We start from the raw sequence: 61,948 nt of genomic DNA on the forward strand, positions 1-61,948 counted from the left end.
TCCTCAGACTCCCCTGTTCTTCTCCTTGGGGACTTCAATTGCCACATTGATGACACTTCTCTCCCATTGGCTTCCCGCTTTCTCTCTCTAACCTCTTCTTTTGGCCTTCAACAGTGGACTGCAGCCAGCACCCACAAGGATGGCCACTACTTAGACCTGGTTTTCACTAAGAACTTCTCTCTCTCCGATTTCTCCATTTCCCCTTTTCCTCTCTCTGACCATCATCTCATCTCATTCTCTCTATCTCGCTTCTCCCCTTCTCCACCTCCATCTACCCTTTCTTTCTGCAGAAACCTGCGCTCTATTAACCTACCAGCCTTTGAGTCCATTTTACGCTCCTCCCTCTCCTCTCTCAGGTCTGCTACAGACCCTGACAACCTGGCCAGGAACTACAACTCTGCCTTATCCTCCTCTCTTGATCTACATGCCCCACTTTCTCTCTGCCGTCCTCGCCCTTCTAACCCCAGACCCTGGCTAAATTCACACACGCGCATGCTGCATTCCTCCACTCGTTCCTCTGAACGCCTCTGGAGGAAATCTCATACTCTCGCAGACTTCCTTCACTACAAATTTATGCTATCCTGTTTCAACTCTGCCCTCTCGCAAGCTAAACAAGCCTACTTTTCTTCTCTAATCAACATGCACAAGTCTAACCCACGCCGACTGTTCTCTGTCTTTGACTCTCTACTCAAACCACCCTCAGCTGCCTCCTCTTCCTCCGTCTCAACTCAGGACTCGATATCACATGGTGACATGTTGCCATGACAATGTGTCATCACGTGACGCAGTGACATCATGATGAGGGCTGACAGGTAAGTGAAATGCCGGGGGCCCCTTATGCTGTAGTTACACCACTGCTCTAGAATAAGAATTAAAACCCTTGTTCTAACTTACCTGTTGTTCTAGCTGTACCCTCTCTGGAAATTCCTACCACACACCTGTAACCCCTCTCTGCTCATCTGCTAGGGAGGTTACATAGATGTAGGTACAATTGGTTGCTCAGTATGTATTACCTTTATCAGGGAAATAGATCTGTGCAGGCTGGGTGTACATGCAGGTGGTAATGATGGGCGCCAGGAACTTGTAGTTACAAACAGGACAGGCTTTATTTATAATTCATTAGTTACAAATTCTTCTTCAGGTGGATTACTGCACCCCTGAAGAGGCACATCCCTTGAACAGGTTGCATTAACATATATTTATGATAGCTCTCAAACCTTATAACAGTGTCTTTTAGGATCCCTGCTTGGGGTACCCTGTATATTTCTTGTGGAGGTAACTGATCACTTGCACTCTGTATTACTCTGCCCCATCTCCAATGCTTTCTGGCTGGGGTAACAGAGATCACGGTCCCCTTGTACTGGACCACCTCATTCTTTTAGGGATGCTCACCACAGGGATAGGCCTTCAGGCGTGTATCTGCTGATCTGTCAGGATGATCCCAGGGCCACGTTGGGCAACCCCTAGGGTAGCGGTGCGCAAACTGGGGGGGTGGGAGAATTTTTAGGGGGGCGCAGCGGTTACAGGGGTCCTGCACTCTTCCCCACGGCATTTAAATTAAATGCTGGGGGAGGCGTGAGGCCTCTGTAACTCACTTACCTGCTGCCAGCCAGGTCTTCAGCGATGCCTCGCCATGGCAACGCAACATCATTTGATGCGATGGGGTCACGTGACGTGACATGACCATGACGTCATTTGATGCCGAACCATTGGGAGGGGGGGGGGGGGGGCGCGAATGCTGCAGCTCCCGGGAAGGGGCCGCAGCTCAAGAAGCTTGCGCGCCCATACCCTAGGGGACACAGGCATCCCCATCTGGGAGTCTGTACTTGTAGGCTTCCCTTCTCTAGGGAGCCTAACTTCAAAATATACTTCCCTATATATAAAACAAAGAAGGGGCTGCTTACCCTAAGCTATTTATTTACATTGCTATATACAGGTGGGAACCTTCCACTGTCTCTCGTCCAGGCGGTCTGAGGATGGAGCTATGACCCACTTCTTATACTGCTTGATGACATCACCAGTTCCCATGCTATTGTGGGAGGGGCTCTAATCCCTTACTCTATGGAACAAATCCAATACTTTCTAGAAGGGGGCGTGGCTAGAGTTTTCTGCCCAGTAACTAAAAACTCCCCGCACCCTCCAAACATTTTGGCACAAGCTGTGTGGCTGGACCAAGCTCCATGCTAACATCCACGCACCCAAACCTGAATGAGATCAGCTGTGCGGCTGGACCACACTCCATCCCACACTCGTCCCCCAATGTCCACTTTACCTTTTGTTTCAACATTGCCCCTTATTCCTTCTATGTAAGCTCTCATGGGCAGGGACCTCATTTCCTTGTGTATCTGTTTGCACTTGTTTGTCCTTACTTGGTATGTCATTCTGTGTATGTAATATACTGTAACTCTGTACCCTCACTGTACCGTGCTGCGGAATGTCGTCGCTTTACAAATAAACAATAATAACCAGCAAATTAAACATCCCCTGATGAAATCCGCAGAGTCGGAAGAAACGCGTAGGGATATCTGGCAGTGAACTTACGGTGACAGGGCAGCTCCCAGCACCAGCGTGAGGAGGCAAGGACTTGCCTGAAGATTCTTTTCCGGTTTCAAGTGTGAGAAGAAAGGCTAATGGCGGCCGCATGTGGAGATTGAATGCTCACAAACACAAAGGATTACTCCCTTGGAGACAGCAGCTGACAGCAACATCCATTTTGGAGCCAATTCTGACACTCACACACAAAGAAGAGACCGAGGAGTCCTCAGTTGGTGCATGGGCAGGTCCCATAACATGCTTTATTTTATCAGACAAATTGTAAGTGTGCATTTGTCTTGTCCATGAGATATTAAAAACTTTGTTTATCCGATTTTATACAAGGATCGGGCGCTTCTTTTCTCTTTTTCTCTAATAGGTACTGTGGGAGTTCGGTGAGCCCAAGAAGAAGCAGCCTGGAACTTTTGCAAATCAACTCATCATGGACACATGTGGACTTAAGTATTTTTAATATTCACTGCATTTATGGGCTCATATTCGTGTATTGGGAATTTTTTTTTTCATTGCTTATCTTATGAACCCATTTTTATATTTTTTGCATTTTTTAGTTAAGTCCCAGTGACACTCGGTGTCATTTCTACTCACAATCATTGGCAATATATCTTTTTTATTGCTTTTTTTCATTTGTTATTCTATTTTTATATGTTATGCACACTTTTTTTTTTGCTTTTATGTTTTTATTAAATAGTCATTTTTAGTTTTTCCTGCCAGAATACTTTTAGTTATTTTCACAATACTGTTTATTGGGCATATCTGCCTGGTGCAATTACTTGCCACATCTGTCAGGGCTGCAGCAATTTAGGTGTAGTGTGTGAAGGGCGCTGTCTATATTTTCTGTCAATATATATATATATATATATATATATATATATATATATATATATATATATATATATACTAAAATCTCAAGATACAGCGGAGTATTTTAAAGCATATCTTAGAATGGCAAAATCATCCAATATTGAATTTGACATTTTTTATTAAATCCTGCAAGTTTAAACCTTTGTAATTAATGTAATAGTTATAGTGCTGATACAGTGATCTATAAGGGAGGCAGTTTTGTCCCAAAACTTTGCATCTCCAAACTTTCTCATGTTTGAAGGAGACACCACATGTTCACCATAACAGATTCTGTTTATCATAAGATTATATGTTTCAAATCTTTATTAATGTAGAAATATGTTTTAATTAAAAAGCAATATAGTATATAAATCAATAGAGGAAAAGAGATTTTACACATCCTTGAAACAAGTGGGAGTTAATTCATTATTATTACACAAATAATAAAGCAAAGCCTTTCATGTTTTGTTGATAATTATATGGTAAGCAAGGTCAAATAGCCAAATTTCTTATAGAGATTAAAGGCTATAAGCATCTTAATATCATTCTTTATATTGCTGAATATCACTATAAAATTACATGGCTAAGTTCAGTATATTACAATATATTGCGATTACAGTATACGGTTAAGTGGATTTATAACTCCAGTCAAAAGCTGATGAAGGAATGAGCAACCCTGCAGGATGGCACGAATTCGTAAATATACTCAAGGTATTTTTAATCAATTTCACACAATTTGTTCTTGAGTTAGGTTTGACAATGTAGTCCTGCCAAGACTTGTGGTATGACATGCAGAAATTCCCCAAATTATCCTCTGACATCTTCTATGAAACCCTGGATGAATTTGTAATCACCAATGAATTCCCTACAGACAGGTGCATTCCTGTTTGCAAATTAATGGGTTATCTCTAAATCCTGATGTGGCTGGTGGTCTGGGAATCACTATATGTTTGTGTTAGAAAAGGTAGCATTAAAAGATGTCTTGGCAAGGCCTGAAGCTCTTGGGTTTATTTTCTCACCATTGTTTATTCCCTCTGATCTATTTTGGGGTATGAAGCAAGCATGTAGTCAGCCACCCATGTGGGAAGGTAAGACAGAGGAATGTAGAACATTTTGGCATACAAGCCAGCAGAGTAGCGTGTCTGGGGGTGCACTGCAGTCAGGGCATGCTCCATGCAGTCAGTGACAACTGTAAGTTTGGAACTGCCACGAGAAGCTATGACATCGATGAACTTGCAATCTGCACATAGAAAACACAATTATTCATTATAACAATTAGAGCATGGAACTTTTATCAGAGTGATACATAGGGACAAAATGGAAAACAACCAGAGGGTCTGTCACTGTAGGTCATCTCATTGTAGAGTGACAGAGGCAGAAGGACCTATGACCAACAAGGTCAATTAATTCCATGGCAATATGATGTAGCAAATTGGAGAAAAGAAGAGTAAGATTGTGGACAATAGATAACGTGGCCTATATACGACAGACCACTGAGTCTATCTTGCCCATTAAATAGTAGGAAAGAAAAACAGTAGATACCCGCTTCCAGCGCCTCCTTACCTTTATTACAGGCCATCCGGGCTCCCCGGCGGCGTCCCTCGCCACTGGTGGCTGCCCCCGCACATCCCGGTCGCGCACGTCACCCCTACGGGCGCGCGGACCCAGGCCGCCATTAGTTGGCGCCGGGCGTCAGACACCGCCCTCTCTGACGCGCACCTTGCGTGTCTCTGCCCCTGCCCCGTCAGCTCCGCTCCCAGATCCCTCTTCTCCACCTGACCCTTCCCCTGTCCGTCCCTCTGCTCCTCCCTTTGCTCAGACTACTCCCAAATCCTCCAGTACGTCTCTCCCACTCTCTGCCGCCTCTGACACGGCGCATGTACCTTGCACGCCCCTGCCCCATCAGCTATGCCTCCCAGGTCCTCTTTCCCTTTCTGTTTCTTCCCTTGTCCGTCCCTCCGCTCCTCCCCTTTCTCAGATCACTCCCAAAGCCTCTGGTAATTCTCTCCTATCTGGGTCTTACTCGGGCCGCTCCGCTATCCTTCCCCTCACTCTGATTGGTCCCAAACTCTCACACTCCGCTCTCCTATCAGGTCCTTCTTTGGGCCGCTCCTCTGTCACTCCCCTTCCCCTGATTGGTCCCAGCCCCCTATTTAGTTCCCCTTCACCATTTCCTCTTTGCTCTGCATAGCTTCTGTACCTTGGTGCTGTCTGCTGTTGCCTGGCCTCTCTTGTCTTACAGTGTCTGTTCCTGTCCTTGGAAATTCTGCTGACCTCCCTGGATTTGACCTTTTGCTTTGGACTCTACTACGCTGCTCTCTGGAACCCTTTGGACTTCGCTTTGGACATTCTATGCTGCAGATTTCTACAACCCCTGGACACGGCTCACAGACAATCGACTACGTTGCTCTCTCCATTCCACGACCCAGGCTTACGGACACTCAACTACGCTGCTCTCTCCAATCCACGACCATTGGCTTTCGAACTTTACCCTTTTTCGCCGAGCTGTCAAGTACGGTATCATTTCTATTTTTGTTTACCCGGACCATCTACGCTACTTCCACACTCCGGCCGTGCCCCTGTTTACTGTTAGGTGTGTGGTATTACTCCTTTCCACCTCAGTCCCGGGGTCTCGTCTGGCTTGTGGGCAGGCCGAGCGTTACATTATGCAGAGCCAAACAGACCCAGACCCCCCTGAGGTGGAAGATACCTTAACCACCATTTCCAAACACTTAAATTTTTTGGATAACCAAGTCTCTTCCCTTAACCAGCAAGTTAATACCCTCTCTCTTCAGATTCCCCAGGGCAATGTTCCCACTTCCTCTTCCATAGTATCCCGTGAAGGAACAGGGTCCTCGGAGTTGCGGATTCCTACGCCCAGTAAATACGCAGGGGATCCGCTTCCATGCTGCGGTTTCTTTAACCAGTGTGAGATTCAATACGAACTGTCACCTTCTCGATTCCCCACGGATCGTACTAAGGTAGCTTATGTGTATTCCCTTCTCACCGGGGATGCCCTGGCCTGGTCTTCACCAATCTGGGAGTTGAAACCTGGACTCACTTACAACTTTTCTAATTTCAAAAGAGAATTTCGTTTAGTCTTTGACACCCCAGGATGCAGTGATATGGCGGTGTCCTTCTTGTTCCATATTTCGCAGGGTCGGAGATCAGTGGCACGTTACGCTCTGGAGTTCCGGACTATCGCAGCAGAGACTGATTGGAACGATGGGGCTCTCTCTGCCGCCTTCTGGCAGGGGCTTTCGGAAACCTTAAAGCACGAGTTGGCGGCTCGTGAGAGGCCATCCTCACTAGAGGCCTTAATCGCTCTGTGTGTTCGGGTGGATCAAAGACTTCTGGAGAGGCGGGCGGAACGTCAACGTCCTCGTACTCCTATTCCTTTGATTTCTAATTCCAGATCTCCTCTCCCTCTACTGCCCGCATTGGAAGCTCCGGAACCCATGCAACTGGGTACTCATCACCTTTCTTTTATGGAGCGACTACGTCGGAAAAATGAGGGCCTGTGCTTCTATTGTGGTTCTCCTGGGCACATCCTGCCACGTTGTCCTTTGAGGCCGGGAAATGCCAACGCCCAGTGAGGTATGGGGGAATCTCACTGGGTACCATCTCTGCTTCCCCTTCTCCCTCACAGCGTCTTCCTAAACGTCTTCTATTATCGGTCCTCATAAAGCACGCCACATCCAGACCCCTGCTCAGTCCTTCCTTGATTCCGGTTCCAGAGGGAATTTTATAAATCAGGCGTTTGCTACCCTGCACAACATTCCACTCCGGGAGAAGACCTTTCCGGTTGGATTAGAGGCTATTGATGGTCGACCACTGCAGCCAGCTTTTATTACCTTGGAGACACTTCCCCTAGAACTTTCCATGAATGATGGACATTGTGAAATTATTTCCTTTGATGTCATACGTCATACACTCTTCTTCGGTTCACATCATCCTGGGTCTACCATGGCTGCAATTACACATTCCCATTATCAATTGGGCTGCTGAAGTTCCTGTTCTATGGAGATCCTCCCAAGTAGAAGTGTCTGCTCCGCCCGCTGCAGTACTGGCCGTCTTGGAGACCTCGTCCCCACAGGACGTCACCCTTCCGGACGTCTATTCGGAGTTCCTGGATGTCTTCAGTAAGGCCAAATCCGAGGAGCTTCCCCCTCATCGCCCTTTTGACTGCCCGATTGACTTAATTCCGGGTGCCCCATTTCCCAAAGCTAGGTCTTATCCGTTATCGTTACCTGAGACTGAGGCCATTTCCGAGTATATCTCTGAAAATCTTTTAAAGGGCTTCATTCGGAAATCTAGTTCTCCCGCTGGAGCAGGATTCTTTTTTGTAAAGAAAAAGGATGGGACGCTTCGCCCGTGCATCGATTTCCGTGGCCTAATCAAAATTACCATCAAAAATTGCTACCCTTTGCCTCTTATTCCAGAATTCTTCAATATGCTGCAAGGAGCGACCATTTTCTCCAAACTTGACCTACGAGGAGCATACAACCTGATTCGTATCCGCAGTGGAGACGAGTGGAAGACTGCGTTCAACACACGCAGTGGTCATTATGAGTACCTGGTGATGCCGTTCGAGTTGTGCAATGCCCCTGCAGTCTTCCAAGACTTTATGGATGAGGTTTTTCGTGACCTATTGAACTCTTGCGTAATTATCTACTTGGATGATATCCTTATTTTTTCAAAAACCCTCGAAGAACACATTCGTCATACCAAGATGGTGCTCTCTCGCCTACGGGCCAACAAGCTCTATGCCAAGATGGAGAAGTGTGTCTTTCACCAATCCTCCACTACCTTACTGGGGTACATTGTCACGGATCAAGGCTTCACCATGGATCCAGAGAAGCTCAATTCCATACTTGAATGGCCTCAACCTAACTCCTTAAAAGTGATCCAGCACTTCCTCGGCTTCGCAAACTATTACATGAAATTTATTGCTGGCTTTTCTACCTTGGTGGCACCCATTACAGCCCTTACCAAGAAAGGGGCCGATCTGTCCTCATGGCCCTTGGCGGCCACTTGGGCCTTTGAATCTCTTAAAAAAGCCTTTGTCTCGGCTCCTATTTTGCGACATCCCGTCCCCACCCTCCCCTTTACTTTGGAAGTTGACGCTTCCGACGTAGGAGCTGGCGCGGTTCTCTCTCAAAGGACCACCCCCGAAGACAAATTACACCCCTGTGGGTTTTTTTCTAAAACAAATTCTTCTGCAGAAAGAAATTACGAAGTGGGGAATAGGGAATTGTTAGCCATCAAGGTGGAGACATCTCCTGGAAGGAACAAAGGAACCCATTTCGATCCTGACAGACCACAAAAATCTTTCTTACATTGAAGGTGCTCGTCGCCTTGGCCCTCGTCAAGCTCGTTGGGTGCTATTCTTTTCAAGGTTTAACTTCACCATCTCTTATATTCCTGGGACAAAGAATATCAAGGCGAATGCATTGTCCCGCCAGTTTATCACTGAGGAAAAGTCGCAAGATATCCCGGAGAATATTCTTCCCCCCCAATTGTTTATCTCTGCCGCTTCCTTTGACATCTAAGATAAGATTCTGGAATCTCAAACACAGGTCCCTGAAGGGTTGGAAGTCCCAGATGGACGTTTTTACGCAGCTCCACGTTTTCTTCTCAAAATGTTGGAATGGGACCATTCCTCCAGATCTGCTGGCCATCCCGGGTTTAGGAAGACCAATGATTTGATTCATCGAACCTTCTGGTGGCCCAACATGTCAAAGGACATCAGAGCCTTCACCTCTTTGTGCCCAGTCTGTGCAGAAAATAAGTCTGTCCGTCAAAAACCTTCCGGTCTCCTACAACCTCTCCCGGTTCTGGACCGTCCTTGGAGTCACATTTCTATGGACTTCATTGTGGATCTTCCCCCGTCTAATGGTATGACTACCATTCTTGTAATTGTCGACAGATTCTCCAAGCAAGCTCATTTTTTCCCCCTCAAGGGTCTACCCAATTCCAGTACTTTGGCCAACATTTTTGTAAAGGAAATTTTCCGCATTCATGGTGTCCCGTGGTCTATTGTCTCAGATTGGGGTACTCAATTTGTTTCTAAATTCTGGCGTGCATTTTCCCAGAGGTTGGGCAATACCCTTCTTTTTTCCTCAGGCTACCACCCCCAAACGAATGGGCAGACTGAAGGTATGAACCAGTCCCTTGAACAGTATTTGCGTTGTTTTTCTTCAGACTCCCTGGATAATTGGGCCGAGTTACTTCCTTGGGCAGAATTCGCTATCAACTCTCTCAAAAACGAGTCTACTCAAGAATCACCGTTTTTTGTAAACTACGGATTTCACCCTACTCGTCTTCCCTTGCGTCCTTCCAGGTCCGGAGTTCCGGCAGCAGATGAGAGTGTATCTTCCTTACAGGAGTCATGGAAGAGGATTCAAGCAGTTCTTCAAAAATCCATGCTAAGGCAGAAAAACAAGCAGATAGGCTCCGTCAGGAGGGCCATAAGTTCATTCCTGGAGAGAAGGTCTGGCTTTCTTCAAAAAATATCAAATTGAAGGCCCCAACCCCTAAATTGTCTCCCAGGTTCCTGGGCCCTTTCTCTATACTGACCAGCGCCCAAAAAGAGTCCAAAGTCCCTAATAGAGTCCAAACAGATGGAAGGGAAGATAATCCAGATGCTCCAATCACTGTAAAATCTCCAATCCGGGGGTCCGTAACATAGGGACAGAAACAAAGAAAAATAATAGTGTAATACGTAATGTTAAAATGGGACAAACAACATGAAACACTTAACAGAAGACAAACATAAAACAATGAAGCTGAAAGAAAAATAACTATTTAATAAAAAAACAGAGCCTGTTGCAGCGGGTCATGAAAGGGTTAAAACCCAAAACCCTACTTACAGCAGGACTGGAATAACAAGCATGTGTAACCAAGTGGGGCAGACGCCTGCAGCAGTGGGGGTCCTCAGGGGCTCCCTGTATAGTATCTTTCCTTCTAGCTTCAAAGCACACTCCAAGATGGCTGCCGAGTAAGGGAACTCCACACTCCTGCTTGCCAGCACTGCAGCTTCAATGATGCTGCTTCCTGCTTCACTTGACTGACACTTCTCACAACCAGTGTAACTCCAAGGCACCGTGACCTTTGACCCTACGCGTTTCGTGACTGACGTCACTTCCTCGGGGGATGGTTCAGTGAAGGTGAAGTTCCCATTATATACACTTCACTTATCACTGATTGGATAGAAATATCTAATACCAATTAAGCTTAAAACTTCAGCTCTAGACAATACAACACTGACTAAGACTACCAAATACACACATACAGACCTACAAACATATTAAAAATGAAGATGAATTCACATCAAAGACTGCATAGATAGCAGTAACAAAATATTAATGCAATAATAAAAATAATCCTAATATAATAATCTATAAATAATAAAATAATTAATTATATTAAAATAACAAACTCATAGTTATAATCATTCCTACAATTAAACATAAAAATGATAATAACAATCATACAGAAAAAAGGAAACCAGGGGAATATAATGTGATTAAAAAGTCCAACACTATACACTATATTAAGAGACCCTATATTATTTGATAAGAAAGACCCCTAGATCAAAGTCTAGATTTAATCCATTTGGAGAGAGGGTTTTAAACTCATAAATCCAGAAAGCTTCACGTCTGCTAATCTGGTTGAGTTTATCACCCCCCCTCCAATTGGTAGCAGCAATTTCCATTGCTTGACAGCAAAGACCAGTCGGGTCCTTGTTGTGGCAACACCTTACTTTATCTAGTGATCTCTTGAGTCAGTTCAAGCAGGATATGTTGGCTCTTCTAAATAAAGGGCTCACCGAACTAGCCATTACTGCGGACGAATTTGACTTCTTGAGAATTGCTTTTCCACGCACTCCACTTTTTTATTTTATCCCTAAAATTCATAAGCACCTCACCCACCCACCGGGTAGACCAATTATTTCACACTATTATTTTTCTTTGTTTCTGTCCCTATGTTACGGACCCCCGGATTGGAGATTTTACAGTGATTGGAGCATTTGGATTATCTTCCCTTCCATCTGTTTGGACTCTATTAGGGACTTTGGACTCTTTTTGGGCGCTGGTCTGTATATGTTCTTTGTGTTCTCTCTGGTGTTGTTCTGCTAGTGTTCCTGGCTGCCCTGTACACATTGTGTTATTATTGTTAGTATTTTATTTTATTGCACGTAGCGCCTAAGCACTTTTCTTTGTGTTACCTTTCTCTATACTGAGACAAATTAATCCTGTGGCCTATCAACTTCGACTGCCTCCTTCTATGAAGATTTCACCCGTCTTCCATGTTTCTCTCTTGAAACCATTTATCCAAGACAAACGATTCGCTCATCCCTCTCTTTGGCCTCCTCCCCCCATTGTACCTGGACAACAGGAGTTTGAAATCCAGTCTATCATTGACTCTCGCATCTCCAGGGGCAAACTTCAATTTTTGGTCCACTGGAAGGGATACGGACCTCAGGATCGTTCTTGGGTTTCACATGCAGATGTTCATGCTCCATCGCTACTTAAACGTTTTCATCAAAAATTTCCCCTCAAACCTTGGTTGGTTCGTCCGGAGTCCGACCCTCGAGGGGGGGGGGGTACAGTAAGGATCCGCGCTGCGGGTATACCCACTTCCAGAGCCTCCTTACCTTTATTACAGGCCGTCCGGGCTCCCCGGCAACTGCCCCCTCACATCCATTAGTTGGCGCCGGACATCAGACTCCGCCCCCTCTGACGCGGCGCACGCAACTTGCGTGTCTCTGCCCCTGCCCCGTCAGCTCCTCCTCCCAGATCCATCTTCTCCACCTGACCCTTCCCCTGTCCATCCCTCTGCTCCTCCCTTTGCTCAGACTACTCCCAAATCCTCCGGTATGTCTCTCCCACTCTCCGCCTCCTCTGACGCGGCGCATGTACCTTGCACGCCCCTGCCCCATCAGCTACACCTCCCAGGTCCTCTTTCCCTTTCTGTTCCTTCCCTTGTCCGCCTCTCTGCTCCTCCCCTTGCTCAGACCACTCCCAAAGCCTCTGGTAATTCTCTCCTATCTGGGTCTTACTCGGGCCGCTCCGCTGTCCCTCCCCTCACTCTGATTGGTCCCAAACTCTCACTCTCTGCTCTCCTATCAGGTCCTTCTTCGGGCCGCTCCTCTGTCACTCCCCTTCCCCTGATTGGTCCCAGCCCCCTATTTAGTTCCCCTTCACCATTTCCTCTTTGCTCTGCATAGCTTCTGTACCTTGGTGCTGTCTGCTGTTGCCTGGCCTCTCTTGTCTTACAGTGTCTGTTCCTGTCCTTGGAAATTCTGCTGACCTCCCTGGATTTGACCTTTTGCTTTGGACTCTACTACGCTACTCTCTGGAACTCTTTGGACTTCGCTTTGGACTTTCTACGCTGCAGATTTCTACAACCCCTGGACACTGCTCACGGACAATCGACTACGCTGCTCTCTCCACTCCACGACCCAGGCTTACGGACACTCAACTACGCTGCTCTCTCCAATCCACGACCATTGGCTTTCGAACTTTACCCTTCTTCGCTGGAGCTGTCAAGTACGGTATCATTTCTATTTTTGTTTACCCGGACCATCTACGCTACTTCCACACTCCGGCCATGCCCCCTTTACTGCTAGGTGTGTGGTATTACTCCTTTCCACCTCAGTCCCGGGGTCTCGTCTGGCTTGTGGGCAGGCCGAGCGTTACAGTACTCCAGTTTTCCCAACACGGCAAAGTGACACTGTGACAAACACACAATAGACCTCAGGACCATTGAGCCTGTCTCTTCCGCCATATGGGAAATTAGTGATGCAGAGAATGATATGACCTATTTCTGTAAGGATCCAGGGCAGACTCTGTCGTCACCAACCTCCACTCGCCAGATTGTGGCTACAAGCAGGAGAGAACCTATAACCAATCAGGCATCTGATTCGCCGGCCCTCCTATTTAGGCTCGGCCCTTCTACCAGAAAGTTGGCTGAGTATCAACTTTGTGACGGTTGCTGGTCGCAAGCACCCTGCCTAGTCTCATCCTGCCTTGCCTTGTTTACAGTTTTTCTTGTTGCTGTCTGCTATCCTTGACCCTGGCTGCCTCTCGTCCATTCTACTCTCGCCTACCCACGACCCGGCCAGTGACCTCTACAATCCATACCTCTCCAACCCTCGACCTCGGCTTGTCTACTACGATCCTACATTCTCCTATCCTGACCCCGCTACCCTCTAGTACGAACTTGCACACCGGACGCGACCTCGCGTCTCCAGGTTGGTGTTTTCTAATCCCCACTTCGGCCCCGCGGTCCTGTCCGGTTTGTGGTAAGCATCAGTTACAGTATGCTCAGCCCCGGAAACAAGGATCCCACTGAGGTGGATCGAGTTCTGTTCCTACACGCCAGCTTATTTCAAAAACTGGAACTGTACCTGGACCAGAACGAAAAATGCATGGATAAGTTCCAGGCCTTTGAACAGTTTACACCGGCTCAGATACCACCCGCGTCAGCAGCCTTTGCCCCCTCCATTGCTTTAGCACCGGTACCAGTCACCGTGCACACTTAATCGGAACCAAGACTCCTTACGCATAATCACTATGGTTGGGATCCGCTCAGCTGTCTGGGTTTCCTCAACCAGTGCTCCATTCAATTCAAGTTATCATCCTCCCACTTCATATCTCAGGACTCCCATGTGGCATACATTTCTTTGGCTTGGGACTCACCTATCTGGGAGAACAAACCAGATCTTAGTAATGATTTGGCTTTATTCACACAGGAACTCCGGCGGGTATTCAACAACACCAGGGCTCAAAGTGTCCGCCCCTTTTCTCTTCTGCACATCTCACAGGGCTCTCGATCGGTGGTCCGCTATGCGATCGAGTTCCGGACACTCGCCGCCGAGACCGGGTGGAATAACGAGGCGCTCACTGCGTGGCAGGGCTTCTGCAAATGTCTTAAAAACAAACTGTCTGCGCTCGAACGGCCAGGCAAGTTGGAGGATCTCATCGCTCTTTTCATCCGCATGGATCAGTGTTTGAAGGAATGGAGACTTGAGAGCCCAAAGCTGAGGAGGTAGCCGTCCCTTTCCAACTTACTCAGTGGCTTCCATTCTAGAGGATTTTCCGGGACCTGAGGAACCGATGCAACTGGGAGGCAGTAAGCTTTCCTCCAGCGAGAAACTCTGCATGAGAACTACGGGACTCTGTGTCACGGTAGATCAGGCCAAATACACCTTTATATTTAAGGGATCAGTCACAAGGCAAAACAGGCAGTAAAATAAATTGTGGTTTATTTGGATAAGACCTTGGAAACACACAGAAATACAAAAAACAGGGAATATACACACTTACTGGGGTCTGGGGGGATGCGATCTACCCTTTCCTAGTTGCAAGACGCCTGCTTCCGTGAAGACGTACCTTGGTAGGACCCTGGTTATGGGCTCCTGTACCGAAATCCAGCCTGCTGGCTAGGCCTCCCCATGTTTCCCTGTGTGAATAGCTCTTTCACAGAAGTACCTTTGAGAGGCCTGCCAGCAGCTGCTTCTCTTACAATCTCCAACAGAAAAAAGAGAGAGAGAGAGCTGCTTTTTACTGCACGCTCTTATATAGGCTGGATTCCTATCTAAATCATTGAGGAGTCTAATAGCCAATTACAACAGAGATTAAAACTACGCATTCACTGATAGGAGGGATAAATTCAAAACTTGCCAATGGAAAACATGCTTCTGAGTTTTGACATACAGGGCCGTTTTTAACTAGTCCCAGACCCCCTGCTGTTAAGGCTCCAAAATGTCTGGAGGAAACAAAGGCAGATATCCTGTAAACCTCCCCTTGCCCATATGCACAAAGGGAATCCAATTACTTGGGCCTTTTGCTTTGAAATGCTAATTACCAGTGGCTGCCTTTTGTCCTGTATGCAGTCCCACTCATAGCACAAACACAAAATGCATGGTAGTTTTAAAACACAGAAAACCAACATTTAGACACAAGAACTGGCACTCCACCATTTGCACCTATAATGTGGGGGGTTCTAAAACTTTCTCTAAGACACCCGCTCTAATACCTTGCTGGCAGGCAATACAGGTTAAGCTATCCCCCCTTTTCCCTCATGTGCCAGAAGTCTCTGCCCTGCAGCTATTTCTCATAAGAGGCCACCCATACAAGGCAATCCACTTAGAAGCTTGCACAGGCAGCTGCCGGCCCATGAGGCAAAGGGAATACACAGAGAATGCATTAACTAGCCCACTGGGCTTACACAGTTAACCCCACATACACATTTCCTAGCTTATACCCCTATGGGGGCCAGTATAAATGGGGAACAAAATTACAGGTAACACAGAATATTAGACCCAAGAGCTGACAGTCTCAGCCCTTGCCATACGGTTTCAGGGGCAGACAGCCGGGCTCCACCTTTATTAATGAAGTCCAGCTAAGCCTACTGCCACACTCTGCATGTACTGTGGCCTTGCCGGACATCAGGCTCTCCGATGTCCCAACAAATCGGGAAATGCTATTTCCCAGTGAGATCCAGGAGAGTCACACTGGGAACTATTTGCCTTTCTCCTTTAGGCCTACCTACAAGGCTTCTTCTTTCTGTGGAGTTGACTGGTGGACTCCAGATCGGGCAGCAATTTCCTCAATCAGGCCTTTGCTGAGAAGCATAAAATCCCTCTTATTAAGAAACAGGTCCCCGCTAGCGTGGAAGCGATCAACAGTAGGCCATTACAGCCAGCGTTTAGGAGATGGTTTAGTTATGTTTGAGGATGGGCAAAGATCATACGTAGGAGATACGCTTGGACTTCATCCACTCGCCATCCATCGACGTCATCCTGGGCTTAACCTGGCTTCAACAGCATAACCCCCTGGTGGATTGGATGGCATTTCATCTTGCACGATGGAGCACCCTTTGTAAGAAGACCTGCTCGAAGGTGTCTCAGACTCTGTCCAGCATTGTTCTACCCCTCGCGGATACCCCAGCCGTCCTACCGAACGTCTACACCAATTATAAAGATGTCTTTGACAAGGCCCAGTCTGAGGAGCTGCCGCCACATGGTCCCTTCGATTGCCCTATCTAGTTGCTGCCCGGGGCAGTACCTCCCAGAGGTTACTCCTACCCATTATCCTTTCCAGGAACTCATGCCATGACGGCGTATATCCAGGAGAATCTGCAGAGAGGTTTCATAAGGAAGTCATCCTACCCTGTTGGGGCTGGGACGTTCTTCATAAAGAAAAAGGATGGGTTACTGTGCCCGTGCATCACTATCGTGGATTGAATAAAATTACAATCAATAATCACTATCCGCTGCCACTCAACTCCGAGCTCTTTGACCGCTTACAGGGAGCCTGCATCTTCACGAAACTCGACTTACGAGCAGCGTATAACCTAGTACGAATTCGTCAGGGCGACGAGTGGAAGACGGCATTTAACACTCGAGATGGACATTATGAGTATTTGGTCATGCAATTCGGGCTGTGTAATGCTCCAGCTGTCTTTCAGAGCTTTGTCAATGAAATATTTCATGACCTGTTGGACAAATTTGTCATTATCTACCTGGATGATATTCTAATTTTCTCAAAGTCAGCGTACGAACACATCGATCATGTAAAACAGGTCCTGCAACATTTGAATGAGAGTCGTTGTACGTGAAGCTGGAGAAATACCAATTTCACCAGGCTAGTACCTCCTTCCTGGGGTACATAATCTCTGCTATGGGTTTGGCTATGGATCCGACAAAGCTAAAGGCAGTTCTGAAATGGCCACGTGCCATCGGCCTGAAGGCTATCCAGCGATTCTTGGGATTTGCCTACTATTATCGGTGCTTCATCCAGAACTTTTCCTTGGTCCTGGTTCCCATCACTGCTCTGACCAGCAAGGGGGTGGATCCATCGCAATAGCCTGCTGAGGCCATAAAGGCCTTTGACACATTAAAGAAAGCATTCGCATCGGTTCTGATCCTGGTACACCCAAATCCTGCTCTACCCTTCACCCTGGAAGTAGATGTGTCTGTAGTCGGGGCAAGGGCAGCACTGTCCCATCGCAGGGATGAAAAGGTGAAGTTACATCTTTGTTTTTTTTTTCTCTAAGAAGTTCTCACCGGCAGAACATAATTATGACGTGGGCAATAGAGAGTTTTTGGCTATAAATATGGCACTGCAAGAATGGAGGCATCTATTGGAAGGTATGGAGAATCCCATCACGATTCTGACTGACCACAAGAATTTGATGTACATTGAGGGCATTCGGCACCTGGGGTCATGACAAGCCAGATGGGCAATCTTCTTCTCATCATATCTTACATTTCCAGCTCCAAGAATATAAAAGCTGACGCCAGTTCCAGACATACGATATAGCGGAGGATCTCACTGAACCGATCCTTCTGTCTTTCTGGATTATTGCTGCAACCACCTTCGACACCTTAGCGGACACCATTGAGCAGTCTCGGATCCCAGGGGATGTCAACGTTCTTGTTGGCCGGCCTACGTATCTCCGCACTTCTGTCGTGGAGTTCTGGAATGGGGTCACACCTCCAAGAGTGCTGGTCACCCAGGAGTAAGGAGGACTACCAAACTCTTGGGAGCGGATGTTCTGGTGGCCTGAGATCCACGAGGATGTGAGGACCTTCATGGTGGCATGTCCTGTATGCACCTGGACAAAGTCTCCTTGGAGTCGGCCAGCGGGCCTTCTTCACCACTTCCTATTTCGGATCGTCCATGGACACATACTTCAATGGACTTCATCATGGAGCTACCCCCATCCAGTAGCATGGCCACAATACTAGTGGTGGTGGATCGCTTCATGAAACAGTCATTTCGTTCCGCTGAAGGCTCTTCCCAACGCTTCCACCTTATCAGAGGTCTTCATTCGAGAAATCTTCCGTCTTCACAGGACACCAAGTCATCGTGTCTGACAGGGGGTCGCAGTTTGTCTCCAAATTCTGGCGGGCCTTTTGTCTCTGACTCGGCATAAAGCTACATTTCTCCTCAGCATATCATTCTCAGTCCAACGGCCAGATGGAGTGGACGAATCGGGCTCTGGAGCAGTTTATTCGATGCTACGTTTCCGACAATCGGGATGACTGTGCAGATTTGCTGCCTTGGGCAGAGTTTGCCCACAGCTCCCTGCAGAACGAGTCTTCCCAGGAGTCTCCCTTTTCTCCAGGACTCCATCCTTTGACTCTTCCTTCCTCAACGGCCACGTTGCAGTTCCTACTGTCGATGAGAGGAGAGAACACTTCCCGTATCTTTGGGGTAAGATCCGGGACTGTCTCGTGAAAAACACCTCCCTTAAGAAGGACCAAGTGGACCGGCATCATTGTGTCGCCCCAGATAGCAACCTTGGGGACTTGGTATGGCTTTCGGCAAGGAACATACGATTGAAAGCACCTTCCACTGTCACCAAGGTTTATCTGTCCTTTCCCGATTGTTGAGAGGATCAACCCGGCCGCTTACCGGCTGTGTCTGCCACTCACCATCAAAATCCCTTCAGTGTTCCACGTATCTCTGCTTAAATCCTTCATACAGGATCCATCTGGTTCCACCCCCACGGTCCCACCTCAGCCTCTCATTGATTCATATGATTCAATATACAAGGGTAATGGGTGCTCCAACTATCCTGGAATATAATCTTCTATTCATGAATGATAAACGAAGATGTGGCTCAACTATGGAGTGGGTATACTACTAGGTGAATGAACCAATTCAATAGGACATAAACCTCCTGAAGGCAATAGAAAAAAATTATGTTGTACTCACTTCGCTGCACCTCATTGGAGATAGCTGTGTAATAAAGTCCACAACTCCCCAAATTATGTAGTAATGATGATGATCCATAAGATGAAATAAATCTTTCAAGAGTCTTACCCACTCCTAGAGCCCACAGGATTCTTGTGGGCGTGTCCAGCCGCTGATTCAATTCCAAACGAGAGCAAAAAATATGCAAATAAATGCACAAAGCAGCGCACTGCCCAGGGAAACAGGTGTATAAAAATAGAAAAATATTTATTGTCCATCACACATGACAAACAAGGAGATGTGGACCCTCCTACGTGTTTCACACAACACGGTGCTTTATCAAGGAGATGATGTTTCCCTTGGCAGTGCACTGCTTTGTGCATTTATTTGCATATTTTTTGCTCTCCTAGTGGATGGTCAGGAAGAATTCGAAGTACAGTCCATCATTGATTTCAGAAGGTCCAGGAGAGGTCTGCAGTACCTTGTGCACTGGAAGGGTTTTGGCCCTGAGGAGCGCTCCTGGATTCCTTGGAGTTAACTCCATGCTCTTCGCCTCATCCAGGCATTTCACTGAAAAGTCCAGGTGAAACCTTCCTTCGAGCGCCCTGAGGTCGCTCCTTAGGGGGGAGGGGGGGGTTACTGTAAGGATCCAGTGCAAGCTCCGCCATCACCAACCTCCACTCACCTGGTTGGTGTTCCAGGTTCTCTCCGACCTGCAGCAGCAATCAGGCATCTGATTCGCCAGCCCTCCTATTTAAACTCAGCCCTTCCACCAGGAAGTCTCATCCTGCCTTGCCTTACAGTGTTTCTTGTTGCTGTCTGCTACCATAGCCCTGGCAGCCTCTCAACCATTCTACTCTCGCCTACCCACAACCCGGCTAGTGACCCCTGCGATCCGTACCTCTCCGACCCTTTACCTCGGCTTGTCCACTGCGATCCTACATTCTCCTATCTTGACCCGGCTATCCTCTAGTACGAACCTGCACATCGGACGTGACCTCCCATCTCCAGGTCGGTGTTTTCTAATCCCCACCTGGGCCCCGCGGTCCTGTCCGTTTTGTAGTGAGCATCCGTTACAATTTCACATTGATTCAGTCCCCTCATACATGTCGCAAGAGACAGAAAACAAGATTCTATCTAATGCAGAGTCCATTACTCAATGTGACAAACCCCCTCCAGTGCTTGTAAAGACTGTTAATACTCACTGTATTCAAAATACCGCACTCCATAGCATTGTCGAATTTCTTGAGGCAAATTGCTCCATATTCTCTGGATGTTTTCTTGAAGGCGCCCTGAATCCAGAATTAATGTCTTAAAGAAATCTGGAGCGATGATGGAGACTTTCACTCCAAAAGGTTTGAGCTCTTTTCTGCAAAAAGAATCATGGCCATAAGATGAGGTTATATTTCATCCCTCCCATGATGACTAGAAACTAAATGTAAATAAGGTAAGAATAGATTAACCATAGATGCAGCAAGTACACAGGCATGAGACGTAGGGATTATGACAACAAATGCTTTGGATGCGATATCTCACAAAAACATTAACCGATTTACAATAGAAAAAAAGGGTCTGTGTGGCGAGCACACGCATTTTAAGTGAAACTTCTTTCTGTTGTCACTGAAATTGTAATTATACTCTCAAAAGTCATTAATTCAATCAAAAACATCAAAATCAAAATACAATTTCAATAACAAAACACAAAAAAGTTTGATTTAGAACACACATGCTTGCCACACACACCCTGTTTTTGTTTTTTTGATAGGTCGGCAATAGGTTAATAGGCCTGTTGCTGGGTACATGCAACTACACACACGGGTTTCTTGACAAGGCTTATTTATTTAGCCTTAAAAGATATACAGCACACAAAACAAAAATAGCTTTTCATCAGCAAACAAAAGAAAAATGGCTTTTTCTTCAGCAGACCAAACAAAACAGTTCCTCTTTAGCAGACAGTGTAAAAATAAGGCAGCTACCCTTTTCTATGCAGGAGACAGACAGTTCATAATTAATCTACTTTGCTAACAGACCTTGTATCAGTAATCTCTTCAGTAGCTTACTCCTCTCTCCTCAACAGCCAGCCTCACGTGTCTATAGCCTGGGGTTTTAACACACCTTGATTAGGCAGCTCGGATCCAACTAATTGTCCTGAGGTTCCCAGCTGAAGTTAACCTAGTCACTGCTGCACTGCAGACTAGACATAGGTCTGCCAGGCATATAGCTGGTGGATTTTATTTACACTGCCACATGCCTCCCCTGTTAGTGTGTGGCTGGGGCTACGCACGGCTGAAGCCCGACCATCCACCCCTTCTCTAGAAAAGAAGTCAGCATTTGCGTTCTCTTTTCCCGGCCTGTGCTGAATCTCAAATGAGAAGGGTTGGAGGGCCATATACCACCTAGTCAATCTAGCATTGGAATCCTTCATACTATTTAACCACTTCAGTGGAGCATGGTCCGTCACCAAAGTAAAATGGACTCCTGCCAGGTAATGCTTCAAAGCCTCGATTGCCCACTTTACTGCGAGGCACTCCTTCTCAATCACTGAGTAGTTTTTTTCCCTCTGGAACAATTTCCTACTCAGGAAAGGGATAGGGTGTTCAACTCCCTCAAACTGTTGTGACAACACTGCCCCTAGCCCTATCTCTGATGCATCTGTTTGCACTATAAAAGGGCTATTGAAGTCCGGGCTTCTAAGGATGGGACCCTCTGATAAAAAGGTGTCTATGTCCTCAAATGCTCTCTGACAATCCCTTGACCATACCACTTGTGTAGGGGCACACTTTTTTGTGAGGTCCGTTAAAGGGGCTGCCACTTCCGAATAGTTGGGGATGAACCACCGGTAGTACCCTGCTAAACCCAGCAGAGAGCGTACCTGGGTGAAACACTCGTATGCGAGCATTCTGATTGTAATGTCTGTAATGTAGTGACTGTCCTGGGCTGATCTAAGATTCTCCCTGGCAAAATGGCCGACCACATCTAGGCGCTTCCTAAGGTCTAGTACATATTGCAGGGTATTTTTAGAAGGGGACCGCTGTTCCTCCCAGGACTCCTTTAGGAGGTCTAGGATACCCCGGGGTTGGCGGCCATAGAGCAATTCAAATGGAGAGAATCCCGTGGAGGCCTGGGGAACTTCCCGCACTGCAAACAGCAGAAAAGGGAAAAGTTCATCCCAGGCTCTCTTCTCTGAATCTACAAATTTCCTCAGCATCCCTTTTAGAGTTCGGTTAAATCTTTCCACCAATCCGTCAGTCTGTGGATGGTAGACCGATGTCCGAACATACTTGACCTCTAGTAACTTTAAGACATCCTGCATCAGTTTAGCCATGACATTTGTACCTTGGTCTGTCAACAAACCTGAGGAAATCCAACCCGTGAGAACAGTTCCAACAACTTGTTGGCTACTTGCTTCGCCGTTGCTGTTCTCAGGGGGAACGCCTCAGGATATCTTGTTGCATAATCAACTATTACAAGGATAAACCTGTGTCCTTTCGCAGAAGGTTCTAGAGGTCCTACCAAGTCTACCCCAATCCTCTCAAAGGGAACTGACACCAAGGGTAGAGGAACCAAAGGGGCTGGTTTTTGTCCTTTTGGACTATTTAGCTGGCACTCTGGACATGCCGCACATAGCTTAGCAATATCACTATGCATCCCTGGCCAATAGAATCGGGATGAAATACGGTCCAATGTTTTATCCCTGCCCAGGTGACCACCCCAAGGGACAGTATGGGCTAGAGTGAACACAGATTTAACAAATGCCTTGGGAACCAATATCTGTCTGGTGACCTCCCCTGTTTGTGTCTGCCTATTCACCCTATATAGAATATCATTTGATAGCTCAAAATGGGGGAATACTATCACCCCATGTGCATTTAAAATCTGCTCATCAATTTTCACCACCTTGTCATACTGTCTAGCAAGGACTGGGTCTTCCCTTTGCTTCTGGCGAAAGTCAGGGAGGTACAGGTCTGGTAAATCGCCAGGGCCCATATCCCCCTCCCTCTGGCCATCCCCAAGCCATCACTTGTGACCTCTGACTACTAGAATGGTCACCTAGAGACCCAGATTTCTGCAACCAGTCCTGTTTATCAGAGCGTCTTTGCTTCCGAATCTTTTGAACCCGGTGTCTACTGGGAAAAAGGTCTGCCGAGAAGGGGAACAGTTTGCCAGGGTTCTCCTGAGCCCTAGAATGAGGCTCCTCGTGACAGACTGGGGCCATTAGGTCTGAAAAGAAAGGCCAGTTCCGACAGAGCACAACGGGGGCAGGGAGCCAAGGAGCGACTCCTACTTCGAGGTAAGCCTCCTGACCTTTTACTGCTGCGGCCAAGTTTATTCGAGCATTTGCCCGTTCTTGGCCGCAGCAGTAGCCTGGCGCGCGCCCGAGAGTGACGGGCGCGCTCCGAAGCAGCGGAAGAGCGCCCTCCGATCGGGGCGCTCTCCCTACCGCTGCCGGGTCCGCCGGGTCCCCCGGAACCCCCTGCCGCTGTCCCGCGATCGCGGGACACCAGGGCTCCCTCGGGGAGCCCCTGGACGTGCGTGCAGGGGGCGCACGCTCCCGAAGACGCGTGACCGCGCGTCTATGACGCGCGGCACGCCGAGGGGCGGCCACTAGCAAGCCGGGAAATCTCCCGGCTTGCGGTACCGGCCACACTTTAATAAAGTGTGTCGGTAGTGTACCTGTAGCCGGATTTTGGCCGTCGGATAGTGTTAGGACCAATATGTTAGGCCCAGAATGTGCACTCATGTTAAGCTTCCATTTTGTATGTTCATAACTAGTTAAGATTCTGTAGTCAGCCTTTTGCTGAAATATAATTCATAAATGCACTCAGTTTCTCTGCTAAATTGCATTTCCTTTCTTCCTGGTCAGGATATTACTAGATACTTTTGTGATGTCAATTTCCTGGTGTTTTAGTAGAATATAATAGAATGGCTCTCTGCAAGAAGCAAGATAATGTAATAAAGTTGCTAAGACTCAAGGTCTCTTTTGATAACAGACAATGAATAAGCTATGTATTCAGAACATTGCTTGTATTGAAAAGGACACGTCTCAAAAGTCATGCCACTAATATGTCCTGCCCCTAAATCACGCCTCTAATCAAAGCTACGCCCAAGACACACCTAGTATACGCCTATGTCACGCCTATGATACGCCTATGTTACGCCTCTAACCAATTTTTTTTTTCTGTATAAAAATCATTACCCTATGAGTAATAAATTGAGACAAAGGATTTGAAACCTGGCGTGCGTTACGTTTCATTTCGTTCATCTTCCAGGCCTGATAAGGTTCATCAAAGATCGAAGATAACAGTTGCAGGGCGTGAAAGCTTCCTGGGAAGTCTGCTGCAAAACGGGTGCAGATGGTGTAGTATCCAGTCACAAGGCTTCAGTGTACCTGGCAGAGGAAAAGTTCCTCTCGGTTCTGAAGCATAGGTGAGGAAATTAGGTCTTCCTTCAGTTTTGGTGTCTAGAAGTGGGAAATTCACAGAGGTGGTGAGTATAGAGAAAACACTAGGGTTAGGGAGTGATCACAGAACCACACCAATTGAAACAAATAATGAGTGAATAAATGGTAATCCAAAAAAGTGGGTGCAAACTGTGAACTGAAGAGTGAATCAGAAAAAGGGGGGAAGGAAAACACAAAATGGATGTGTCTCCTAAAAGAATTCACTATACTGCACTCCTACTTGATTTAAAATTTAACTTTTAATATATTTACATAAAACATATGTTACCAAAACGTCGTGTATTGTGCATTAAGAATAAATTAAATTGACAATACCTAGCGTCCGTGTCAGTGAATGTGCGTTGGAATGGTCTCAAACAACAAATTGTAGTAGAGATTACAGGACACAGGACGCTAATAGTCAGGGTATAAACCCCTCTGGGGCACCTATGAGATCAGGTACATGCGTAATTATAAATATAACTTACAAACTCAGTGACTGATTGTGTCATGAAAATACAGCAGTCCTGCTTAGACTTTTAAACCACAGAGCACTTAGGGATGTCAGTTAGAAGTGTATTACCATCCAATGTATATGAAAGTGCTACTGATGGTATGGTGATGGAGGATAAATGATTCACAGCATAGTGAAGCAATTGTTCACAGCATTTTGATCAGTGAATCATTCTACAGCACACTCCAAATGATCATATCGTATAAAGAGCAGGAATGCTTGCGCACTGAGTGTTAGTGAAAGTACCCAATTCAGATCTACATAGATAGAGCCAGGAGACTACAGAGCACTACATAAAAGCAGCTCCAAGTAGGAGACTGACAACATTGCGCGTCCAACGCGCGTTTCCCTCCAGCAAAGGAGCTTCCTCAGGGACAAATTTGTGCGCAAGCATTCCTGCTCTTTATATGATATGATTATTTGGAGTGTGCTGTAGAATGATTCACTGATCAAAATGCTGTGAACAATTGCTTCACTATGCTGTGAATCATTTACCCTCCATCACCATACCATCAGTAGCACTTTCATATACATTGGATGGTAATACACTTCTAACTGACATCCCTAAGTGCTCTGTGGTTTAAAAGTCTAAGCAGGACTGCTGTATTTTCACGACACAATCAGTCACTGAGTTTGTAAGTTATATTTATAATTACACATGTACCTGATCTCATAGGTGCCCCAGAGGGGTTTATACCCTGACTATTAGCGTCCTGTGTCCTGTAATCTCTACTACAATTTGTTGTTTGAGACCATTCCAACGCACATTCACTGACACGGACGCTAGGTATTGTCAATTTAATTTATTCTTAATGCACAATACACGACGTTTTGGTAACATATGTTTTATGTAAATATATTAAAAGTTAAATTTTAAATCAAGTAGGTGTGCAGTATAGTGAATTCTTTTAGGAGACATATCCATTTTGTGTTTTCCTTCCTCCCTTTTTCAGGTGGTGAGTATATATGTAAATTTTTATATATGATGCTTCACCCCCTCTGGGAATTTAAAAAGAGCTAAATTATGCTGGTTAGAGTCCAGATAATTTATGAATTGTGACTGAAGATTGGGTTAGAGTCCCTTTAGACAAAATTTTTGGTTAGAGTCAAGTAAATTTTGTGCACGACTGGACTGTTATCTCTGATCTAGCTGAACGACCATTGTATATTGTGTAAGTATAAATATTGTAATTATTTGTCATAATTAAGCTGTTTTTCTTTAAGCCACTAATGGGTGCTTGCATGAGTAAGAATGACTCTGGACGGAAGCCTAGGAATGTACAATTTTTAAATGCGAGTGTAAATCTGGTCTGATTCCTGAGGAAGTTGTTGCTCAGACAGCTAGTCATTACCCGTTTGTCGAATATGCAGAAGGTTGTTATCGGCATGAAAATAAGGCAATGTATTTACAAGGCAGAGGGCAGAATAGACGGAGATCTTATGCTGGTCCCAGAAATCAATCAGGGAGAATAGCTCAGAATAATGGTGTCTGTTTTAATTGTGGTGGTTTTGGTCATTGGCAGAGAGTGTGCCACTATCAGTGAGAAGCAGGGAAGTGCTGCTTTGCCCGTGGGGGCTCAGAGTGAAAGTCTCTGTAAAAAAAAAAAAAAAAAAAAAACCCGCTACTTTATGTAAAGCTTGTTTGTAACCCTGATGAATTTTTTCCTGAATGATTTCTTGTGTGAAAGACACTGTGTGGTCATGCTGATTAACATCTGTACAAAAATATGAATATTAGTTGCTCATGATGAAATCTAAATTTTAAAAGGTTTTAAAAAAGGTGTACACCGAATAAGGGAGAAATACCTCACAACGGAAGGGGAGTATATTCAGCTCGGTCCCTGGTTATAGTTTGAAAGGTTTATTTGTCCTGGCCAGGCGGATACTTTTTAAACCGGACACATTTCTTTTCGTTTGTGGTATTTCTATCTTAATAAAAGGAGGGTCACAGCCTCTCCCTTACAGATTAAAGAATGCGAAGCATTCACATTAAAAGTAACTAGCTGTGCTTAAGCAGTTTATTCATGAGTAAAAAGGTAATGTAGAACTGTCTTCTTTTCCGTAAAGCAGTAAGATAACACATTTCAATTTTATTTCTACAGGATTAAGATGTTTTTGTTTAAAATGCTGGTAAGAGCTCATAAGCACTGTTTGAATTAATATATTGCATTATATATGTATATAACGCCATTAATGTACATAGCGCTTCAAAAGGAGGGTGTCCGTGGTGTGAGCGGAGTGTGATGATATCTGCCTTTAGCAGCATGGAGGTCAGTTATTTTAGCGAGAATTGTCTCCGTTAAATAAGCAGTGTAGAAGCCATACAAGACAGGTAGGGTCAAGCTTGCTGTTTTTTTTAGTCATGGTATAACTGTTGCATGTTTGAAGATATTTTGTTTAGCTTAAAAGAGGGCATAGTTAAAACGGGATAGAAATTGTATTGATGGAAGTTTGCAGGAATATGAGATTTCTTTCAGAAGGCATTCAGGGGAATGAATGAAGGAATGTTGCATGCTCTTGTTGGCATAGACTTGGTGTTTATAAGTAATTTGAAATATTCCCGTTATTTAATTTTTTGAAAGACCATACAAAATGCAGTTTTAGGACAGCGTGGAAAGCTTCATATTTAACATTAAACTAATGTTACAATCCCCTGCGTGAGGATTAATCCAGCAGTTAATATGAATTAGACAGTGAAACCCATTGTCTGCTATCTGTACTGTGAAATTTCTGGCTGTTTTCCCAGAAAGAAAAAAAAAAAAGCGCTTTGAAAATTATTATTTTTTCCTTTTTAAAGTCAGAGTGTCTTTTAAAGTTAATGCTGGCCGTGTGCTCAGCACTTTGCAAAGAGTTCAAAATTATTTGTCTATTTTAAAAGGAAATCTTTTGTTCAGGATTTTAGGATTTTTTTCTTATATTGTAAATGCCACAGTTGTTAAAAGACCTACTGCAGGCTTTTTCTTCTTTTAACACAAGCAGTAAATATTTTTATAGTCACTACACATACAAATCTATTTACCAGTTTAATGTTGCTATATATCAAAGCAACCTGTTTTCATATTTTTTTTTGTATTTTTGTATTTTTGTTCACATATATAGATAATATATGAACAAAAGAGGGGAGATACATACATAGGTTATTGAATTTATTATAGCAATGTTAACTCCAAGAGCTGACAGGCCCCTGGTAAATAATAATAATACCTTTGCAGATGTCACAGCAAAGCAGGTAGCAAGCCGTCCCTATGTTGAGGGATATATCATATCTGCCAAATTTATAATTTTGTAACCATTTATTTGATTTTGGGTATGTCCTGGAAATAGAGTTAAAGGACAGGGGATATATAATTGCATAAGTGAACAGGGTATATATATTATATACAAGGCATTTCACATGAACAATAGCCATGAGTGGGTGTTGGGATGCTTGATTTGTGGGGCGAGTTTTAAGGTTAGTTAGTATTAAATGACAAAAAGGTTGACACCATTTGCATCAGAGAAAATGGCAGATGGCAGTTAGGTATGAATGAGAGTAAGTGTGTATTGGGAGAAGAGAGATTGATTTGTAGTTTGAGACAGTATTTTTGTTCCCATTTTTTTGAAGATTGGGACAACTCTAGCAGTTTTCCAGGTCTTAGGGATATGGCCTGCAGACAGGATAGAATTGATTATGGAAGCAATTGGTTTGGCAAAGGCTGAGGTACCAAGTTTTAGGAACTTGGAATGTAGCAAAGTCAAGTCCATATTGGTTGCTTAGTTTAAAATTTGAGGAGCATTAATAGGGAATATCTCTGTTTAATATTGCGGATGCTAATAATAGTAGTAACCATATTAATAAAAGAATTTATTTCTAGGTATAAATTCTCTCCCTATGAGACACTTATGGGATGAGTTATGACCATCAGTAGTTCAAAGTAACGAATTAAGGACCATGTTATTGGTAATAAAACAATTAATAAGTATTGCATGCAACTAATATATATTTTTGAGTCTTTCTAGGCACAGGTTAAAGCTGAAAGTGCACCTACGCAAGACGGGTTAATGGTCAAGCATTTTCTACGCAAGCACGCTCATCATCCCAGATGAAAAGGCCGTTTAAATACTACTCATCACCAGCATTGCAGTAAAAAAATTTCTTATCATCATGGATACACATCACGCACGTCAAAATAGTGCCAGCCTAGGCACAAACAGCTAATAAAGGCAAAGACATAGCACCTGCAAATAAGTGTTTTGATGGACACAATACTCTCCGACCACTAATCATCAAGGGAAAAAGATTATAGGCAAAAATGTCCAGGCCTCAACATACGAACTTTGACCTTTTTTTTTATTTTTACAGGTTTTTATTATTTTTCAGTTACAATGTATGCTCCATTATGTTTGTGTAAGTGGCGTCCCATAAGGATGACAAAATAGTATAAGGTATTATTTGTTTAACTTTGTTTATTTTGTTTGGATTTCTAGGTTAATAGAATCTCCCTGCAGAATGATATCCCGGTGGGAGAATGCTTTCTCAGTCAAACACACGGTTATGTTAATTGCTCACAGGTAGAGTTAGAAACAGAAGAGATGCACCCAATACACAAGTGCTAAAAAGTAGTCTATGGGAAGAATAAGTTTCAGGGAATTTATTCCCAAATGTAGGAGTTGGGTTACTGTATGACAGGTTTACAGGGATATCCTAAATCATACAGCCACAGACATTTACTCACTTAACCAAGAATAGGTTTAGTTTAAATTAATGGCCCCGCAGAATAAAAATAGCTCTAGACTATATCTTAGCCTCAAAAGGAGGGGCATGTATGCGCCCTAGTTAAAACGCAATGTTGTGTATTTATCCAGGATTTAGGGACCATGGGGACTTGGTGGTTGGATTGATTTGCTTTGAGCGAAGCTAGCGAATGTTTTTGTATGTGTGTGTTTGTCCTACTCATTGCTCTCTATGTATTAAGTATAGCAAAACTCTGATCCAGAAGTGCGTTGCAACCCCCACCGACGCTATGCCTCTCCGCGGTGATGATGTCGCCAGTCCCCCAGAAGAAGAGACCAAAGAAGAAATCAACTGGGCTGATATAATGGCCGGAAAAGAAAGGAATGAAGTTATTCACAACTTGGACATCTTGGTCCATCAGGACTATGAAACGGTTAACTGTTCTGTTCTTTAAATAGACTGTCTCTTAAGGATATGGGGGGACTGAGAAGACTGGATATGAGGAAGGTGGGAGGTCACAAAGGGAAGTGAGTCAACCACAAGGAAAGGATCACGTCAGCCATTGTGACCATAGCAGCCATCTTGGTCCGTTTTGCCATTCTGAGTAAATGCAGTATGAAAGATGTGTGCAAGAAGAATGTTTGTGCAGTCGCTCTTAGCAGAAATTAGCCCCCACCAATTCTCACAAATAGCTGACCCTTAGATTATGTGACATATTGAGATGTAAGCCATTTTCTAATCTATAGAAATATTTAATGATATATATATATATATCTATTGGTTGTGTGGCATGTGGGCCACTAAGATTGTACCCTGCAATCACATTGCCCTTTGTTATCTGGGTTTCATTCTTCCCACTTTCTATGTATCTGACACGTTACACCAAGGGAAGCTGAGAAATTGAAAAGATCTGACCAGGACCATTAGTATTAGTTCAACCCGCATTGCAGCTGGGGTTTTTTTTATACCTAGCTTAGGTGTTCTGGATCTCTATTCTAAATTAAATATTAATGATGCTCTTAATCAGACAAGTGATGCTATTATCCGTCTGACTAATGAACAAGAGCAGATCCGAACAGTATTATTACAGAATAGAATGGCTCTTGATTATCTGCTAGCCTCACAAGGAGGTGTTTGTAAACTTGTAGGACAGAAGTGCTGTGCCTATATTGAGGATGAGTCTGGCGCTATTCATAAAGATATGGATAAGTTACAGGAAATTCAGGCAAGGATGCGTAAAGAATCCTCAGGCCTTAGCTTAAATTGGATGTCAGGACTCACTAGTTGGATCGGAGAATTAGGTATGAAAATTCTATATGGTTTTATTGTAGTGATTAGTATAATCGCAGCAATTTTTGTTATTTTTCACTGTGCTAAGTGTGCAATGCTTTCATTTGTCTCAAGGAAACCTTCAGTTTCATCTCACGCCATGTATGCAACTAATAATTCATATGTGGCCATGAACAGAGTCTATGATACTATTGGTCCCCATAAGGCCATAGTCATAGAGAAGCGTACCTAGTAAGGGTATTTGTTCTATTAGAGAACAAAAAGGAGGGGATTGTTAGGACCAATATGTCAGGCCCAGAATGTGCACTCATGTTAAGCTTCCATTTTGTATGTTCATAACTAGTTAAGATTCTGTAGTCAGCCTTTTGCTGAAATATAATTCATAAATGCACTCAGTTTCTCTGCTAAATTGCATTTCCTTTCTTCCTGGTCAGGATATTACTAGATACTTTTGTGATGTCAATTTCCTGGTGTTTTAGTAGAATATAATAGAATGGTTCTCTGCAAGAAGCAAGATAATGTAATAAAGTTGCTAAGACTCAAGGTCTCTTTTGATAACAGACAATGAATAAGCTATGTATTCAGAACATTGCTTGTATTGAAAAGGACACGTCTCAAAAGTCACGCCACTAATATGTCCTGCCCCTAAATCACGCCTCTAATCAAAGCTACGCCCAAGACACACCTAGTATACGCCTATGTCACGCCTATGATACGCCTATGTTACGCCTCTAACTAATATATTTTTTTTTTCTGTCTAAAAATCATTACCCTATGAGTAATAAATTGAGACAAAGGATTTGAAACCTGGCGTGCGTTACGTTTCATTTCGTTCGTCTTCCAGGCCTGATAAGGTTCATCAAAGATCAAAGATAACAGTTGCAGGGCGTGAAAGCTTCCTGGGAAGTCTGCTGCAAAACGGGTGCAGATGGTGTAGTATCCAGTCACAAGGCTTCAGTGTACCTGGCAGAGGAAAAGTTCCTCTCGGTTCTGAAGCATAAGTGAGGAAATTAGGTCTTCCTTCAGATAGCGTTTTACATCGCCGTGTATACATTCTATACTCCATGGGGAGTCAAAAGAACACACTTTAGGCGGTAACAGTTCCTGGAGGACCAGAGTTTTCCCAGAGCCCGAATCTACAAGGGCCTGGACGTTTTTTCCCCCAATCAGGGCTGGAAGTAGCCAGGGCTTGTAATTTTCTCCAGTAAAGGCCGAGGCGACGGTCCTGCTGAATGAACAATCCATCTGTGGACAGTCCAAATACCGGTGGCCTTGTTCTCCACAGGCGGAACATGGAGAGGGTTCCCTCGCAGGAGGGGGCTGTGGATAGCGCTCCGCTGGACCGGATACTGGAGACCAGGCATCTGGTGGGTCCTGTGGGCGACGTCCTCAGAAGTTCCTCTCATTTTGCGACGAGCCGACATCTGGAAGGAGATGAGGGTCTCGGCGGGGACCAGCATTTGGACTCCGTCCTTGCTGGAACGACTGCTCCTTCCGTTGGACTTGGCGGTTGCGTATGGATGGGCCGTAGGTTCCCCGTTGATCTGACCTCCCTCTTTGGGCGTCCACAAGTGCCGGTGGAGTCGGGTCCAGGACACTCGCCTGCTGCTCAGCCCCAAGGAAGTTCTCCACGAGTCGGACCGCCAAAGCTAGGGTTTCAGCAGCGTGGCGTTTTACCCAAGAGCGTGCGGAAGGGGGTATTATTTGTAGAAATTGTTCCAAAACCACCTGCTCAAGAATTGCCTCCTTAGTGCACTCCTCGGGTTGTATCCAGCGCGTACACAAGTCCAATAATCGCTGAGCGAGGACCCGGGGTCTCATCTTAGCGGTGTACTTCATGTTCCGGAACTGCTGCCGGTAGGTCTCTGGGGTCAGACCTAAGCGATCCAGTATGGCGGCTTTTACTTGTCGGTAGTCCATTGCCTGATCTGCTGGGAGACCCTGATATGAGACCTGGACTTCTCCTATGAGGAGCGGGGCCAAAGCAGTTGCCCAGCGATCTGTAGCCCAGCCCTGAGCTTCGGCAACTCTTTCGGTAAGTAAAAAAGCCTCTGGATCCTCGTTCGGCGCCATTTTCCTCAGGAGTATCGGGGGTCTGTTTGCAAGTTCTGGACTGGCAGACCCTTGGAAATGGGTCAGCAGCTTGGCAATCCGCTCATCTTGTGCTGCCTGTAGTCTTTCATCTCTCTCCGCTTGCAGCCAGGCCTGCTCCTGCATTAACTGTCCCTGCTGTCTGGTCAGCTCGCACAGAAACTCTTTCAACATTTCTTCCATTCTTGTGTGTGTGTTTGGCCCTTTAACTGCAGGAGCCTTTTGAAAATCCCAGGACTTCTGAACACTATATGTTGCAGGGTACATGCAACTACACACGCGGGTTTCTTGACAAGGCTTATTTATTTAGCCTTAAAAGATATACAGCACACAAAACAAAAATAGCTTTTCATCAGCAAACAAAAGAAAAATGGCTTTTTCTTCAGCAGACCAAACAAAACAGTTTCTCTTTAGCAGACAGTGTAAAAATAAGGCAGCTACCCTTTTCTATTCAGGAGACAGACAGTTCATAATTCATCTACTTTGCTAACAGACCTTGTATCAGTAATCTCTTCAGTAGCTCACTCCTCTCTCCTCAACAGCCAGCCTCATGTGTCTACAGCCTGGGGTTTTAACACACCTTGATTAGGCAGCTGGGATCCAACTAATTGTCCTGAAGTTCCCAGCTGAAGTTAACCTAGTCACTGCTGCACTGCAGACTAGACATAGGTCTGCCAGGCATATAGCTGGTGGCTTTTATTTACCCTGTCACAAGGCCTGACAAGACTAATCCTGATAACTTTATGGTGTGTGTATATAGATATATCTCTATATATGTAGCCCCCTTTCCCCGTGTCTAAGGGAACTACCCGTGCTGCGTTTACCTGTGTGGCTTATAGGAGGCCTAAGCCTCCGCCGCTGGAAGCCTGGGGTTGTCTCGTCTCTTGGTTTACTGAGCCTCCATCTGCGAGAGATCCTAGCACAGCAGAATAACCCTTCACAGGACCCAATACAGTTTGACAATAAGTATATACACGTTGGTAATACAAACTTATCTTTACTTTATTCACAATGCACCCAATATCACACAAGCCCCCACTGGGCTATACCCACACCACAATAGTGAGTCCCCCAAAGTACTGAGGGTGCCCTGGGCACCTGTAACCCGATGTCCACGAGAGCAGCCCACCCAAATATAAGGAGTGGCGCTACACCCTTGTGTGTGTGGCCATTGGTGCACTTGTTGATATCTGCCTGGTGTCCGTCCAGACCAGGGGAGATGAATGATGGTGGGTCCGCAGGCCGCAACGTGATCCCACGATGTGGTCTACCGGATCCTCTCCTGTGCGCAGGCGTCCGCCTCTGAGGGGGCTCCAGCTGTAGTGTGTCCTTTTGAATGTCTATGATGGCCTGGGTCTGGTCCCAGACCGCAGGCCAAAGCTCACCATGGGGCGTCAGTCACCGGTGCTCTAATACTTCCACTAATGTGCTAATGGGAAAGAGTCCCTATCTTGGTCCTTCCCTATAGCACAACAAACTAAGTGGTGATCGAGGCTTGCTGGGACCTGAATGGGTGTCTGTCCTAGTCTGGGAACCACCTGCAGCCTGACACTACCTTACCCCTTGCTGTCCCTGCTCTGACTGGCGTGGTCCTTGCAGCACGCAAAATGTATCCATCTCCCTGCAGGTGATTCTGGGAGCCCTATTGGCTGCTGTGCATCACATATGGTGTTGCAGCCCCTGAGGCTGCTTGGACATGTAGTCCCCTTGCAGAGCCTGCCTCTAATGGCAGCCGCAACTCTATTCTATTGCACATGCACAAGACTCGTAGTGCGCATGCGCAATGGGCAAGATGGCCACCGCCTGCGCCGCGGAGCTCCAGAGTTCCCTGATGCCCTATCAGCCGCAACCACTGCCGGCGCGGCTCACAACAATTATGCCGGGTCCGCCCACAGCTCCGGCGGCACCCGGGCAGCGCTACAGCCATCCCCCGCATGGCATGGAGGTGAGCGGGGAGAGGGGCTACATCCTCCCCCTGGTGAAGAATCCAACATCCCTGCTTGGGAACAACATGTTACACACAAGATATATAATAAAAATGCATAACAAATTATACAACTTCAGGCACTAAACAAGGTTGAACAGTTCCATAAACATAGTTATAATCAAAGCTAGCTTGCTCTGAGAAATCTGCTGAGACTCATAGTGGGTTGCCCCTAATGAATCATATGCCACTCTAGTGGGAGGGCATCTCATTCGCTGACTCCTGCAAGTCTCTTCTGCAGCATCTTCCTCTTGGGAGAGGCCGCCGTTGGTTTGGGGCCCTGGCCCACTGTTAAGGGTTGACTCAGTCTCTGTACTGTCTCTTAAAGGAATGAAGCTCGGGCTTCTTCGGTCCAGTGGACAGTTTGTTGAAGCCACTGGTGAAGGTACCTGAGGTGTGGGCCCATTACCCAGTGCTCCTTCGGGAGGTGCCCACCAGTCTCCATTTGAACCAGCGGAGGTTCCTTCCATAGGATCCTGATTTGATTAAACTATTGGATCTGAGTGCTCGTCAGACCCCTCTGGCTCACTGGCCATTAATATTGTCTCTGGTCACTTTCTCCCACTTGTGGGATGGGCAATAAGTGGTTTTTGTGCCAGACCTTTACCCTGCCATCCGCGTCTCGTATGCGGTAGACAGGGAGGCCTGGTATCTGGGATTCTACTTCGAAGACCCTGTCGCGCCAGTGGTCAGCCAGCTTATGTTTGCCGGGGATTCCTAGATTTCATAGGAGAACGTCGTCTCCAGGCCGAAGTTCCCGATAGCGGACCATATGGTAATACCTGCACTTGTTGCACGCGTTCAGCTGGGCTGAGGATATTTCCACCAACTGATATGCGTAGTGCAATCTGTTTTGGAGCCGTTTCATGTATTTATAATGTGTCATATTGTGTACCCCATCGGTAGATTCCCTCATACGGATGTCCACAAGCAGTCGTGCCTCTCGCCCGAACATCATGAAATACGGCATGAATCCCGTGGACTCATGTCTGGTGCAGTTGAATGTGTGCACTAGCGTCTCCATTGTCTGCTCCACTCGGCCTTCTGGGTACCCTTTAGGGTGCGGAGTATGTCAAGTAGGGTTTGGTTGAACCTTTCTGGCAGAGCATCTCATTCCGGTTGGAAAGGAGTGGTCCGAGACTTCTTGATGTCGAGCAAGTTGAGCAGCTCTTTGATCAACTTGCTCTCGAAGTCTCTCTCTTGGTCGGAGTGCATCCAATTCGGTAAGCCATAGTGGACAAAGTATTTCTCCCACAGCACTTTCGCCACCGTTATCGCCTTCTGATCCTTGGTCGGAAAAGCTTGGGCGTACCGCGTATAGTGGTTGGTCACCAACAGCACGTTCCCGATGCCTCTTGAATCGGGCTCTATGCACAAGAAGTCCGTGCAGACTAGATCCATGGGACCAGAGCTTTTAAGGTGACCCATTCGGGCAGCGCGTGTGGGCAGTGTCTTCCGCTGGGTACACCGTAGGCCTTTCCGGCAATGGCGCTCTCCTGACTCCCGCATTTTGGGCCAGAAGAAACGGTCCCTCACTAGTCTGAAGGTCTTATCTACCCCCAGGTGTCCGTGGTCATCAGCAGGGACCGTAGGACAGGGTACTGCAGGCTTCTGTGTAGAACCAACTGTCTCCTGTCGGGGTGATTGCGGTAGGGGATGATTCGGTAGAGGAGACCAGGCTCAATGCTAAACTTGTCCCATCTTCCTCATTATAATGGCAAATGTGTCGGTGGGAGCATGCTTCACCAATGAGGGTTTGTTCTGTTGGATAGCTTGGCGTATAGCTCTAGACACTGGGTCACACATCTGATTTTCTATCAATTCTTTCCCCCTCATGATGGTGTTTTGGGTGATGTTCGTGCCTCTTGGGTGGCAGTGGGTAGCAGGAGTGCCTTGGATTGGCATCCCAGCGAGTCAGCGACTCTTTACTCAGAGAAGACCACCTTGTCTTCCACTATGGCGGCTGTTGAACACATTGCCCGGATCCCAGGTCCAGGAATTTCTTCACATGGGCCATCATCCGGGGGCTGCACACAGTCACGGTCTTCGGGACAGAGCATCGGCTCTGACGTTTAAAGGCCCTGGCTTGTATTTGGGGTTGAATTGATAGTTGGACAGGGCCGCTAGCCACCTGTGCCCGGTAGCGTCCAATTTGGCGGATGTCAGAATATAGCTCAGCAGGTTGTTGTCTGTCTGGACCTCAAAGGACACTCCATATAATTTAGTCGTGGAGCTTGTCGTCTACCTCCCACTTGAGTGCGAGGAACTCCAGTTTGTGGACTGAGTAGTTCTGCTCAGATGGTGTCAAGCTTCGGCTCACATACGCCACTGGGCGGAGGCCAGCAGGGTACTTTTGATGCAGTACAGCCCCGTGTCCACTGAAACTGGCATCTCTGTGCAGAATATATGGCTTCTCAGGGTCGGCATAAGCCAAGACGGGTGCTTCCGTGAGGCTTTTCCTGAGCCCGATGAACGCCTGTTCGCATGCGGACGTCCACTTTTCCCCAAATGGCGTCCGTGGGGTCGCGGTCTTTTGCTTGGGTTCTTCTGGGTAAATCTTCACGAGATTATTGAGAACTTTGGCTTTGCTAGAATAGCTTTCTACGAAGCGACGGTAGTATCTGCAAAATCCCAGGAAGGACCCATGCATGGATGCTCTGACTGGAGGGTAGGGACATGTTCACTTCTGGATATGGCTTATCTTAACTTAGATTGGGCACCCCAGGTCTGGATCTCAGCAGCGCCTCCTAGGGGAGCCACTTTACACAGCCACATTCTTACCTTACTGGTAGGAGCTGAAAATCGTTACAGTCCAGTCCCCACGTGCCAAGCTGCATGGCTTTAGACTCCCATTTCCGTCTGGTGACGTCTCCCACACAAAGATTTTCTCTAAGATGCTGTTTATTTTTTACCCTCTTGTAAGTGCAGGTCCAAAAGACTGGGCTTCTCTTTCTTTTTAATAAATCCCCTTTTTGACACAAAATCTGTTAGTGTATCTTATGTTTCTTTCTCAAAATCACAACAGGCGTCATTAAATGTGTCCAGGTTGGAAAGAAGATTTTATTGTAAGGCATAACGGCCCAGATTCACTAAATGGTGCTACGCTTCTAGAACATCTTACTGTATCTCCCATTCATCTGAATGAGAGTTAGGTATGATAAAGGATAGCACCCTCTAGTGAATATGGGCCAACATATTTTCTGTTTGCTGATTTGATTACTAAAGATATAAGGGTATATCAATAATGATAATTATGATTGCACTTGTAATGATGGTTGCATTCATAAGTTAAAGGTGCAGTCACGCGTTCTTAGGCCTCATTTAGGGTGAAGCTGAGCGGGTGCGTGCGCTCGTGCTGGCCACGATGAAACACATTGTTGCAATGTGTGTGGCCAGCGTGAGCGAGCGCCTGCGCATGCACGGCGTTTAGCTGCTTGCCGAAGCAAGCAAATTTGATAGTGCCGCTCGCTGGCGCGTCACGTGAATGGTTCGCCCAATGAGGGTGAACCAGCTCTGTGACGTCATGCCCGCGCCCCCCAACACTCCCCCCCGCGAGCGCAACTGGCTGCCCAGGAAAAACACGGCAAAGCAGAGCGTGTGACATCACCGCGCACGAGCACCAGCGCGCTCGATCCCTGCCTGACCACAGCCTAAGGCCGCGCTTATAGTGCCGGCGACAGCGATGCGACGTTGCATCAAAACAAATGAATTGAGTCCGTCACGTGCGCTTATAGTTGGAGCGGCGCGACGGCATGGTTGCGATCGCTGGAAGTCAATTCAATTGGATTTTTTCAGCCACCGCAGCGTGACGTCAGTGTCGCCGTCACTATAAGCGCGACCTTAGTGTCTGTTTTTTTGCTTTATTCTGTATTCTTCTAGTAGCCTATTTTCGAAAAACAACTCCTGCTGTAATATTTAGCAGAACGTATTATGCATCTTTGGAAACTTTTGAAGCAAACTTTCATATTTTATAAGAAAACAAGCCACTAATTAAACCAGTAAGTATGGCATAATCAATGCTATTTATAATTGAGCTGTCTCTAGTTAGGTTTTGGACTGAAAAATAACTATCGAAGCAGAAATCCACCCTACTTCCTTTTTTTTTCTTTTCCCTCCAGAGAAATCAAAATACCTGCTCCCAGGGCCAGTGCAAGGGTATTCAGCACCCCAGGTGAACCGTCAGCCCTACGGACCCCCTGAACTTTCCCTCAATCATCCCCCCCTCTTCCTCTCACCCCCACTCTTTCCTCACGCACCCTTCCTCCTCTTCCTCACTCACCCTTCCTCCTCTTCCTCTCTTTCCCCTCCTCCTCTTCCTCTCTACCCCCCTTAGAAATGCCTTGCTTCGATGGAGCAGGGCAGCCGAGGAGGGCGGCAGATGGAGAAGAGAATGGAGGACGACAGGAACAGAGGAAGGGGGTGGCGGTGGGAGAAAGGCTGAGGACCATGGGGAGCAGAGCAGCACGGCTGGAAAGGAGCTACGTTGTAGCAGCAGAAGACACCGGTAGTCGGTAAACACTTCAGGGTCAGACCCCTGGGGTGTGCTGCTCACCGGCTGTCCTCTGCTGCCCTGCTCCGCTCCCGCAATTCTCTGTACTCTTCTGCCGCCGCCCACCTCCTTTACTCTTGCCATCCTCTTGTCTTGCCGTCGCCTGCCATTCCTATTCCTCTGCTGCCCTGCTTCGCTCCCGCCGTCCTCCTCCTCCGCCACCCTGCGCTTACTGTCCTCTTCTACCACCACTCCCACCACCACCCCCCAAAATATGCCACCCTAGGATGGCCCCCTAAGTTCCATAGTAGTTGCACTGGCCCTGTCTGCACCATGACCCGAGTCCTGCGGGTCAATAGAAAGTAGCAATGTTATCTGGGGGATGAGGCTGCATCTTTCTATTGGATGGCCAGTTACAGTTCCAGGAAGTAACAGCAGTAACTGCACTGCTATGTATCTCGAGAACCTGAAGGTCCCCTGAGCTTCACATAATGCAGTTAATCTCTGCTGGAACCCCTGGTCACCCCTGCAGGGATTAGTGCTTTAAGCATATCTGTAATGTGGATAACAACTGACGATGTTACTTGTCTGAGTACTTTCATTTTCCAATTACATAATTATAGTATGATAGGTGCACCTTTAAAATGCTTCAGATATGTTTATATTATTTTCTCAACTCCATGCAGCGTTACTTGTCCAGAATGCTTCTTCATCCATGAAACCAGAATCTTATAATCAGAGATGGGCAAAGCGTTTGCAAAGATGGCGAATTATGGACTTTCACCGCTTCCAAACGTTAAGTGAAGTCGTCGTCTACGTGTGCAAAACTTTGGAAAGCTTTTGCAGTTAATTATTAACTGTAAATTCTGGCAAAAAATGTGTCCTTTTCAGCAAATTTGCTTCCATTATTTTTTACTATGAGACATTCACACATCTCTACTTATTATGTTGAGCCAACAGCTATGGCAACAGTGATAATGTTACCATGAGGCAGGTCATTTAAAACAAGATTGGATTGGTAGAAGTGAGATACATGTTTAATTAGAGTTTTTTACTGAGATAATTGTACGGGTGAGATATGCAGATAATGGAGGTTTGCATTGAATGAAGTTGACACCCTAGTAAGGTGGGAAGTTAAAATATGTGCTGCAAATTCATGTGGTTAACATTGTTAATAGTATACCTGATGCTGTCTGAAAAAGCTTCCACTCCATACTTGGAGATGCAGTATCCACCACCACAGAGAGACAGCCTACCGGCGATGCTCGACACATTGACGATACGTCCCTGGGCTTTCCTGATTAGAGGAAGCAGAGTGAGAGTCACATCTATCATCCCCAGCAGATTTACATCCAGCACCTTCCTGAAATCATCCTTCCTTAGCCACTCGTTGGGGGCCATTGGGATTAAAATCCCTGCATTATTTACCAAACCCCATAAACCTGCAGAGAAGAGAGAAAAGATGGGAAAATAAGTGACCAATACAGGTTTTTTGCCTGGATTCCATCTGCAGTGTGCTGTCTCTCATTGCTGGACGTCCATCTGGTAAATATCTCTACCTTATACTTATGGGATAAGCATCTGTGCTTTGCCTGGATATCTGTGTGCCAACTGCCTCTTCTTGTAATATATATATATATATATATATATATATATATATATATATATATATATATATATATATATATATATATATAGTGTAATATATATATATACAGTGTTCGACAATCATATACATTTACACGCCCGGGGCGAGTGGATTTAACCTCCGGGCGAGTAAATATTGGCCCAAGCAGCACACGTGTTTGTTTTTTTAAATTTCCCTGCTCGCGCTGAAAAAAAAAACCTCCCCCTACCTGACAGCTCCCAGGCTTTGTGGGCACGCGGCCAGGCCCTATATGAGCCCGCTTTCAACGATCGGCCATTCTTTCTCTGCCAGGAGATCTGTTGGAGGGTAAGTACTCTCCAATCTCTCCATGCTGCGGCCCCTCTGCTCCTTCCCTGCCTCCCGCAAGACAACCTGCGATCCCCACATGGCTCTCCACTCACCACCGCGGCCCTCTGCTCCTGTCCTCTGCCACGCCTGTGTTAGCTCTCCCTCCTCCTGTCCCCTTCCCCTGCTCCTGTCCGCTTCCCCTCCTCCTGTCCGCTTCCCCTCCTCCTGTCCCCCTCCCCTCCTCCTCTCCCCTTCTTCCCCTCCTCCTGTCCCTCGATCCACCGATCGCTGCCCGGAAAGGGTGGTCCCCACAGCTGTAGCTCGGTTGGCGTACGCGGGGGTGGGGGGGCCTCACCACGTGAGCCGCCTCCCCAAAGATTACACTAAGCCCAGCTATCTTAATGACGGCGCAGCCAGCCGCATGAGGTGAGGTGTGGGGGGGGGGGATGCCGGTCTGCCCGCCCGACCACTAGCATCATGCCACCACGGGGTGGTGGGGATGCTGGCAAACCTGCGCAGCAAACCTGCGGGACATACCAGCGAGGAGAGCAGGGCAGTGGCGGCCACGGCGGGGTTGACTGTTCCCTGGGGCGCCTGCTGGGGGACACCTCGTTACGTGACTCCCACCCACCCTGCCACCTCCCCAAAGCTTCCACTACGCCCGCGTGAGGTATAGGGGGGGGGATGTCGGCTTGCCCCCCCCCCCCACGAGCGGGAGATGGGCGCGGGTGGGTGGGGGAGGAGTGTGCTGGTCACGGCCTTTCATCCCCCCCACCCCCTGTGGGTGGGTGTGTCTGTGTGTATATATGGGAGAATGGGTGTGTGTGAGAGTGTGTATGGGAGTATGTGTGTGTGACACCAGAGGTACCCCCCCAGTCAGTCAGTTACCCCCCCCCCCAATCTGTCACCCCCCCAATCAGTCACCACCCCCATTCACCCCCCCCAACCAGTCACCCCCCAATCAGTCAGTCACCCCTGCCCCAGTCAGTCAGTCAGTCACCCCTGCCCCAGTCAGTCACCCCTGCCCGTCAGTCACCCCTGCCCCAGTCAGTCAGTCACCCCTGCCCCAGTCAGTCAGTCACCCCCGCCCCAGTCAGTCACCCCCGCCCCAGTCAGTCACCCCCGCCCCAGTCAGTCAGTCACCCCCGCCCCAGTCAGTCAGTCACCCCCGCCCCAGTCAGTCAGTCACCCCCGCCCCAGTCAGTCACCCCCGCCCCAGTCAGTCAGTCACCCCCGCCCCAGTCAGTCAATCACCCCCGCCCCAGTCAGTCAGTCACCCCCGCCCCAGTCAGTCAGTCACCCCCGCCCCAGTCAGTCAGTCAGTCACCCCCGCCCCAGTCAGTCAGTCAGTCACCCCCGTCCCAGTCACCCAGCCAGCAGTCACCCACCCTCTCTCTCTCCCTCTGTGTATCACCCACCCTCTGTGTGTCTCCCCCTCTGTGTCTCCCCCCCCACACTCTCTCTCTCTCCCCCCACACTCTCTCTCTCTCCCCCCACACTCTCTCTCTCTCCCCCCCACACACTCAATCTCTCCCCCCCCACACTCTCTCTCTCCCCCACACTCTCTCTCCCCCCCCACTCTCTCTCTCCCCCCCACACTCTCTCTCTCTCCCCCCCCCACACACTCTCTCTCTCTCACCCCCACACACTCTCTCTCTCCCCCCCCACACTCTCTCTCTCCCCCCCCCACACTCTCTCTCTCCCCCCCACACTCTCTCTCTCCCTCCCCCCACTCTCTCTCTCTGTCACCCACTCTCTCTCTCTGTGTCACCCACTCTGTCACCCACTCTCTCTCTCTCACCCACTCTCTCTCTCTCTCTGTCACCCACTCTCTCTCTCTCTCTGTCACCCACACTCTCTCTCACACTCTCTCTCACACTCTCTCTCACACTCTCTCTCACACTCTCTCTCACACTCTCTCTCACACTCTCTCACACTCTCTCACACTCTCTCACACTCTCTCACACTCTCTCACACTCTCTCACACTCTCTCACACTCTGGATCTCTTATTTACCCTATATATCTTAACTTCCCTATACTACACCGTAATAACCTATACTGCTTTCTTCCAGATTTGACTCAAGCTTCACACAGAAGACATCGGAACCCCCCCTAACCCAGAAGACAGGTAGGGAACACCTCCCTTCCAATGTATAACATTGCGGGAATGAGGGTACCTGGACATTGAGGGACTGCGGATCGGGTAAGATCCCAGACGGGATTGCTGCTTTAGATATTGTGACGCGGGGGCGTCCAGGCACTGGTTAAGGGGTTCAGGAAATTAGTCATTCACACCTGGCTTTTATTTCTAGATCCGACATTTACACACACACACACACACACACACACACACACACACGTAACAAGGACTAATTGTACAGTAGTATAATGTAATACAATAAATACATTTATGTCAAAAACGAATGTTGTTCTGACTAGGAATTTATTAAATGTATTTTATTTATATATTTTATTTTAAAGCGGGGTTGGGGGCGGGACTAGGGGCGAGTAGATTTTTTGGTTGGGCGAGTAGATTTTTGGGTGATTTGTCGAACAATATATATATATATATATATATAGTGAAAAGGTGATTAACCTTAATAATGTGTGGTGAAGACCTACTATTAAGTCTCAAACTGCAAAGCCAGTATAACCAACCTCACAATGATGAGACCCACAAGGTCGAAGCAGTCTGTCTGTGAGTGGGTTTATTGGCTTTGCATCTCATCACAGGCTATGTTTAATAGCTGTGTTTAAAGCAGCATGCATTGGATTACTTTCCATGTAATGTGGGCTTGAGACAAAAGGTGTCACTCTGTGCTCATTTGCATGTCATTTCCCAGAATCCCTTGCTGCAGTGGAAGCACTGTATGCTAGGTGATAATGGGGAAAAGTAGGGTTGCAGACCTGTCTATGACATGTGAATGTGCTCACAAGTAATGTTTTTATGCGCTATATATAGATATACTGTATATCTAAATTAAGTTAACTTAAATTAATTTAAGTTAACTTAAAACGTGATGGTAAACCCTACAGTCTTGAAAATTGCAAAGCCAGCAGTACAACCAACTTCACACTGATGATACCCATTAAGGTTATAACATGTCTGAATGGTTTCTCTGGCTTTGCATCTGATTCCCATGCTGTGCTTTAAAGCTGTGTTAACAGCAAGCATTAGCTTATATGGGCTTCATTTAACAATGTTTTTTCAGACAAAAGGTGACATGGTGTGCTCATTTGCATGTAATTTCCCAGATTCCTTTGCTGCAGTGGAAGCACTGTATGCTGGGTGATAATGGTGAAAGGCAGGGTTGCAGACCTGCCTAAGACAAGTGAATGTGCTCACAAGGGATCTTTTTATTTGATATCTATCTATCTATCTATCTATATCTATCTATCTATCTATCTATCTATCTATCTATCTATCTATCTATCTATCTATCTATCTATCTATATATATATATATATATATATATATATATTTACACAAGAAAAGAAAGACTATCACCGCGCCAAATAGCAATGGTATAGATATATAGATACAATAAAATTATAAAATGAATAAAGTTAAACAATATGTCTACAAATATAAGAAATGAAATCACTTCCAAAAATACAATGGATGTGGTGAATGAATACAAACACCACCTAAAACATAAATGGGGAAACAGAAGACACACACAGAACAAAAACAACATGAACACACACACACACACACACACACACACACACACACACACACACACACACACACACACACAGACACACGTGTGTGTGTGTGTGTGTGTGTGTGTCTGAAATGCAGTGCCTGTCATCTTTAGCAGGGGTTGCTGGGACTTTTAGTCACTCTGGGCTTCCCTTCTGATTTTGTTTGGATGCTTGACATCAGCCCCTGAACTACAACTCCCAGCAGGCAGCTAACGAACTACAACTCAACCCCGTTATAGCGCGATCTGTTAAAAACGCGGATCCGCTTATAACGCGGTGTGAGCGTGGCGCCCGTTTTTTTAAAAGCGAATTAAAAAAAAGCTTTATTGCTAACGGTTGGACGGACACAAACACATACACAATACTCCTCTGCATATCACATCCCATCCCCTCCTGCATGCACATCACATCCCCTTCCTGCACATCACCCCTTACTGCACGTCACATCACCTCCCCTGCACATCACATCCCATCCCCCCTTCCTGCACATCACCACACACACACACACATACACATACACATACACACCTCTCCCCCCCTCTTTGTACCTCTGCTGGGGGGGAGGAGAGAAGGGAGCTGTTCCTGACCAGGGGACACACACAGACAGCTGACATCCTGGCCCAGGCTCCGTGAGATCCTCCCATGTGTCGCTGCTGCTGCGACGCCGGCTTCAAGGAGAGCTGGGAGAGTTATCCCAGCTCTCCCCATCCGGCGGACGTGGAATCCCTGATCGTGGCGGTCATTTTTTTTAAAATCACTATCCCGGTTTTAATGCGGTCGTATCGGGTAGACCCCGCGGACCGCTTTATAACGGGGTTCAGCTGTACAATGACGTCACTTCCGTTACTACTTCCATTCCCATTCTGAGTTTTTTTCCCTTTGAGATTTTTGTAGGTACTAGTGCCAACAAAGAAGATTCACTTCAAAAATCCTACCTGGTGGACACAATATGGCCATCGGGGACAGTCTTGCTCCAAAAGGCCAATACAAAGTTGCAATGTCATTGCAAGATGATGTTGCTGTTCTCTTTAGGTGACCCTGGCAATATACGATTTTATACTGGGGATATATTTCAGGAACCAGGTAGTCCCCAGATCTTAGAGTCCGGCAGTTAATCACAGGGCAGCGGTACACCACAGTTCAGTTAATAAAAGCAATATCATCATTGCTAAAGCTACAGGTGCGCTCTAAGTGAATGTCTCAACGATACAAACAAGAGATACAAGCAATAACATATCATGCTGTCTCAGTGGGTACTTGAGATACATTTTTAGAGAGTGTGTGTGTGTGTGTGTTTTATCACAAAGAACCACTAACTGAATGATAATGACAACAGGCCTGGTTGCCAGGATAAGTATCTGTCTACATTTTTTAAATGTGCCATTGATTGACATGTCAACCTCCCCTACTATATAACTATGTAGTGTAGTCTACATTTCTACCTACTGTAACTAACATGTGGAGAAGGACTTGCTTGGTGTCCTGCACATAGAAACATGTACTAACATTACAGTATATGCTCCCCTGTGAACCTGTCACCTGATGACCTGATCCTTGGGTAGCTCCCAAAAGCTTGTTAATATCAAATGTAGTTAATCTTTTATAAAGGTTTGAAAACAGCAGACTGTCTTCTATTTACATAACTACAAGGTTGCAGCGTAAAATCAATGGAGTATGACCTGGAGGGGCATGTAAGGATAAATGCATTCAAGTGGTTTAGGGCAGTGTTTCCCAACTCCCGTCCTCAGGGAACCCCAACAGGTCAGGTCTTTAAGGATATTCCTGCTCCAGCACAGGTGGCTCAGTCAAAATGACTGAGCCGCTGATTGACCCACCTGTGCTGGAGCAGGAATATCCTTAAGACCTGACCTGTTGGGGTTCCCTGAGGACTGGAGTTGGGAAACAGTGGTTTGGCGGAATACAGGCAGTGGGAAGACTCGTAGCTGACAATGTGTTGTGTGCCCATTCTCACTCTTCTTCACACAATGTGACACGGGCAGTGCCTGTAAGCAAAGGTCAGTTTTATTTTCGTGCCAGCCTAAGTGAAGCCAAATTGGCAGACATTGGATACACCAGGGGTGCTCAGTGAAAGACTTACACCAGGGGTGCTCAGTGAAAGACTGAGCCTCTCATTGAGCCACCTGTGCTGAAGCTGGGATATCCTGAAAACCTGACCTGCTGAGGGAGGGAGGGGGATGCTTGAAGACTGGAGTTGAGCACTCCTAGGATACACCACCAACAGATATACAGCAAAGCAGATGATAGATTACGTTCGTAGCACCAGTTTAACAATGAAAAGGGCAGTTTCCGGAGAGAATTATATAGTCTCCCCGTTGTTTTTTTTAAAGGAGTTTTTGCTTAATGACTAACAGGAAACAGGCAAACAATTCTTTAAAACCGGAGATGAGATTGTTGTGGTGAGATAAGTAAACAGCATACCTGTTTCAAATGTAACTGCACCTCTATCTCTCTGTATAACCTGCACCCTGTTTTAATGTATGCCTTGATACGCCATGTCTTTCATCTGTCCAGCCTGTCTGCATTGATCATTTTCAATCTACCCCAATTACATCCATTCTGTGCTGTTATCCCAAATCACAGGCGTGCTCTTTAAAGAACAACATATCTTAAAGCTGCAGACCAAGCAATATCCGACGTGTGTTTTTTAAAAATAAATCAGTTCTGTACTATGAGAAAATAGGTAAAATGGTGAGTACACTAGGCAGTGTGCTCAAAAAAGAATGCACTTAAATGCACACCACTAACAATATAGAATATAACTTTTAATAGTGTTTACTTAAAACATATATTACATAGTGTAAGTGTAACAGTAATTAAAAAAAATAATCTGACAATAGTGAAACGAAATACCAATAATCCCTTCTTAATAAACACTCAGACAAAGTGTAATGCTTGTCAGGTGATAGGGAATTAATAGCTTAATTCAGTATTGATGGCATTACCCATCAGAGAACAAGAGCAAAAATCAGTGATATACTTATTAATTATAAATTGTATAGAGAGTGTAACGGTTGTTCGTGTCTGGTCTGACCCACCCAATCTCACATTGGCCCCTGTGGTCTATCCAGCCCCGTTACATGTCTGTGTATGGTGGTGCACCTGTAGGCAACAGGACTCCTGAGTCTCCCGCTTGATGGTATTGGGGGATGTCAAGTCAGACAAGTATCTGAGGTAGTGGGTGACGAGTCCTACTCACATCATGTGCAGCGCCTCCACCTCATCAGGATCTATGCGGATGCAGGTAGATGGTCCTGATGAGGAACTCCTTCGTGGTGGTGAGGTCCCCAGGAGAGTAATTGCAGACTCACACCATGGGGTTCTTGGTAAACAAGCCATATTTATTGTGCATGGTGATACGGGCCAGCTGCCCCTCACAGTCCTTGTCTCAGCCGCACATTGTTCCGTGGTTCCCTTTAAAAAGGTATGCCCTCCCAATGGAGTGGGATTCCCTCTCCCCGTAGGGAGATCACCCCTGTGCCAGGTCCCTGACACAGTTGGCTGTCTCTGGCTCTTGATTTAACTTGATGCCACTAGTTACTGCACTAGTGAGCACCTTTAACTGGCTGCTTCACCTTGCACCATCAACTACTACGTACGCCCCTAGTTTTAGGCAGTGTAGTGCCTTATATACCTCAGGAAGCAGGCACATCTCTGATGTCACTAACAATGGACTCAGAACCTGTAGCCACTCCCATTGTACACAGGGCACCTCAACAGGGTGTTAGGGCAAACCTCCATAATTACTGCTGGCATTCCTGTAACTTACCAGGTCTTGCTGCCAGCAGGAGAGATGACAGTAGGCATTGTTAGACATGACTACAGAGAGCATAAATAATGCTAACTTTAGATCTAATAAGGTGCAACTGATTAAATAATTATACCATAACAACCCTCTACACCCAAAGGGAGAATGGTATACCAGGGGCAGTGCACAGCCTTAGAATATATATGGGTATGTGAGGTATAGATGGACGTGCGGTATAGACCACCACACACCCCTAATTAGATTAATATAGCTAGGCAAGACCATCTAAAGTTTGAAAAGATGGCTAAATATAGTATTACAGTCCAAGCTAACAGACTGAAACGAACACTGCCTTAAACCATCAAGCTATAGTGAAGCACTGGCTCTAGTATAAATAAGCCACAAAGCCCATCATAAGGTAACTCAAGATAGGCTCAGACAATCACCTGTCATTAATATCTAGATAGTATGGTATAATGAAATATAAATCTAAATGCTCTGATCAACTGAATACTTGTAACTCCAAGGATTAAAACAGCTCCATAACTGGAGGGAGAGGGAGAGAGGGAGAGGGAGAGAGGGGGAGAGAGAGAGGGGGAGAGAGAGAGGGAGGGAGAGATAGAGAGGGGGGGAGAGAGAGGGGGGGGAGAGGGAGAGAGGCGGGGGGAGAGAGAGAGGAGGGGAGAGAGAGGGGGAGAGAGAGAGAGAGGGGTAGAGGGAGAGAGAGAGGGGGGAGAGGGAGAGAGAGGGGAGAGAGAGAGAGAATGCAAGTGAGAGGGGGAGTGTGTGTGTATGCAAGTGAGAGGGGGAGTGTGTGTGTGTGTATGCTAGTGAGAGGGGGAGTGTGTGTGTGTGTATGCAAGTGAGGGGGAGTGTGTGTATGCAAGTGAGAGGGGGAGTGTGTGTGTGTGTGTGTATGCAAGTGAGAGGGGGAGTGTGTGTGTGTATGCAAGTGAGAGGGGGAGTGTGTGTGTGTATGCAAGTGAGAGGGGGAGTGTGTGTGTGTGTATGCAAGTGAGAGGGGGAGTGTGTGTGTGTATGCAAGTGAGAGGGGGAGTGTGTGTTTGTGTAAGTGACGGGGTGGGGGGGGAGAGAGACAGGGGCGTGAGATGGGGGGGTGAGGATTGGGGTTCCCCAGAATTTCAAAATTGAATTCTGTGATTCCCAAACCAAAAAAAGGTTAAAAACCACTGTATGTGTTTGTTGGGGGCGGGGGGAGGTGCATTTATTGAAATGTATGCCAATTTTTTTTTTTACAACAGGATTAGTACCGCAGGCCAGCGGGGGCCCATGAAAACCACCCGAGAATCCCCGGACACCCACGGGGACCACCTGAAGGCCCCCAGACACCTGTGGGAACCACCCGGGGGCCCCCAAACACCCATGGGGATTACCCAATGACCCCCAAACACACGCAGGGACCACCCGGGGACTCCTATGGGGCCCCCGGACACCCGTGTAGACCACCTGGACACCCATGGAGACCACCTGGAGGCCAAAGGACACCTATGGGAATCAACCGAAAGCCCCCAGACACCCGTGGGGACCCCCTTCACTCACCCATTCTGCCCCCAATAAAGCTTCTGTTGTCCATTAACCTTTTCATTGCCCTAACGGTTAGCCGCTAAGGCAATGAAGTTGACTGTAAATGTATTTTTATTGCATGGGATTGATGCCTGGGGTCTCCAGTGGTGATATTAATGGATTTCAGCTCCGGAGACTCCCGGATGCAGGTCCTGTCTCGCAGCCTTTTGGCAGCTTCCGATGCAGGTCCTGTCTCGCAGCCTTTTGGCAGCTTCTCACCACTCTCTTTCCAAATTTTCCTGGCGACGCAATTTTGAGAGGAAATCTCAATTCTATAGCCCCAATTAGCCTCAATAACCTAATCTGGCTACTAGAATACCACAAGGTATGGGAATGGGAATAAGTGGTTTATCGCCGTGCGTTTGGTGATTTTTTTTTTATGTCGACCAATTTTTTTGCATTAAAGTTCTCTTATTGCCGACTTATCGGAGCTTACTGAATAGCAGTAGACTTTTTTGGTGATAAGGTGCAGATAAGTGAATTATCAGAGCTTACTGAATAGCAGTAGACTTTTTTGGCGATAAGTGACTTATCGGAGCTTAGTGCATAGGCCCCTAAGTCAAATAAGAACACCCTTAACACTGAATTTTTTAGATACCTCAAGATTTGGGCATTTTATATCAAACACACTTCCCGTCCATCATTGATGAATTTTGAAACGCTTTGTGTGTTGGGGAATGACACACAGGGACTAACATCTCGGATGTACAGAGAAGTGATCTGTCTGGGTCAAACTACCCTAGGAAACCAAGTTACATATCTCAGTGGGAAAGGGACCTAGGGTCCAGTTTGGATGAGGAAGAATGGGAGAAGATAGTCCTAGTAGCAGCAAAAAGCTCTATTTGTCCGACGTTAAGGGAGAACGCATATAATTATAGCCTAGCCTTCCAGCAGCTACTTCTTTTCCCTGGGCCTTTCCTCTGTCAGTCCTGTTAGTACAGGCAGTGGAAAGGTTAATTCCTTCCTTAGGCCTGTAGGTGTATTACAGCCTTGAATGATGTACAGTATCAGTATTCAAGGGTGGGCCTAGCAACTTCTGAGGATATCAATCTGAGAGGTGGATATTGGTTGGAACGCCCCCTGTCATGTGTGGGCCAATCTGTATTCAGCTCTGGCTTGCTATGAGTCAGAGTTAGAGACGCACCCCAAAAATGATAAAAGTGTGACATCCTCCCAAATAAGAGAGTTCTGGAAGAGAGTGTTCAGAAAGAAGTCTGTCAGCACAGTAAAGAGAGAGAAGCCTCTCCCACCCATGAAGGGATGGGAGGGAAGGGACTTAGGCCTGAGTCAGGGCTCTGACTGCAAAGAGAGAAAGAAGCAGAAGATGATGATGATAATGTGAGAAGTGCTATACTCTGTCCTGTGAGCTGTTTGCAAATAAACATCAGAAAAGACCATGCTGTGTATTCCTGTCTCTGTGAATGGAGGAGTGTCAGTAGGGGTCCATCCTCTGAACATCTACAGGGGATTCCTGCTGGCTTGAGGCACTGCACCAACTGAGACCCAGGTAACCTGTCCCGTCTGTCCTGTTTCTCCCCACACCAACATGGAGTGCTCAGCCCTCCTGTTACCTACAGGTCTATACCAGCACCAGAGTAACAGAATAGAGCATACACCCCCCCCCCCAATCTCACTTAGGGGCAGGGGTAGATGGGCTACATAAGGTAATGATGAGGTGGTACCTCACCCCATTAAAGCTCTCAAAATATATCCGGGGTTACTCCCCCTTGTGCCCCAAACAATGTGGAGCTCGGCGGATCTGTTACACATGCTGTAGTCCTGCCCTCGGATAGCCCCAATTTGGGAGAAAATTTGAGATTGGCTAGAGAGGATATTGAGCCTTGAAACACAGGAACTAGCCAAAGTTGAAAATACATTAGTTGCACATTTTGCTACAGCAATGTGGTGCAAGATTGCAACATTGTGGAAACAAAATGAAATTCCATCTATAGTATTGATAAAATTAGAAACAGAATTTGGTTTGTTTGCCAGATGGAAAAATTAACGAGTTTAGTTATTGACACTGGCACGAAATTTCAAAAAGTCTGGCTGCATGGTTGGCCCAGACGGATATCCCAGGGGTGAGCAATGCCACCGCTTGGCTATGATAGTGTTAGATGCGTTCTCCTCTGGCGGGCTGAGAGGTCCTGAGAGGAATGGATCAAGGCCAAGAAAATGGACAGTTGTAGATGAGGGTCTAGCCATACTCCATACGAGACTTCACGTAAAGAACTGAAGAAATATCTAAACTTTGAGGCACAGAGTTAAAACACAGACAAGACCTCTGCTTCTCCCCCCTCCCTATCTTACCTTGTGTGTGTTCTATGTTTTCATTGAAAATGGGTTTTATGCCGTTTAGTCAGGCGCTAAGTTATGGTTAAACTCCGCTGCGCCGGAGTTAAGATGATGCAAAGACCTTTGTTGTTTGCTTGACTTTATAAAAACTCAATAAAAATTTTAAGTTGAAAAAAAAGGATTCACTACAGAAATCAGAAATGGGGAAAAGTTCAAATGTAGGACGGGACCTGGACAAAAGAGGGGTCTCCCCTGTAGCTTGGAAGAACAGAGTTGTTTTTTTTTCTGACCTGTGCCTTTGATGGTACCAGTGACCCACTTGGCAGCAGAGCTGACACTCTTGCTGTCACTAACATCCAGGATTACTGTTTGCAGTCTGCTGGATGTCTCCTTCTTCAGGTCCTCTGCCCCTCTCTCTGTCAGACAAGCTGCCAGCACGCGCAGCCCAAGCCGGTCCAGCTGCTTCGCCAACAGGTTCCCAAAGCCAGTGTCACATCCAGTGATCAGCACATATTTATCTGAGAGATTCTGCAGTGTCTGTCTCTGCCTGTGCCATCTATACAGGAAAATCAGAGCAAAGAGCACCAGCAGAGGGAGCCACATGATGGGGGCAGCAGCTTACCACTGTAAAAAAAATATTGAGAGGTTCATAAATCGTAAATGAAAGAAAAGGACAGAAGAAACAATTATAACATTATTATCCAATGTACAGATTTGCCCAGGACAATATAATGTAAGTGTAATGGATTGGAATGTTACACAAAAGCTTGATGGTTTACTCTGACCTGGTCACTTAGGAGGGTGATTTTATTAAAGTAAATGGAAATTTAAAGAGGCGATGGACTCATGGACCCCGAGAATCTGGTCTTATAAACATACAATGTAGGGGTGATGAAGGGGTTAATATCTAAAAGCTGAGAGACCTAATGACTAGTTGTGCCTGAGTGAGAAAGAATTAGCAATATTCAGAATTTGGGACAACAGCAAGAATAGCCGAGTCAAGAATAACCCTTAACCTACAGCATTTGAACAATACCACTGATCAGAATGCCATCTAAGGAAGAGAAAGGTCGGTAGATATTTTGGATGTGTACAGTACTGTATGTGTGAGATGTGTGTTTAATTTATAAGTAACAGGAGAAACGGTTTGAGAGATATCTCCAAACAGCAGAAAAGCTATGAACACCAAGCTGCTGTAACACTGCTGATTTCTGTAACCCAAGTAATAAAGAAACAAAGCTAAGGAAGAAACTTTCTTTCAGATGGACACCATAGAAATGTGAGAGACTTTATGCATCTAACACTGTTCCCTCTCCTCCCCCCGCCCCCCCTCTGAGAGATCCATTGCTGTTACTAATGTGTGTGGTGTGGTACCTGTTAGGCTACAGGAAATACTGAGTCGTCTGCATGATGGTGGTGAGACCAGGACAAGCTTAGGGTGATATCTGAGTTTCTTGCTGGTACTTCAGCGCCTCCAGTTATGATGGGCTCCCGGTTTCAGGACATCAGCTCACTTCCATTGGAGTGTTATGCAACATCATATACACATTTGAGGATGTAGTGTATAATATATGCTCAATATGAAAATTCTTAAAGGGAGAGTACAGACAATCTGAGCTTGGGAGCAGATGCCCAGAATAAGAGTATGTTGTAGCTAGCAGATTTTATAAAGAAAGGCCCATCAGATAATGATAATACTGTAAATTCCCTCTGAAGCCTCTAGCCCAGTGATTCCCAACCTTTTTTGTTTGGAGGAACCCTTGAAGTATTTTGAAAAATCGCGGGGAACCCCTATCTGGCTGACACATATTAGGTTTGACAGGGGTAAATCACAAAATGTCACACCTCACAAGCCTCCTCTATTTGCCACCCTCTACCCATGTATTTCTCTCCCCTCCATCTCACTCACTCTCCTCCCCTCCCGCGTCGCATGTATTTCACCCCTTCTGTCCACTCACTCGCCCCTACCTTCCGTCAATTACTCCACTCTCACTCAACCCCCCCTACAATAAACATACCAAAAAACCCTAAATACATATAACCCCACCCCGCAATACATAATAAAAATACCCCACCCCCAACAATACATATTAAAAAGCCCCTGCCAATACATTTTTAAAAGACCCCCGCCGCCCCAGTACATATCTCCCCCAGCACCCCTCATCATCATAAATCTCCCCAGCCCCCTTAATCATCATCCTCATATCTCGACCAGCACCCCTCATCATCAGCAATCTCCCCCAGCACCCCTCATCATCATATCTCCCCTAGCACCCCTCGTCATCAACCCTGGTTGGGAATCACTGCTCTAGCCAAAGTTTGAGCCACTTAAAGTTGGTTATCTGAAGGGCCCTGGCTAGAAATCAATAGGCCAGCCAGGAATGCGAGGTATGACTACTGTAAAGTTTACAATTTGAAAAAATGTTGTATTGTGCTCTAGAGTAGAAAAAGCAGTACTATTGGGTAATCAGATAATAAATTCGTAGTTGGAATAATTAACCCCTCCAATAGATGATATCTGTGCTGAAAAAATGACTGTCCCAAATAGATGTACTGTATGACTGGTAAACTATAATCCCACGTAGCAATGTAGTAAGGATATAATAATAGACACCTGCCTGTGACCAGTGCTAGTAAAACATCCAATTCCACGGAACAGTACAATAACATCAATTCAGCATCCAAATGAAGATATAGACCAAATGGAATAAACTCACATGGGGTGAATGTCCTCAATCTGTGGTGAGTCCCTTGTATCCAGGGGTCAAGGGGTTAAGTGTGCCTCCATCTGTAGATTGAAATGATCAAAAAAGGGAGAAAAAACGGAGCACTACATCCAGGGCTGGTACACCAGCAAATAACAACAAGAGTGCGTTCCCACAATAAAAATTAAAGCTTATTTAATGGATCACAGGAACAAACAAAAACACCAACGCGTTTCGGACTATAAAAAGCCCTTTATCAAGGTGAAGAGGTGCGGATCGTTGTAGTAATGCCGGGGTCAGGCGTAGAGGAGTCAGGTGTCCAGATGCTAGCCAAGGTCAGACACGGAGAGAGACTGGTACTAGGAACAAGATCAGGAGACAGGGATTGCAGTGAGCACTTCACACAAATGAAGTCTTATGCTCAGCCATCTTGTCAAGTGGCTGACTGAGCATTTATACTTGCAGGAACCAATGGGATGCCTGTAGGGAGGAGGACTCAGCAATGGTGGTCCTGTGATAGGTTGAGGATGAATCGGCAGCAGCTGGTGTCTGATGCAGACAAGCCAGTCTCTGCTTTGCTGCATGCGTGCATCTTCCGTGCGCAGTCCAAGCGCGTTGCATGTCACCGATGCACCGACGGGAACAGAGACTGGAGACGGGGCCAGCAGCGACGATTTCTCCAGCCGCGTGGTGCACACGTGCGGGACGAACAGGACGAGGAACATCCGTGGTTCCGCGGGACGTGCCAGGTGAGCGCAGCTCGGTAAGGGTGCCTGTGGTGCCCCCCCTTTGTCTGGGAGGTGCTTGGTCATGGGGCAAGGTGGACCTGTGCTACGGGGTGCGTGTTTAGACCTATCACGGATCCTTACAGTACCCCCACCCCCTTCAGGAGCGACCTCCGGGCGCCTCAGGGATGGCTTGTGAGAGTACTTAGAATGGAAGGCCCGGACAAGCCTGGGAGCATGTAGAAGATGCCAGGGTATCCAGGATCATTCTTCGGGGCCATAATCCCTCCAGTGGACAAGATACTGTAGGCCTCCCCTAGACATCATCGTGGAGTCCAGTACTGACAGTACCTCAAATTCTTGTTGCCCCTTCACGAGGAGATGTTCAGGAGGTGAGGGCACAGGAGAAGATAGAGGAGTCTGGATATGAGGCTTCAGCAGCGAGGTGTGAAACACCAACATGATTCTCATGGAGGAGGAAAGATGTAAATGATACGCTAATGGGTTGACTTTCAATGATGGTGAATGGACCGATGAATCTTGGTGCCAATTTAAGTGTAGGAACCTTGAGGCGAATATGCTTGGTGGATAACCACACCTTGTCTCCAGGACTGTAGTCTGGAATCTTCCATCGATGACGGTCTGCTTGAGTCTTTTGTCTGGAAGTAGCCTTCCTGAGATTATCTTGAATCTTCCTCCAAGAATTCTGCAACTGAAGAACCCTGTTGACTGCTGCTGGCACTCCAGAACTGGGTGTAGAAATGGGAAGGGGAGACGGTTGAAAACCGTAGTTAATGAAGAAGGGCGACTCCATGGTAGATTCACTGCATAAATTATTGTGCACAAACTCAGCCCAGGGCAAAAGATCAGTCCAGTCATCCTGGGTGTCCGAGACAAAACATCAAATTAACTGCTCCAGGGATTGGTTGGTCCGCTCAGTATGACCGTTGGTCTGAGGGTGGTAACCCGTGGAGAAATCGAGTGAGATCCCTAATTGCTGACAGAATGACCAACATTTTTAAATAAATTGTGAATCCCGATTGGAAACGATGACCTGTGGTACCCTGTGGAGGCGAAAAATTTCTTTAACAAACAGCTCTGCTAGTTTGGAGCATTGTGAAGACCCTTCAGCGGAACAAAGTGAGTTTGCTTGAAGAAGCGGTTTACCACTACCAAGATGGTGTTCATCCCTTTGGAACTGGGTAATTCTACAATCAAGTCCATGGAAAGATGGGTCCGGGAATGGGAAGACTTTGAAGAAGACCCGAAGGTTTGTTACGGGGAATCTTATTACGAGCACATGTAGAGCACGCAGTGATGAATTTTCTGATATCTTTCTGCATTCGTTGCCACCAAATGGTCCATCCAGAAAGTCGATAGTTCTCCTCGTACCTGGATTTCCTGATGACTTTGAAGAGTGACCCCCATTCCAGTACCTTCTCTCAATAGACAGGTGCGGTAAAAGAGCGACCCTGTGGGACTTTGAGACCTTCAGGGATGTGGGCATGTAGAGGGGAGTATGGTCTCCTGATGATCCTCCGTCTTGTCCTCCACCAGAAACTAACGGGAGAGTGCATCAGCCTTTACATTCTTCGAACCCGGTAATTATGAAATAATAAAGTTGAAATGGAAAAAAAAAGTGACCATTGAGCTGGTCGAAAAAAGTGACCATTGAGCTGGTCGAGCCCCCAAGCGCCGAGCGCCTTCTATGTAAAACAGGTTTTGTGGTCCGTCAAGATGGCAATTGGACCCTCTAGGAGATATCTCCACTCTTCTAAAGCCATCTTGATGGCTAGGAGTTCCCGGGTAACTACATCATAGTTCTGTTCAGCGGATGAGAACTTATTTGAAAAAAAAAGCACATGGATGGAGTCTGGCTTGAGGAGTCTTTCGCTGAGACAAAATAGCTCCGGCCCCAATATCAGATGCGTCTACTTCTGAAGTAAAAGGCAAGTTGGGATCTGGGTGTATGAGGATGGGTGCGGAGACGAAGGTGGTCTTCAAGCGGTCGAAGGCTTGAATAGCGGCAGCAGACCATGAGCGGGATCCACACCTTTTTGTGTGAGGGCCATAATGGGTGATACCGCAGAGGAGAAATTCTGGATGAATCTGCGATAGTAATTCGTGAATCCTAGGAAGCGTTGTATGGCTTTTAATGTTGTGGGACGGGGCCAATCCAGAACCGCTTTTACCTTGGCTGGATCCATGGCCAGACCGGTGTCAGAGATGATGTATCTTCATTTTTTACATGTTAAGTTTGTCGGCGGGGGCCAGCAGGGGTTATATAGCGGAGAGACATTCAGAAACTTTGGTCTATACAGCAGGTGTAAAGTCAGGAGTTGAAAGTAAATTTGTGTGTCGTCAGCATAGAGGTGATATTTGAACCCAAGAGATGTGATTAGGTCATCTAGAGAGAGTGTGTAAAGGGAAAAGAGAGAGGTCCCAGGACAGAGCCCTGGGGTACCCCCACAGAGAGTTTGATAGAGGAGGAGGTGTTAGCAAAAAAGGCATTGAAAGTACGGATGGGAAAGGTAAGAGGAGATCCAGGATAGAGCTTTGCTATGGATACCAAGAGTACAGAGAATGTGAAGGAGAAAAGGGTGGCCCACAGTATCAAATGCTGCAGAGAGGTTGAGTAATATGAGCAGACTGTAATGACCTTTGTCTATGGCAGCATGGAGGTCATTAGTTATTTTAGTGTGGGCCGTTTCAGTGGAGTGAGCAGTGCAGAAGCCAGATTGTAGAGGGTCTAGGAGAGAATAGGTAGTGAGAAAATGGAGCAAGTGAGAGAATACAAGGCATTCAAGGAATTTAGAGGCAAAAGGCAGGAGGTAGACAGGACAATAGTTAAAAAGACAGGTAGGGTCAAGCTTGCTATTTTTGAGTAATGGTATAACTGTTGTTTGTTTGAAGGGAGGAGGGAAAGGTACCAGAGTATAGGAAGGAGTTAAACATTTGTGTGAGTGTTGGGATTAGAGTAGGAGCAAAAGGTTTTAGGAGATGGGAGGGAATGGCGTCAAGAGGGAAAATGGTAGAGGGAGAAGAAGCGATCAACAGCGACACATCCTCCTCTGAGACAGTGGAAAAAGAGTCAAGGAAGGCAGGATGAGAGTTAGGACGAGGTGTAGGATGGGAGAAGGATACAGAGGGGATATCTTGATGTACGGATTCCACCTTTTCTATGAAATAGTCAGCAAAATCCTGAGGTGACATGGAGGAAGAAAATCAGGCAGCAGAGGATGGTCTGAGTAGGGAGTCAAAGCCAGAGAAGAGTCGGCGTGGTTTAGACTTGTGCGTGTTGATTAGTGAAGAAAAGTAGGTTTGTTTGGCCTGGAAGAGGGCAGAGTTGAAACAGGATAACATAAATTTGTAGTGAATGAAGTCTGAGAGAGTGTTAGAATTCCTCCAGAGGCATTCAGATGAACGAGTGCAGGAACGCAGAATACGTGTGTGGCAATTTAGCCGGGGTCTGGGGTTAGAAGGGCGAGAAATGCAGAGAGCAAGTGGGGCATGTAGATCAAGAGAGGAGGATAGGGCAAAGTTGTAGTTCCTGACCAGGTTGTCAGGGACTGGAGCAGAGCTGAGATAGGAAAGGGAGGAGCACAAAGTGGAACCAAAAGCTTGTAGGTTAATATAGCGCAAGTCTCTGCATAAACAAGGGATAGATGAAGGTGTAGAAGGGGAGAAGTGAGAGAGAGAAAATTAGATGAAATGATGGTCAGAGAGAGGAAATGGGGAAATGGAGAAATCAGAAAGAGAAGAACACAGCACCACTTCCCTATTGCTTGTGCTTAGAAACAGTTGCTTAATTTGCTTTAACTCAGACCCACTACCCATTCTAATCCAAAACCAGATTTTTTGTTCAGCATTCTGCACATCTGAGACTTTAGAATGTGTTAGTGTCAGACATTGCTGTCACACACTACAAAAGTGCAGAATACTAGTGTAAAGTGATATTAGGCGCAAAAGCAACTTAACAGGTGATATATATAAAGTATAGTGATTTACTTAACGTGCAAAACAAAAATATGTGCATAGAAATTATTTAAAGAGTGAAATATACAATATAAATACATTTGAACCCCCTGCTCAAAACCCTCTGGTGGGATTCGTCTTCACTTATCCCCAAGACGTGACACACTACAAAAGTTACATTGCGTTATGCAATGAGCTCTTTAAGCTGCGGGATGTGGAACAGAGATAATTTAGTCATACCTTCCAGACAGCTCGCGGTTTTTCAATGCTGTGTCTTTTACCAGAACATATCCACGCTCTGTGTCGCTGTCACGGAATACAGGACTATCTCTGTGGAAATTAGAGGTTCTCTTGACGGCAAAATCCCTGTATTCTCGGAGGGGGCAGAGCCAGGTGGAGCACGTAATCAAGCATCATCATTTTATTTATCTTTTTAACGCTTACAAAATATTGTTTACAAGAGTATGTTCAGGAATAGGTGTGTGTGTGTACATTTAAGTTGCACGTATCTAAGCAAATGTTTGTCCAAATCGCAAAAATATTTGTCTAGTCAGTCAAAGGCAGTCAGCTGAAATGAAACCCTTCAGTGCCAGAGGGTTCTGCCAACTCTGTAGCTACGAATCCTTCAGCAATAGCAATTAAATGAGTGCTCACGTGATCACTTTCGCTCTTGTAAATGGATGGGAAGACCCCCACTTTGATTAGGTTGCAGAACACTGATCGTGAACACCCCCTACAACTGCGGTGTGCAAACTCCCTGCGACACCCTTACCTGCTGCCTTCACGGTCGCGCCCCCGTCGCCTCTAAGGCTGCGTCCAGGGTGAATCCAGCCGGGCGGAGGCGCGCTGAGGCTGAGGGAAAGCGGGTGCTTTCCCTGGCCTTAGACCGCGCGCCGTCCGGGGGCGTGTCGGGGGGGGGGGGAGGTGGCTGTGACGTCACAGAGCTGGTTAGCCCTCATTGGGCGAACCGCTCACGTGACCGGCCCTGCGCTCCCGTGAGCGCCAAAACTAAAATTTTCTTAAGACACACGCTGCCACACGCTTGCGGAAGTGTGCGCGAGCCCCTGCTAAAGCCGCTCTCATTGCGGCTGCAGGGGCTCACTGCCAAGCAGCAGCGCGCCTCAGCACGGGTCAGCGCCTAAGTGCTGACCATGCCCGAGGCCTAATGATGTGGGGTCATGTGACCCGGGGTCATGTGTCAAATGACTGGCTATTGGAGGCTCCGCCTTTAAATACCTTCAGTCTGCTCTCATTCTTTGCTGAGCATAGTCTAGTGTGATGCCGTGCCTTGCTGCAGGCTAGCTCCAGACCTTGCCTTGCCTATTAACCTCTTGTTGCCTGACCCTGCTTGTCTCCTGGATTCCGTACTTCTCCTCTCCTGATCCAGCTTTGAACGACCATTCTCCTGTCTCCAGTCTTGACCTTGGCTAAGTACTCCAACGTTCCGATAATCTCCAATCGTGAACCTGCCTACGTACCCCGACAATCCGCTACTCTCCAACCCCGAACTTGGCTACGCACTCCGACGATCCGCAACTCTCCGCTCCTGAACCTGGCAAGTACTTCGACTATTCTCCTATCTGTAATCCTGACCTGGCTTGAACTACTACTCTACATCCTAGGCG

General features: G+C 46.5%; 1 protein-coding gene across 2 annotated transcripts; it reads right to left on the reverse strand.

The window, feature by feature from the left end:
* Positions 1-2,764: 2,764 nt before the first annotated feature.
* Positions 2,765-60,722, reverse strand: LOC142489884 (retinol dehydrogenase 16-like). 2 transcript variants are annotated; one of them, XM_075591440.1, is made up of 6 exons: positions 60,564-60,706; positions 55,636-55,706; positions 53,209-53,542; positions 40,812-41,070; positions 20,312-20,475; positions 2,765-4,633 (listed from the first exon to the last, which is right to left on the reverse strand). In XM_075591440.1, the coding sequence occupies exons 3-6, from the start codon at positions 53,519-53,521 to the stop codon at positions 4,419-4,421; spliced, it is 951 nt and encodes a 316-aa protein (XP_075447555.1). In that variant the 5' UTR covers positions 53,522-53,542; positions 55,636-55,706; positions 60,564-60,706; the 3' UTR covers positions 2,765-4,418. The 2 variants fall into 2 exon arrangements, with proteins under 2 accessions (XP_075447555.1, XP_075447554.1); XM_075591439.1 differs by lacking the exon at positions 55,636-55,706 and having other exon boundaries at positions 60,564-60,722.
* Between the last annotated feature and the right edge of the window lie 1,226 nt (positions 60,723-61,948).

Source organism: Ascaphus truei, chromosome 3, assembly GCF_040206685.1.
Source record: "Ascaphus truei isolate aAscTru1 chromosome 3, aAscTru1.hap1, whole genome shotgun sequence".
Lineage (NCBI taxonomy): Eukaryota > Metazoa > Chordata > Amphibia > Anura > Ascaphidae > Ascaphus > Ascaphus truei.

Coding starts and splice junctions, on each gene's coding strand:
- LOC142489884 (XM_075591439.1), bottom strand. CDS start 53,521: ATGTGGCTCCCTCTGCTGGTGCTCTTTGCTCTGATTTTCCTGTATAGA. Junction 20,476..40,811: donor GCTTTTTCAGACAGCATCAG/GTATACTATTAA, acceptor TTCTTTTTGCAG/AAAAGAGCTCAAACCTTTTG. Junction 4,634..20,311: donor AGTGCGGTATTTTGAATACA/GTGAGTATTAAC, acceptor TTCTATGTGCAG/ATTGCAAGTTCATCGATGTC.